The sequence below is a fragment of the Glycine max genome, chromosome 1 (assembly GCF_000004515.6).
Source record: "Glycine max cultivar Williams 82 chromosome 1, Glycine_max_v4.0, whole genome shotgun sequence".
Lineage (NCBI taxonomy): Eukaryota > Viridiplantae > Streptophyta > Magnoliopsida > Fabales > Fabaceae > Glycine > Glycine max.
This window is the reverse complement of record NC_016088.4, coordinates 7,754,209-7,826,297: the sequence shown is the minus strand read 5'-3', so window position 1 is coordinate 7,826,297 and position 72,089 is coordinate 7,754,209. Positions and strand designations below refer to the sequence as shown.

The following is a 72,089-nucleotide window of genomic DNA, read 5'->3' as shown; positions in this document are numbered from 1 at the left end:
GTTGCTTTAGTGAAGCGGAGTTCTAGTGTGGAACTCAACCTTCCAAGTATACCATTTTTCAACAACAACAAAATCTTCCCAAAGGATATAACTAACTCATTTTTACACATATGGATAGTCTCAAAACAAGATTATCATCCACAACACTACAATTCATCATTCACATCTTGTTCAATTCTTCATTAATTCATCATTCATATCATTTTCACCAATCATGAACTCTCACATAGTTCATCTAAACTTCATGATATTTTTCACACCACAAGTTCTCATAATCAAACACCAATCTCAACATATGAATGTGAATTGCTTGAGAATAACAATATATATATCAACTCCATTACACAATTAAGAGTATTTCATACTACAACAATAAAGACATATACATATATTATCATTCCAACAATGCAATCACCTCAAGAATAACATAATCATTATATAAATATGCATAATACATTAGCATATACTCTTTAAGGTCATTAAATCATAAAAGACGGAAGTGTTTCAACAGAATTTTCAAAATAACTAGATTCTAGCCCAACTAGCCAAAATCGTGGCCTAGCCAAAACGTTTAGCCTAGTGAGCCCGCAAATGCATGACCCAACCAAAGCACTCTAGAGACAACATTTTTCAGAAACTGAATTCTAGCCCAGCGAGCCAAAAGTAGCATCCAGCTAGAATTATGCATAACATATTTTGAATTGGTTCATCCTCTTCCCCCAAGCTTCCATTTTTTATGTTTTTCAAAAACCCATTCTGTTGGATCAAGTGGCCTCGGAATAATTAAGAAAAGGGGGTTGAATTAATTATTATTGTGTCTTAACTAATTAAAAAATTAATCCTTCTTAATGTTACTAGATTCAACTAGGTTTTTACTACTAAGTTAAGAAAGTGAAGAATAGAAACAATAACTTAACCAAAAGTAAAAGCGACAATTAAAAGTACATATCAGAAATTAAAGAGTGTAGGGAAGAAGAAGACAAACACAAGATTTATGCTGGTTCGGCAACAACCCGTGCCTACATCCAGTCCCCAAGCAACCACCAGTTCTTGAGATTTCCAATAACCTTGTAAAATCCTTTACAAGTAAAGATACACAAGGGATGTACCCTCCCTTGTTCTCTTTGAACAACCAAGTGGATGTACCCTCCACTTGAACTGATCCACAAGAGATGTACCCTTTCTTGTTCTCAATATTACAACCCAAATAAATGTACCTTTTACTTGTACCACAAAGGATGTACCCTCCAATGTGTTAAGACAAAGAATTCTTAGGCGGTTAGTCCCTTGAATCTTTGTAAGGGGAAACAAAAGATATCTCAGGCGGTTAGTCCTTTGAAATCTTTTGTTTTAAGGGAAATGGAAAAAGATATCTCAGGCGGTTAGTCCTTTGAAATCTTTTGTCAAGAGGGAGAAGGGAAAAAACAAAAGAATTCTCAAGCGGTTAGTCCTTTGAATCTTTTGGCAATAGAAAGAAGTGAATGAAGAAGAAGAGTAGCACAAGTTTTTGAACAATGAACTTTTCTTAAAAGAAAAAGTATTGAACAAAAACTCTATGAAAGAAATTTGTTAATCATGAAAGGAATCAGTCATTCTAAAATTCGTGTCATGGTCATATATTTATAGTCATTTGATGACTCAAGTTAAAAGTTTATGACTCTTGGAAATTTCTTCAAAACTAGTCACTTTAAGAGTTGACTCTTGTAAAAAAACTAGTCACTTAAAAGTTGTGACTCTTTTTGAAAACTAGTCACTTAAAAGTTGTGACTCTTAAAAAGATCTTCAGAAAACTAGTCACTTTAAGAATTGTGACTTTTGGTAATTTATTTTTCAAAGTAAGTCACTGGTAATCGATTACCATCAAGGTGTAATTGATTACACATCAACAGATGTGACTCTTCATGTTTAAATTTGAAAATCAAAACGTTTAGAGACTCTGGTAATCAATTACAAGTATTGTGTAATCGATTACACAAGTTTAAAATGATTTGAAAATGTTTTATCACTAGTTGTGACTCTTGAAATTTGAAATCTAACGTTTTAAAACATTGGTAATCGATTACATGATTATGGTAATTGATTACAGCTTTTTAAATCAGTTTTGAAAAGAATACTGGCTACTAGTAATCAATTACTGCCTTCTGGTAATCGATTACCAGAGAGTAAAACTCTTCGGTAAGAGATTTTTCTTTTTGAAAAATTCTTGTGTTATTCAATGTTTTGAAAAACTCTTTTAATACTTATCTTGATTGAGTCTTCTCTTGATTCTTGAATCTTGAGTCTTGATTATTCTTGAATCTTGACCTTGATTCTTGAAACTTGTTTGACTCTTGATTCTTTGGCATCATCAAAATAATCTTGGAAGGCATTGCTTCCACACATTCATCTCACATCAAACCCAAATAATTTTCTATCAAACATAACTATAACAACACCAAAACATCATCATTCCATGTATAAACCACACAATCAAAGCATTAATCAAACCAAATTAAAGTTTCCCTTACCTCTATAGATCCAAAAGGAGCATTTTGTGAAGAAGGAAGAGAAAGGAATGAGCTTTGGGTCCAAGGAAGGAGCTTTCCTCCACTCCAACTACAAGCCCTAAGCAACATCACCCAAAACCCAAAAATGACCACAAATAGAATCATAAACCAAAAAAAAAAAGTTTTTTTTCATGAGCTCCTATTGGTGCTTTATGAGAAAAACGAAAATGGGATTCAACAGAGGAAGAAAAGATGCTTACCACTCCATGACTCAGCCAAACAACATCATAGGGAGAGGAAAATGGTCCCCTTTGATCACCAACATCAAATCTTCAGCTTCTAGGATTTAAGTCTCTCTTGGAAAAGAAAAAGAAAAGAGAAAGAGAACTCATCCTCAATGAAATCTGAATTATGAAGGTTTAGGAAAGGGTTCATGACCCTTAGAATTCCCCATTCTACACTCATGCGTTCTTTAAGCACACTCACCTTTTAACATACATCAAGGCCCATCTACTCAAGCCCAAACTCACCAAAACTCACTAAACACACATAAACATAAGTAAACATTGTCACATAGATAATTATTTTATTTTAAGAACTTAAATTAAATTTAATTACTCTTATAATTTAATTAAAATCACTTAATCAGATATAATGAAAAACACACTATTATTTCTAATACATACATTTATTACTCTCTCCACACTTTAAATTTTATATTTTCTCTTTTCTTATTTTAAAATATACAATTTTCTCTTGAAATAGAAAAATACACTTCAATTTTCACCATTTTTTTAATTTTTACGAAAAAATTAATAATTTTTATTAATTTTTTCCCAAAAACATTTGCTAATATGTATGTTACTAAGTTAAATGATTTTTATAATATATTTTCTTAAATTATGCATTATTAGAAATTGCACTTTCAACATCGGTTATTTAGGGCATTCTACATTCGTTCTAAAACCGATGTTGAATGTATCATTGTTAACATCAGTTTTGAAAAATCGATGTTAACATAAATACGATAACATTGATTTTCTAAATACCCGATGTTAAAAACAATGAACTACAGTAAAAAAAGTGTATGCATGATGAACGTTGACATCGGTTTTACTACAAAACCGATGTTAATATTGTATATTGACATCGGTTTTCTAGAAAAACCAATGTTAATGTAATTTATTAACATCGGTTTCCTACAAAAATCGATGTTAATGTATTACATTAACATCGATTTCAGTTGAAAACCGATGTCAACGTTGATGATGCATACACTTATTTGGTGTAGTTCTTTGTATATAACATCGGTTATTTACAAATAACCGATGTTAATATACAAGCGTTAACATCGGTTTTCTATTATAACCGATGCTAAGGTGCATGTGGACATCGGTTTTCGTAAATAACCGATGTTGTTTACTATATTAACATCGGTTTTTGTTAATAACCGATGTTGTTTTCAAGTTTTTTTTTATATAAACTTTATGTTTTTACAATAAACCCAAATTTGTACCTGTAAAATGCAATTTCAGACCCAAATCACAGTAAATAAATATTGTATTCTGCTTTCAAGCAGTTTTAATCATAATAAACATCGAATAATTCATTTATCATAAAGAACAATCAACAATGAATTCAATGTTCAAATTACATAGGAAATGTCAAAAATGTTAAACCAAAGTAAACTAAGCTAAAATTAATGTCCGTAAATCCTAGGTCTGATCTCTAACTCGGAGATAATATTGTGCCCACTAGATCTGCAACGCCTTTAATCTCTCTAGCTCCAATGGTCTAGGATCATTAAAATACTGCATGATGAAATAAATCATAATAAGTTAATAATGTAATACAAATTATAAAAAAATTGAATTTGTTTGAAATAAACATACCGCTTCCCAGTTATTCCTAAAAGTTCCTAAAATGATGGTGGACATCCAGTGCATGACATAGTAGCCGCACTCAGTACTTCCTTTTTGTCTATTACACTAAATACATAATGAAATTTGGATATTAATTAAACAACTAGTGTACAGACACATAAGAAATATATATAAGTGGAAGTTTTATGTAAATGACGTACCTTGACGACAATCCACCTAGCAGGAGCCTTTGATTTAGGCTGTGGAGCATCATCAAGACCTTTTAAAGCATTGTTCCATGCGAGCAACAATTAAAAACTGGTGTTGTACGTTGAGGTATTTCAATGCAAATATATTGAAAAGAACACTAACCTGTTAATAATCCCCTGAAGGTAGTTGTCTAGCCTGTTATGCAATGAACAAAACCAGACAACTAGGTGTTCCTTGGGCAAGATGACCACCATTTGCTAGTGTCCGCTGCAGTGGAGACGAATATGGGTTAGTATATTGGTAAACATTAGTTAAATTCAGTTATTTTGTGAGACTTACCCATTTAGGTAGGCTCCAAGATAGACATCACGTTTTGAACTCTGCATCCAAGTTTTTATGTAACTTTCAGACTCAAACTGTGATTGTCCAAACCTCTGAATGGACTGTGGCTCGAGGAATCCATAGATATCATAATTCCCCGCTCGCATACTTGTATCAGTGAGATGCCTGTTTATGTTAAGTCAAAGTTAAATATTTATGAATTCAAAGCAATAACTTAGGTAATTAAAAGTAATATAAAATGACTTACATAATCCACAACTGTAACACTGAAATGCTGAGACATTGACCACCGTGTGCGATTTCGGAGAGGTCTTCGTGCTTTATGTAGAGCGGGAAATCTGGATTAAAGGCCCCGAACATGGTGGCATCCCATGTAACCTGATAAGGCCTCAAGAAAAGCTCTGGGATGGTCAATGTCATCAGATAAAGCGGATCATCAACCTCCGGATCGGGCTTTGGAGGTGGTTTTGCCGGAGACACAACTACCTGTTCATGAAACAAAGTTAAATGGCCTAATTTGAGGCACGCTGAATGAATTAATTTAAAAAGAAGAAACATATAGTAAGAGTAAAGTACCTGCTGTGATAAAGACTTGACCAGATGTGTCGGCCAAGCAAGGAAGGTGTGAAGTGCCTGCCCCACTAAGGAAACCTCATCAGTGGGTACAGGAACTGGAGCATCTGCATCTGTAACCTCCTCCACACCCACCTTTACTTGGCCAGGCAACAAATGAATGTTATGAACAACAGTGGATCCCTCATAAACTCTCCTCAGGGCAACCAGGCGGGTAGGATCTGCTTCGATGTACAAGCTGCACCTATCTGAGTCACCCGTCTCAGGATCGTTTCCTGAGGGATCAACACAACTCCCCTTTGTGCTTACTCGAGGACCGGAGGGACCAACCAGAGGCTCGGGAGGCAGTGTAAGTCCTTGAGATTGCATCTGGGACTACATATGGCTGAAGGATGCCATGAGCTGCCGCGTCACTTTTTATGTGATGGACTCCTCTAGCTGGTCCCTGATTTGCTGGGTCAGCTGCTGCAATTCTTCAGGAGGCAGGGAGGAAGAGCTGCGGGATGTCCGTGGAGCCGATCCAAAGTATTGCTTGATCATGACACCGGCTCCAGCAGCACGAACACGTCCAGGGTGCTCTGGACGTCCAATAGCAGCGGTGAGAACATCCTGACGTCCATGGGGGACGAAGGATCCCTGTGTCGCCTACTCCTCAAAGGAATCCTGCACAAAAAACACAGTTGTACATGGCATTCACAAAATATTGAAATATAATTCTAATGGTTAGTTGAAAATGACTTACGATCTTCTCAGCGATTTCCTTTGCGGCCTCAGTCATCATCTCCCCTATTTTCTTCGTGCAGGCCATCTTCCACTTGACGTGGCGTCTGACCGGGGATGGAGGGTCGATGATGCCATCAACGCTTCTTGACTATGCAGCTTCCTCCAGCTTCTTCTTGGTCTTCTCAGCCAGGAGCTTCTGCTCCAAATAGTCATAACCCCCACGAGACAGAACGTGGGGGGCAGTGTTCTGCTTCTGGATGGCCTATGCCTTTTTGCGCACATCCTGCAAAAATAAAACAATAATGTTTCAAATTGTTAGAATGAAGTATAACAAGTTAATGTTTTTTGGAAAACAACTTAAATGCCAAGGAACATACCTCCCAAGAAGGGTCTCTACGAGTCTGGCAAAACTGGGCCCATTTTTCCTTGCTAATGTCGTATTTCTCACAGACAGTGTCCTCCACACCGTCCTGATCGGCTGCAAGGGCCCATTTCCTCATAAGGTCTGATTTTAACTGCCTCCATCTCTCCCCCACGGTCTGAAGTAACTTCCTTTTTGTCCTATTGTCAGAAGCCTCTGGGATTTCAAATTTCGCCTAACAACATCAAACAAAGTTTATTTGTTACAATAATGTATATTTTGGCTTTTAATTAAACAAAATCAAATAAGAAAGGAAAATACCTGAATATCCTCCCAAATCAAGTCCTTCTGAGCAGTAGGGACCTCCTTCTAGTTCTCGTAGGTGACTTCCACCTTATCACGTGCCACAATCCCCAAATATGTTCTTAATTTCTTCCTGTGGGGACCGTCGGCCTTTGCTTTTGTAAACTACATTGTAATTTGCAAAACAAAAGTTGAAAGGAAATATATTGAGCTGGTAGATGAGGAAGAACCACGGATTGGTGCTGATTGTTCTAATGTAGTCTCTAATAAATATGAGATTTATAACGAGGAAGCAGGGAATGCAGCACAGAAGCATAAACCAAAGAGGGTGGAGAGTGTCAATGCTGATGCAGAAGCCTTTGGTGATCACTGGAAAGTTTAGATTGGTCTATGCATTCTGAAGCTGAAGCATTAGAACATATGAAGAAAAGAGATACAGGCCATCAAAGTGTGTCATTGGAGAATAAGACAGGAGATTCAACTGTGTTGAAGATAGGAGATTCGGCTAAAGTTGTGATAAAACAAGACATGAAGGGAGGAGAGCATAAATATGGGTATAACAACAATAAGCGTGAGAAGCCAGAGAAGGTAAGACTGGTGGATGATGAAATTGGCGACAAACATGAGCTGTTTGATTGTTCTTACATAGAATTGTACAAGTATTGGGTGTCGGGGTTTCTCTAATCTGATTAACGACTTAATTGTTAATCATAATGTGTCTGTTGTAAAGTCATGCAAATGTGAGTAAAGCGGAATTCATTATCAAAAGGATGTAGTTTAACACTACACACAACAGTCTATGGAAGTCATGTTCCTTCTATGAGATCTAATCTTAGGAATTAAAATGTATGAGAAGCATGAAAGGAGTACTGTGGGGCTTCTTGGTAAGGTTTTCTCCTTCAGAATAGTTTCCACTCCTCATAGAGAGCCTAATAACGTGGCCGAGACAGTGGTAAAGAAGGAGAACAAACACTCCTCTTGGCTGATAATTTGCAAACAAAAGTCCCACAGTTATGGAAACTTTCTCAACAACAAAAAATATATTGTTAGAAAAGCATCGATATTCCACATAAAACCTGCAGGGGCACGCACATATAAGAAAGGAGGAACTGAATTTATTTTAGAAAAAGAAATACATGAAAGAACATGGGATTCGATGTAAGGTTGTTGCTAGAAAAGCTCCACACAAGGTATAAAAAATCTACTCCATGGAGCTCCTTATTTTCATCTTTTAGTCTTAAAAATAAGCTACTTATAATTTTAAGGACTTTTATATAAAGTGTGTTTGGCCCAAGTTTTACTTTTAAGGACAAAAAAAGGGAAAAATAAGCTGGGGCAACATAATTTTTGGTGATTATTCATGTGTCTCTCACACTGTGGGTGCTTCAACTTGCTGGTAATAGACTGGAACATCAGAAAACCACGTTACTTTTATGAGAAATTTTGAGAAGTAAATTTTGCTAAGCTGGTGAAACTAATGTGCAGATTAGTGGGTGTTTAATTTTGACTTGCGGTTTCATTTTGTAAAATTTCGCTACCACCAGCAATGTATGGGCCAAATTCGTGCCACTTTGGTGTCAAAATATATATAAAGCACAAAGCCAATAAGGAAAACCATAAAGCCAACAAACAAGCCATATATTGAGTCCAAAAATCTGTATATATTGAACAATTTTCCTTGCTAGGTGGTCACTCAGAGGTAGCACACAAAATGAAGAGTTTTTTGTTGTGGCGTGTGGCCATTGTGGAAAAAAATAGACCCTATGTTGCAATGTTGTTCATTCAGTTTGTGTATGCTGGAATGGCCTTGCTTTCCAAGGCTGCAATTTCCAAGGAAATGAGCCCTTATGTGTTTGTTGTTTATAGACAAGCCTTTGCATCAGTTGCTCTATCTCCATTTGCTTTCTTTGACAGGTTCTAAAGAGTTTATATTTTACACTTTACACTCATCCCTTGTTAATCCTTTCCATAAGTATGCTTAAAAAATTAATTTGTTTGTTAATTTTTTGCAATTCATTGATTTTGCAGCAAGCAATCAGCTCCTTTGTCATGCAACTTGTTGTGCAAATTGTTGTGCAAATTGTTTCTAGTTTCCCTTGTTGGGTATGATATGTCCCTTTCCTGACCCCATTACTTGCTTAACATTGTCAATTCAAAGATTTAAGTTGAAATTTCTAAATGATATACTCCTTGATAGTGACGTGATATCCTAAGTGTTTGTTTTTTGTATGTGCTTTGATGGATAGGTTAACTGCAAGTTCAAACCTTTACTATGTTTCAATCAACTACACCACTGCAACATTTGCTGCAGCCGCCACAAATACTGTCCCTGCCATTACTTTCATCATGGCTGTTTTAATTAGGTAAAATTAAAAATAACCATCCATTTATTTTTCTGAAGCAGGGTCAAGACCTATAGAGAGAAATCAAAGTTTTGATATGGTGAAAACTGAAATTGGTTTTCGAAATTTCAGGATGGAAAGCATTTCCGTAAAACGTGTGCATGGATTGGCCAAGATTTTGGGGTCCGTTCTAAGCCTTGCTGGGGCAATAACATTTGCTTTAGTCAAAGGACCTCACCTGGGTTTCATGAAATGCTATCCAGAAAATTAGAACCATACTTCTCACCCTTTAACAATTGTGCACTCCAAAGGTGATACTATTAGAGGCTCTCTTTTGATGCTCGCAGCTAACACTGCATGGTCCTTGTGGCTTATTAGTATAGAGTAAATTACAGTAATTACTCTCGGGATTTTATGAAATTATACAAGCTTCTCCTATTTTTATCTAATCTTCCGTTGATTTTATGAAATTATACAGTAATATATTTTTCATATTGGTGTTTTCAGGATTCCTAGTGAGGATGCAGAGTCTCAACTCTTAAAAGGCAGAAAAAAATGCAGTGGAAGCTTTTGAGACAGCCCAGGCTATGGGTGTTATTATGTTTGACTTGCCAAATTGCCCTAAGAAACATTGTCAACTAGAGACATCCTCTGTCATTGAAAACCTTCAGTTTGGGAATACACTTGTTTTATTACCCTTTAATATAGAGCAACCTCTTAATGCAAGGTTTTTGGTGGAAAAGGGATTAGCCATTGAAGTGAAAAGAAATGAAGATGGATCATTCACTAGAAATGACATTGCCGCATCCCTTAGACAAGCCATGGTATTGGAGGAAGGAAAGAAGATCAGAAATAATACAAGAGAAGCTGCTGCAATTGTAGGAAACTTGAAGCTGCACCAGGATCACTACGTAGTTGCATTTGTACAGTTTCTTAAGAATGGAATGTGGAAACCAATATGAAGTTGAAGAGGATGATTACTGTTTCTTATTTTAGGTTTATCATCAGTTTGTTGAATAAAGTCCTACTCTTTAAGTCGTGGTTCAATAATTGCATCTGTTTTCTATCTTGTAAGGGTAATTAAGGCCAACTCCTGTTTTTGAATTCAATAAGACATTCCCTCTGAAAAATCCGTGAGGCACTGCTGTGTTTTTACATTTTATAGGATCTATCTAAATAAAATTTTCTAATGTTTTAATTCAGCCAAAAAGAAAAGTTGAATGTGAAAGGTGGGCTCGAAGAGGTAGGAAGGAGAGAAGAATCTTATCCACACACATCCACAACAAAGGAGAAGATCTTAGTCTCATCTTAGAGACACAACATAACACAAACACAACACAATACACAAAAGCAGTAACCAGAGAAAATGGCTAGTGTCTTTTCTGCATGTTCAAGTTCTGCTGTTCTTTTCTACAGGAGAAACTCCTTTCCCTCAAAAGGATCTTTCTTTCACCTCAAAAGGCCTCTCTCTGCCAACTGTGTAGCTTCTTTGGGGACTGAGGTATCAGTGTCTCCAGCAGTAGACACTTTCTGGCAGTGGCTTAAAGAAGAGGGTGTTGTCTCTGCCAAGACCCCAGTGAAGCCTAGTGTGGTGCCAGAAGGCCTAGGATTGGTTGCACTCAAAGACATTTCTAGGAATGAGGTTGTCTTGCAGGTTCCTAAGAGGCTGTGGATTAACCCTGATGCTGTGGATGCTTCAGAGATTGGGAAGGTGTGCATTGGATTGAAGCCTTGGCTGGCTGTTGCATTGTTTCTGATAAGAGAGAGGTCAAGGAGTAATTCTGTTTGGAAGCATTATTTCAGCATTCTGCCTAAGGAAACTGACTCTACTATATATTGGTGGGAAAACAACCACATAGGCACATAGCAAGCATCGTAAGGAGGGGTCTGCCAAATTAAGGCTGAAGACTACAAGCATGAATTGACATGTATTATATTTGTGTTGAGGTGTACACAATGTGAAATGAATAGCACAAACGCCATTTTTTTATGATTTTAAAACAATTGATAATATCATGAACACCAAATTCTGCATCATGGTCCAGCGGAATTTGGAATGAAGATTTTTTTATGATAGAAAAGTTGAATACACAGGACTTTAGAAATAAGAGAAATGAAACTGCTACCACAATTGACGTAATAGTCTCGAACCAGGATATAATTTCTCCTTTTATAATTTTTCTTGTTGGTGTCTTACCTTCATTTTGTGTTCACTTATCTTCCTTAATATTAAAAATTATTTTTCTATCCCCTAAAAAAGGCAGAAAAAAATAGGGTGTTCGAGAACCATTAATATTTTTTAGAAAATTAAATGAAAATAAAGGTTCAAGCCTTTTCTACGAAATAAGCTGATGAAATATGGGAATAAATTGTGCTCTAAAGCTGGTGAAAGCTTGATTCCCTCAGTTCTATTTTAAATGTCTTAAGTATAGAATTATAAACCATATCCAGATATATGTTTTCTCATCCAAAAAGCTTTCCACAAAACCAAAGTTCATGTTTCCATATTACAAAGGAGATTATGACAATATTAAATTGCGTCATGACTAGGAAACTGTCTATGGGTGGAGTGGAAAACAACAGTGTTAGTAAGAAGTCATTGCCAGATATCCACCAATAAAAGCAATTGACTTTTGGACTTTGGGGTGATCAGTCACATTGATTGACAAAAACCATGTAACTGAAAATTATTTTTTAAAAAATCACATCTTCCTCAAAGTTTTAGAGTACATATATTCATATTGATTATTAATTCATCTAGTTCTCCTTCCAAAAAACAAATTAATCTAGTTGAAATTTCTCTAAAAAAAATCATCTAGTTATACAAATTCAAAAGCCGAAAGCAAATGAAAGGCAATGTGTATGAATAATAGATGAAATGGAAAAGCCGAAAGCAATGTGTATGAACATGATTAGGAAGGCATGATTAATGATTGGAGTCAAATGAAAGGCAAGCAACCTACTACCATTTATTAACTTCAAAGGTCCCTCTTGATAAACACATGCCCACGTCTAAAACACAGAGTAATCACACAAACTACAAAATGAGAGAATAAAAAGAAAAAGTGAAGCCTTTGAATGAAACATCCTATGACAGGTGTGCACGCACAATAGGGTTTGGAGTCAAAGGGAAAATGATGGGGCCATCGAGAGGCACTGCCGTGGTCACTGGTCAGAGAAGGGAAAGGTAGACGCGTCCCGCAAATTACGACCCTTTTAGATTTTGTTAGCTATTCATGATTTCATGATGACTGAAATCATCATTTTTAGTAAAAAAGGAGAAATAAGGAAAAGAAAACAACTTCCTTATCAGAAAATAAGGAGAAATTTATTTCATAGATTTGATGTATCTTTTTTTTATAAGCACGTTGCATGGTCTATTAGTTAAGTACCGTGAAAATGGTGTTATTTAAGTACTTTCCTAGGTCTTAAACCAAGAGACTGTTGTCCGCTTCTACAATATCATAACCTATCTAATCTTTAAATGTAATGAAGAGCCTTATTAGTTCAAACTAAAACCAAATTAAAGTTTATATCAGGTGTTATTATATGGCAGTGGAGAGGAATGAGCCAATCAATCATTTCCAGTGGTACTGAAAGTAAAATTCTATGTGATATGATTGCTTTGTTGATTGTTAAACAAAGGCACTGCAATTTAGATGGTAACTAATAACACTACTCATTCCCCTAACCCCATTGTGTCCATCATTTGTATTCAATTGAACTTTACTTTTCTGTCATTAAAGAAGAATGGATAGAAAGGAATATAGAAGCAAAAGTACATCTGAGGGATGAAAAAGGAATGCTTCTGAGAAGTAAAGAAATTAAAAAGAACAGTGTGCCTAGGTGGCCCAAATAAACAAGGCTGCCCACAATCAGTGAGAAATTTTCTTGAAACAGCCATGAACAGATACAGAACAAGGAGAATTCAGAACACATAATCCTATTATAGAAATTATAAAACAATCTTCTTGGGTTGCAGTAAATTGACTAAGCTAACATAAACACAAGCAGTGACATTAGTTTGCATGCTCATTTTGTATTTGGTATAAAACCGGGGAACAAGTATTCCACACTCTCCAGTGGGCACATAAACATTAAAAGAGTATTAATTGAATATTCTGAACAATATGTTCAGGCCTACCAACCAAGTTCAATTCATTTATAAAGATTTGTGTTGACTAACCTGATTGCAAAAGCAGTCTGGACAGCAAGGTCAATGTGTCGAGCTAACAAGAAGATGATTGAGCCACTACCTGCTAGGAAGAAGGAAGAGTACCTGCAACAATTTAACATGAACTGCCATAAGTTCCATTATCAAAGCTTTCATTCAATACATGCATGTTTTGAATACAAATGTAGTATTGGTTTGTGAAAATGAATCTAGGAAAATGAAATATATAAATAGAAAATTACATTAGATAATGTTAATTAATTCTCCTTCATCATGATCATTACGATTAGCATGAACGTCGTCAACTTCTTCTTCTCCGACAACGTTAGGAATGATTTGTGCGGTCAAAGGACTAACATAGGTGTCCATGTATGAATCATCATCTTCTACATTAACACCAATTGTTTTGCCCTGGAGAACCACGCACCACCTTTCATCACAAGGGTCTTGCACGTAAAATATTTGTCTAGCTTGTTCTGCCATGATGAAAGGGTCATTGTGGTAACCAAGTTTCTTCAGGTCTACCAACGTAAATCCTATATCATCGGTGCGCACACCGGTGTTGCTGTCAACCCATTTACATTTGAAAACACATACAGTAAATTTCACATAGTTAAGTTCCCAAATTTCATCAATGAACCCAAAGTAAGGGATGGAAGCTACACAAGGATTGGCGTCATTCACACTTGCGAAGTGTTGAGATTCAGCCCTTAGGGTGATCCCGTTGTTCTGCATTGTACTTTTGTCATCTTGTGCTTTTGTGTAAAATGAATACTTGTTTATGTCGTATCCTTGCCAAGTTATAACATTTCTTTTAGGCCCATCTGCTAGCTTTCTTAATGTTTCTGAAGCATTGTCATTTGCAAAGATTGTATCTTTAAACCAATCACAGAAAGTCTTGTTATGCTTTTTCAACACCCAATTCTTTGACATTTTTGGATTATTCTGTTTGACTAAAGCTTCATGCTTAAGTATGTATGGCAAAACTTCATTACTGTTGTTCAACACATACAAGTGAGCTTGTAACAAATGTTCTAGACTTGGAGTTATCACATGCAGTCCTCTTGAACCCTTACCACCCACCCTGTCATCATGCCGAGACTCAGGAAGGCCAACAAGTTTAGCCTTCTCAATGTATTCTGAACAAAATTCAATGGCTTCTTCTGCAATGTACCTCTCAACAATAGATGCTTCTGGACGATATAGATTCTTTGTATACCCTTTTAAGATCTTCATGTAGATAAACAGGACCACAACATTTGATTTCTCTGAACAGATGCACAATCAAGTGAATCATGGTGTCAAAGAAAGTAGGGGAAAAATACATCTCCAACTGGCACAATATAATTGGGGCCTCATTTTCTAGCTCATCAAACTTCACAGGATCAATGACTTTGATACATATAGCATGGAAGAAAAAGCACAGACGAGTTATGGCTAACCTGACTTTGTTTGGCAAGATGTCTCGTATAGCCACGGCTAATAATTGTTGCATGAGCACGTGACAATCGTGAGACTTTAACCCTACAAGGTTAAGCTCCTTCAACTGCACAAGGCTCTTAATATTTGAAGAGTATCCTTGTGGAACCTTCACCCGACGAAGACACTGACAAAAACTTATCTTCTCCTTTTTGGACAAAGTATGGCAAGTTGGGGGCAAGTAAATTTTCTTCCCATCAGACCTTGGATGCAACTATGATCGTATCCCCATATCAGCTAGATCTTGACGAGTATTCAAGCCATCCTTCATCTTGCCTTGAATGTTAAGGAGCGTCCCAATCACACTGTCATATACATTTTTCTCGACATGCATAACATCAATACAATGTCTAACATCTAGATCAGACCAGTACGGAAGATCAAAGAAAATGGACCTCTTCTTCCATATGCAACTCTTACTTTTATCCTTCTTTTGGGTCTTTCCAAATACAGTATTCAGGTGTTGAACCCGCTGATATACCTGCTCACCAATCAACGGTATGGGCGCAATATCGTGCTCTGGACTTCCATTAAAAGCTTTTTTGAGTCGTCTGTAAGGATGATTGGGTGTTAGAATGCGGCGATGTCTACTGTAGACTATTTTTCTTCCATGTTTTAGTTGTATGTAGCTTGTGTTTTCTTCATAGATGGGGCATGCATGATGACCCTTAACACTGTAACCGCTGAGATTCCCATATGTTGGAAAGTCATTAATGGTACAAAAAAGCATTGCACGCATTTCGAATTACTCCTTGTGACATGCATCAAACACTACAACCCCCTCGTCCCACAACTTTCTCAGATCTTCAACCAACGAACTTAGATAAACATCAATGTCATTTCCTGGCTGTCTTGGGCCCGATATCATCATAGACAACATCATGTATTTTCGCTTCATGCACAACCAAGGAGGCAAATTGTAAATTACAAGCAGAACTGGCCATGAACTATGTTGAGTGCTTAAGGTCCCATATGGATTCATTCTATCACTGGCTAGTCCAAGTCTAAGATTTCTTGGGTCTTTCCTGAAATTCGGATACAAACCATCAATCTTCTTCCACTGCGAGCAATCAGTCGGATGATGGACCATTCCATCAGAAATCCTTCCATTTGCATTCCATGTCAGGTCTTTTGCGTCGTCCTCATTAGAAAAAATACGCTTAAACCTTGGAATGATTGGAAGATACCACAAAACCTTCGCTGGGGGGCCCTTGTTGGAGTTTTCATCAGAACTGCTTTCCTCTTCATCCTTCACTTTGTACCGTGAAGTCCCACAGATAAGGCATTTGGACATTTCTTAGAATTCATGCCTGTACAGTATGCAATCATTGGGGGAAGCATGAATCTTCTAATACTCCATACCCATCGGACACAATATCTTTTTTGCCTTATAGTAAGTTTTAGGCAATGTGTTGTCATCTGGAAGTAGATTGTGCACTACCTCAAGCAGTGAGGTGAAACTTTTGTCACTCCACCCATACATGGCCTTCACATTAACCAGACTTAACACCGCAGACAACAAGGTTAACGAATTATTGCACCCCGTATACAAAGGCTTCTTTGAATCACTCTACAATGCTTCATACACAGGGGCATGTGCTTGTTGGAAAGACTCTTGTCCAAGGTCACGAATCATGTCCTCCAAGCGATCTCCCATTTCTACATCAAACGGTTCAGATTGGGACCCACTCTGCATGTCTGTGACTTCACCATGCCATATCCACGTCATGTAATTCTTCTTAATCCCATCACATAATAGATGGTCCCGTATGTCGTCCAGTAGTTGTCGTCTTCCATTCAAACAGTTGATGCAAGGACAATAATATTTTCCTTCTTCATTCGGTCGACCTCTTTCTAAAGCAAATTGCAAGAACTGCTCGACGCCATCCTCATATTCTTGGCTCATGCGACTTTCATTCATCCAACTTCGATCCATCTAAGCAATTCCATGCATGAAAATCTCACTTTTTTATTTATAGGTGTGGCCCTATCCCATTTAGGAAGATTGTCTTTTATGTTAGCTTCAAACGTCAGGGTTACCATTATTTAGAAAAAATTGACTAAATTTCGGCAGCATTTCGCATTGGTCTCCAAGTACACGACATGACATTGGTGAAATGAATTTCCCGATAATCAAGTATGCACTCGGAGAACAACTTGAAATGCATTGAACCGAAATTTCATCAAATTAATCAAAATAATAATAACCTTGACAAATGAATCTAACATAAAAATATCAGTCTCCCCAAACTGTCCAAACGGACAATTCAAGACTAAATACAATGACTAATGCAAACTATCCGCAAGAATCATTGCATTCAATCTCAAACGGGAATCTAAGGTTCACTCAGCATGAATAACAATTGTTTATATAGAAAATTACATTCATGACATAAAAGAACATACAAAAGGTAAATTTCAATTACAAACAAATATCGAAATCAGCAATTGTTTATGCAACTAATTTGAATGGGGAAACTTTTAGGTGTTTTTGTTCTTATCATACTCATTTCAATTGTTGCAACGGAAAGAGCTGGTCTCAAGTTTGATTTCACTCATTTCAATACTAAAAACGATGATGGAATCAAGAGCAAACCCTACATATTTCTCCTGGGACTACTAATGAGTCAATATACCCTAATTGGGTATGATGCATCAGCTCCATATGGTACATCTTTTCTACTTTTTTTCTTCCTTAAATTCCACATAATTTATATGGCTTGGAAAGCTTTTAGAAATTTTCCTTGCTCATGCTTTCCACTTTGTTAATTGACGGAGAATTCATTAAATGATTTACTACAAATTTGCATTAATTTTCAGATAGAGGAAACAAAGGGTGCTGATAGAAATGGACCAACACGAATAATCAGCGTTGTTGGGATATCTATTACAATTGGATGGGGTTACATAATATATATTATCTTTGCAGTTACTAGCATCCCTTACATTTTGAGTGAAAGTAATGATGTTGGTGGCTATGCCATTGCTGAAATGTTTTATCAGGCTTGGTACTGATCTCTGATTCTCTGATTCTCTTATCTCTCTTCATATATCCTCTATGTTCTGTAATTCTTCTCTCTATTTCTCTATCCTCTATCCTTGCCACCTGAATTCTATATTAGAGACTATGGGAGCAGTGCCCATTGATCATTAAAAACCAGTTCAAAAAAACATGGTGGGATAACAGAATCATGTCAAAGCTCCAAGGTTCTATGTTGTTTTACGTTGCTTTTAAGGAATCTGGCAATTCTAAAGAGCAACAGCAAGAGTTATCTAATGCACTGTAGGTGTAGTCAAGGAAAAGGTTGTGTAAAAAGAAAGAAGCCCAATAGGATGGCAAGACAGATGCAGTTAAAGTCATTTCAGAAAGGGAGAAGGAGGCCATTACCGAGAAGCAATGTGAGCTAATAAATCAAATGGGCTTGACCCACGGGGGTGACATCCAGCAGATCATGGGAATGATGGTAGACATGGAGAAGAGAGATAATAAGTTGGCAGCTGGGAAGGGAGAAAATACTCTTAATCATGATAATACTTTCCTATAATTGCAGAGGACTGGGCATGGGGATTAAATGGGATGCTATTAGAAAGCTCAACCTAAAGCATAAGTAAGGTGGATCTTGTGTGCGTACAGGAAACAAAGAAGGAGACCTTTACCAAGATTAAAAATCAGCAGCACGCAGCAGTAATTAAAAATCAGATAGAGTGGAGGGTGGGGAGCGGAGATAAATTCAGATTCTGGGAAGATTCTTGGGTAGGTGCTGGAGTTTCATTAATGGCAAAGTATCCTAAACTATACAACATCTCCAATCAACAATATCAACTTATTAGCAGTGTGGGGAGTCAAAAAGATGCAGGGTGGGAATGGAGCTTTAGTTGGAGGAGATCTCTATTTGAAAATGAAATTGGGATGGCAGCTGAATTTCTAGAGGAGTTAGCTCAAGTAAAAATCCAACAAAACCAACCAGATTTATGGGTTTGGAAGGCTGACCCGAGCGGGAATTACTCTACAAAATCAGCATATCGATTATTGATGGAAGCGACAACCGGGGCTGTTGAAGATAGGACTTTCGTGGAACTATGGAATCTTAAAATTCCACTCAAGGCAATAGTGTTCACATGGAGGCTCATTAAGGATCGCTTGCCAACTAGGACAAACCTAAGGACCAGACAAGTGGAGCTAAATGACTCTCGGTGCCCACTGTGCAACAGTCCGGATGAAGATGCAACACACCTATTTTTCTACTGCACTAAGACCCTACCCCTATGGTGGGAATCTCAGTCATGGATAAATTCATCGGGTGTATTTCCCCATAATCCCAAAGATCATTTTCTGCAACACGATAACCGGTCTGCTGTTGGAGCTAGAGCTAGAAGATGGAAGTGCTGGTGGGTAGCACTAACATGGACAATTTGGAAGCATCGAAACAGGGTAGTCTTTGATAATCAATCTTTTGATGGAAGTAAAGTCATGGATGACGCACCATTTCTACTATGGTCTTGGCTCAAGGTTATGGAGAAGGGTTTCACTATGCACTTCAGCTATTGGTCTTCCCATCTCAAAGCAGCCTTCTAAAAGTAGGGAGTGGTCATGACTGTAACAATTTAAACTAGATTTGCTGGGCATGTATATTTCCTCTATGGGTTCAGCCAGATCCCTAGTGTTTTGAATCTCCTGTATACCCATCCTTTATTGTACTTTAGTACCTCTGGTACTCATCTATAATATATTATTACTTTTGCTGAGCAAAAAAAATGCAATTATAAAATAAGAAGGCTAACAACATACTCTCACATTTTTTTCAACACATTCTCCAAATTTAAGCGAGTCTCACAAAGCGATGTAGACCTCACCCCCTATTTTTTCATTTTCTAAAAATCCTTTTTAAGGATTACTTCATCATACATTAAGCATGTTGTCCCATAACAAGTTTTTCTTTTTGTTTGTGTTTTTCTTCTTTCTTCCATTTTTTTCTTTTTGTCTGCTTATTCTTCATCATTTCTTCAAACGTTCCTCATCTCCTTTTCTCTCTTCTTATTCTCATTGCAGCTGTTCTTGTTCTTCATGCGTTCGATGTGTCTTGTGCTCTGATTATTCAAAATTTTAGAATTTGGCTCTCTATTTTTTTAGAATTTCAGAATTTAGTTCTCTGGTCTTTTAGAATTTCGGAATCATGTTGTTCATGCTTTATTGCTTTTTTTTAGTAAACCTATAATGTTGTTCCCAATTCTTTTTCTCTGGTGCTGCTGTGTTTCTGATTAATAATATATATATTCTGCCTTCCAAAAAAAAAATTGAGTTACACAATATTTTTATCTTTGACTTGAACAACAGTATTCTCAAAGAAAGAAAGGTGAATAAAGATACAAGGCCAAGCTAAAGTTTTGTCTAATCAGGTAAAGGAAGGAAAATATTTCATCAGGTAAAGGAATTGGAATGAATTCTGCAGCTCCTGTAGTTACATGGTGGGTGGCTTGACAATCTGAAAACCATTCTTGAATAGAAAACCCTTCAAGGCTGTGAAAAAGGGTTGAGGTGTGTGCTTTTGTTGGGATATGCTTGGAAATAGGTTTTTAAGTTTTTACTACTTGACTGTCAATTGAATCTGTTAAATGGTGTGAAAGACAAACTTATGTTGGTTAGTTACAGTGTCAGAAGCCTGGGAGTGGTTTCTGGTTGTAGCTTTGGCTTTACATGTTGTTCAGGGAATTACTTACTAATCACTCTGATAAAAAAAAAAGGTGTAAATTAGAAATACATCAACTGAAGGGAGTCTACAGTAGATTTTACTATTATGAGGTATGTTGAACTGAGTTTCTAACTAGGGTTTTGATCAAACTATTGAGATTGGACATGTTTTGCAACAATCTCTTCTATGGTTATCACTATAACATTTTAATTACATTCTTGTCTTTCTGAAATTTTAATCTTAAAAGTCTTAGTGATGCAGGTTGGGCCTTGAGCCCTTGTTTATTGCTGTTAGTCTTCAGGGTTGATGGCTTTGATTTTTGACTGATGTAGCAAGAATAGAAAACAAAGTATGAGGGTGTTGAATGTGTTCAGTGAAAGTGACGTTTACTGCAGTTATAGGTTGTAGTTGTGGTGGTGGAAAGACATATTTTTGTGGTCCTATGCACTTAAAACTGTTCTTATCAGTAGAGCTATGGATAATTTGGATTTTTTTAAAGTATGGAATATAGCAATTTGAATGCTCTTGTTATGCATTATAGTCTTCTCATTTTTTCTACTTTGTTTGTTTATGACTATGGATGAAGTTGGTAGTAGCTCTGAGTGGAGCAAAGAACAGGATAAAGCATTTGAAAATGCCTTGGCAATTCATCTTGAGGATGCTTCAGACCGATGGGAGAAGATTATGGCTGATGTACCGAGGAAAACCTTGGAAGAGATTAAACACCACTATGAGCTCTTGGTTGAAGATGTTAACCAGATTGAATCTGGTTGTGTGCCTTTAGCATCTTATAATTCTTCTCCAGAGGGATCAATAAGCCATGCTAGTGATGAAGGAGCTGGCAAGAAGGGAGGCCACTCTTGGAATAGTAACAATGAATCTAATCATGGAACTAAGGCTTCAAGATCAGATCAGGAACGGCGAAAGGGTATTGCATGGACAGAGGATGAACACAGGTTAGTTTATCTTTGCTTCAATATTTAGAAAACATATATATTCTAGTATATGTCATTGTGAACAGCACAAGGCAGGTTCGATTGTACTGTGGAAGAGGCAATTCTGACAGGAAGCTTACTTGTTACCTCTTTTGTTCATGCTTCATGATTTCCAAAAGTTAAATTGTAAAAAATGCTAAGTTTTATTTGAGCTGAGGGACTTAAAATGAACATTTTTTGAATTTGAGGGACTAAAAACATAATTAAGCCTATAGTTAAAATATCATAGCATCACTTTTCTATTGTTTAAAACAGTCCTATTTAGCAAGATAATATATAATTTTCTTTTCCTTTTACTAGGTTTGATCATCATCCCTATTATACACAAATATCTGCAGGAGCCTGTGTACTTATTTATTTTTTTATCAGCAAAGATAATATTTTATAAATATGGAAAGGAGTACCAGAGGTACTATAATACAGCAGTATGAGTACCATAGGAATGGTTCTAGAATCAGACAGAACTAGTCTGAGAGGGAACCATTATATGGGTACTAGTAAATATACATGTATTAGTCAAAAAGTTCTATCCTCTATTGATGCAAAAGTCCAGTCTAATGCTACTTGACCATTGATTAAAAGGGAAGCACTATAATGGGCATTAATGCTTACCTCGAGCAAATGGCTGAGGCTTCTGATCTGATTTCTTAGGAGACGACTGTTCACTTCGCCATATCAACTTAGAAAAAGAACTTATTGTGGAAAACGTTGCAGGCACAACTTTAGACAAGATTGCTCCCAATCCTGAAATATGAAGTATAAACCCTTCAAAATTCTAATTCCAACCGAGCAAGTGAAACTCAAAGGTGGAAACATATCTTGGCCCCTTTATATAGAGATTCATCAAAGATCATATAAAGTATAAACACACTCATAAAAATTGTGTTTCGCTACGACTTACAATATTAGTGTCTTTTATTTCCTTTATTTCATCCTAACTCCATTGACATTTAGATAACATCCATTGAGTACAACCCCAAGTGCGTGCTTGACTGCGTGGTTCATGTTTCATACTCTTGCCATTTTAACAAGATCTTACAATGTAATGCTCTGTTTGGACAAAATGTAATGAAAAAAAATATTTGTTTTATGAAAAATAATTAATCTAACTACAAATAGTTCAAGAGGCAGAAAATGTTTGATTAAGCTTTCTCCTTTTGACTGTAAATTAAAATTTTAGGGGGGTGGAGTGTGTTTGTATTTTTGGCAGAAAATGTTTGATTAAGCTTTCTCCGTTAGTTACTTACACCATTGACCGTAATCATGCCATAGTCAAATAACATGAAGGTTCAATCCAGAAATCAAGTGGATAGGGAAAGAGGCACTCACAAGTCTATAGGCCTTAGACAAAGGTTCTCCTAATCCAACAATGTTTACGAACCCAAAGACTTCCTACCAAGGTAACAAAATGACAATTGGTTAGCCATGTATGCAACCTTTCACAGTAATGTAAAATACACAATATCAAAAATCATACTAATTATACCTCAAGTTTTTCTCTTTTGGAAAAGATACGGCTAATGAGACGACCGTCTGGCAAGATAACAGTAATACAAATTACTCGTTCAACATTCCTATAATCCTGCAATCATGAGGCAGTGAGGCACGCACAATTCAGTAGTGCTTTTAGAAACAAAGTACAAGAAATCCTCCTACCAAATCAATAAAAAATTATAAGGGTAATGTACCCACACACAGGACAAAAAGGGCACAGCAAACAAAGGTTATGGTAACAGTATATATAAATAAGAGAAAGAAGGGATCAACAACCAGTCAGATTAACTTGAGCTATAGTTTCTATTGGAAGAAAAAGTGGTTGGTTTGCAGTGAGAGAAGCCCTTTTTAGACGAAAAAATATTTGTACTCTCAAATTGATATAGTATTAGATTATTAGAGAGGTATCAGAGAGACATGATTAGACACAAGAGAATTGCGCATGCAAACTAGATTGTTTTCTTTATATGTTTTTATTTTCTGAATTAAACCTGAAAAAAAGGTTTAATCGTATCATTGTAAGTACCACACCAGCTTGTGCTTCTATTTTGTGGTTAATTACTGTATATATAAGCTGGGAGATAACAAATGAAGCATTACAAGCAGGATTTTGTCTATCCTGCCGAGCAACCACTATAGAGATAACTCACCTAGTAGAAATTATTGAAATGCTATTTGAGCCCCTGCATTGAAAAATAATATAATGCGTCACCATGATTCGAGGAACCCTTGACTAAGTTTCAAAACTTAAAAATCTTTTGCACTGTTCCCTCATGAATGTGAAAATCGTGGAAATTCCTAAAAATATCATAGCTAAAAGAACTTTTTTGTTTATTCATTATGTTTATTCTTTTAATTAGAAGCGTACAGTCTAATTTGCACCATATTTAAATAGGCTAGTTAGATAAAAAGAGACCCAAAAGGATAATTTGGATTGGAGGAGGGAGAACTTGAAGGGGGATATGTTACATATGTACATGACTGGTGTATGTAGGTGGCAGGGAATGCAGTAAATCACCTTTATTAGTTACAAAATACTATAATCTTTGCAGTCATTGATCCCCCGGGCGTTATTATAATGCTATGTTCTATTTAATGTATCCACATCAGTAATTAGTATTAGTATCTATCATTCATATTTATCTTTACCAACCACCTTAACAGATTATAAAAGAAAACACGTTTGATTGTATGTGTTACTTGTTAGTATTCATGCTTAGGAGGATTACCAGTGTTAGTAACACCCCCTCTAATAATCTCCACTATTTGTCGAGATTTATTAAGCATTTAGAAACTACCTAGTAAGAATTAAACAGGACAGCAAGGCAGTTTAGTTGCCCCTTTACACAAACAAAATCTACAATAATTCAATGCCTAATAAGAATTCATAGTTCACAGTGATTTAGGTCCAGAATGAAGTCACAACCACTTCCTCTCTATCTCTCTCTCCCGTATTCAAAACCTCTTCTAATCATTAGACAACCATAGCATTGTTAACTTTCTCTCAAATTAAACAACACCTACTCTACAAATGACACATGGTGGTCCAATAAACCTCAAATACAGAGTGAAATTCTCAGCCCTGATTTTTCAGTTTTTCAACATACTTATAACCATCATTCGAGTTTATCATAAGCTAAACTAAAGTACAGAGCATGAACATAGCTTCTTTATATTCATAATCACTTTTCTTTGTGTATAAAGAACAAGCTCAAGAGGTTGCTCTTGTGTGAACACATATAGCATCAAGTGGAGGGATCATTGTGTATACTGTGTAGTTAAATTAAAAGCATCATAGTTTTTATAGAAGAGAAAAGGAGGGCAACATATTCATTGGTTATAGACTTATTTTCATGGTTTCATCCTAGTGCTCTTCAAATGGCTGCCTTCGGCTTTTTCCTTGTTAGACAAACACAGGAGTGGGAAAGCACTTTTGTATTAAGAATGCTAACAACATATTTGTTGACACACTACAAGAGTAAAATACTATAAGTTCTTAAATTATAGTTGGCATTAACAGATCCACTTAAACTGTTACAAGAACACAGTAAGGGTAAGGGAAACTTCACAAAGGAGAAGAAGCACAGAGTTGTCATGATGCTCGAGTTAAATATGAGATACCCTAGCCATGTTTAGTTCACTAAGTGTGCGATACATGAATGCAATCAAATATTTATACAGGATTAGACGAAACATACCTAGGTCAGGTGGCGAAGGAGAAGAAGCACAGAGTTGTCACGATGCTCGAGTGCGATGAACACGATGCTCAAGCTTAGACAAAACGATGGTCAGATGGAGAACAGACAGCTTCAAGGTAGATGGAGAACAAAGAGAGCAAGAAAGCTTAGATGGAGAAGAAGACAGCGAGAAGGAGAAGATAGCGCAAAGGAGATGAAACATACCTAGGTATGGTGGCGAAGGAGAAGAAGCAGAGACTTGAGACGATGCTCGAGTGCGACGAACACGATGCTCAGATGCAGATAGAGACCTTCAAGGTAGACGGAGATTAGAAGAAGAAGAGAGCGCGAAGCTTAGATGGAGAAGAAGACAGCGGGAGCTTCATAGGGCTCACCATATTTTTTAAAATATAAGTTCAACATCGGTTTTTTAAAAAAAATCGATGTTAACAACATGATGTTAAGGTTAACATCGGTTTACTGGAAAAAACTGATGTTAACATATCAAACGTTATCATCGGTTTTCTCAAAACCCGATGTTGATAAACTTATGTTAACATCGGTTATTTGGAAACCGATGTTAACTAATCAATGTTAACATCGGTTTTTCCAATAACCGATGTTAATGCACTTCGTTAACATCGGTTTTTCACAAAATCGATGTTAACGTATACACGGTATTTACAATTATGCCACCGCGCATACGTTAACATCAATTTTTTTAACAACCGATGTTAAGCCACCGATGTTAAATCCGCTTTTTGTAGTAGTGTTGTCTTCATTTAACATCATTTGTAACCTTTTTTATATTAATAACAACAAATTTTACTAAATGTTTTGTGACATATATATAACTATAGTGATTACTAGAAAGGAAGCCCTTTTAGGACACACAGTACGTGAAGGATAAATTGCTTAACTTAATATTTTAGTATATATTTAAATTAAAATTATGTTAATTTTTTAAAAGATTTTTTTTAATTTTTTGGTGTATAACGATTGCCCTAAAGTTTTAACTCGTGACATTATACATATGAAAAATACTATTTCATAGGAGAAATCATATTCTCACGTTTTTAATTTTCTTTTAATTATTAGCGAAGAGTCTCCGGACAATGGGGTACGAAGTTTTTTATTGTTTATTTAAAAAACACATTGGTCCAAGTAAGCGTTCGTGCGTTTTGTGCAGTAATTTATTCGTAAGGTATAACATTGATCCTAAATTAAATTGTATAGGTGAATACAAGAGGAGAATATAGTGTAATAATCATATCTTACATAAACAACAAGTTCTTTAATGATATTAAATTAAATATACTAATATATTTTAACATAAGAAACAGAAAATAGACTATTTACATCTCTCGAAAGAGGAGGTTTTTTTAATTCACTCTTCTTTTTAGTATTTTATAGTAGTAAAGAAGACATATTGATCATGACCTTATTGTAAAAAAAAAATATTGAGCTTCTTGGTATTTATTTTCTTTTTAATAAAGATTGACTTGGATACTCAGCCAAGAGAAGTAATCCCAACTAGGTTGATATTACTATCCGGGGGCCGAGAGGAAACGCAAGCCAAAGAAATATCATTAATAAAAAAAAAAAGGATGAGATGTACAAAAAGTCATTGGGAGAAAGCAATCAAAACCCATAAAAGCTTAACCTATCTATCAAGATAATCTATAGTTACAGAGACTTGTCCTATTTCTGTTGTATTCTGCTGCTATAAAAGCGGAAGTGTAATCCCATCAACAGAAATAATTAACTAGAGTTGAATGAGAGGCAAGAGAATCTGCATGAGTATTGCCTTCTCTAAAAATGTGACCTACTTAAAAATGCATATTCTTTGTAATATGAATGTAGTTAGCCCAATAGTTTCTTAGCTTCGAAGGACCAAATAGAAGTTTCCTAAAGACTTTGACCACTAACTCAAAATTACACTCCAACCGAAGCTTGCTCAAATTCTTCTTAGCAGCCAACTCAATAGCTAATATGATTCTCATAAGCTCTACACACAGAGTTTTGAGTTCCCAAATTCAAAGGAAAGCTACCCAGAGCATAGACTCTCTCATTTCTGAAAATCCCAAAGATCATGATAAATACCTTGGTAATTATCATGATCTTTGGAAAGCTTGCAAAGATGACTTAAGAATTTGTTATATGTGAATATGATTCTGTAGATAATAACTATCAAGTCATCAAAAAGAAGGTTTGCAATTTGATTTTTTATGATTTTGTATAAATAATTAAAAATAAATATATCATAATATAAATTATTTATCATAAATTTAAAATATAATTAAAAAGATAGGCCTCTCTAACGAATGAGTCAGTGATTTCAGGGTCAATGGTGCCATTTCTAATGTCATGGCACAAAGGGTTCCAATACTTTTCCAAGAACTTAAGGGCACGGATGAAACCTGAGGCGAAAATAGCACCAACGCCGAGAACATGCTCGTTTTTGGAAAAGCCCATAAAGCATTTGAGAATACATGCTCTGGTAAGAGTCTTGCCAGAGAATGGTCTCAATGGGGCTGGTGTAGTTTGTGTAAGGGTCAAAACCGTGTGTCTGATTTAAGATGATAATTCAATCCTATATATGTAAATAATAAGTACAAATAAATATTCAGTTTGATTTTTTTTTTTTTTTCATTTGAATTAGTGTAGTTTGTGTAAGGGTCAAAACCGTGTGTCTGATTTAAGATTATAATTCAATCCTATATATGAAAATAATAAGTACAAATAAATATTCACAGTTTGATTTTTTTTTTCATTTGAATTAGTGTAATTTGGAAAAAAATTAAGTAATTTGACACAAATGATTAATATATTAAAATTAAGGTTAAATTATTATGGTAGTATCTGAATTCGATCCTTGATCAAAATAATTTTTAATTAGACTTTACTTATTTTTCAATCAAACTCCAAATGAATTAGGATTCCTTTTCCTAAATGAATTAGAGGGTTAAAAAAAAGTATAAAAAAATATAGTTTGAAAAAACTTGGAAAAATAAATTAAGATTTGTTGTATATGAATTTATGTAGATAATAAATATGAAACCATCAAAGAGGAGGTTTGCAATTTGATATTTTTTTTAAATTATAAATAATTAAAAATAATATATCATAACATAAATTATTTATTTATTGTAAATTTAAAATATAATTTATATGTCTAAAGATATTTTATTTATTGTAATTTTTAATTATAATATAAATTATTTATTTAAAAATATTTATTTATTATAAATTATATTTTTTTATTGATAGATTATAAATTTTAATTGTATAAAACAAATTTTATTTTGTACAAGCTGCAGTCCTAGTATCCTACTATAAATCTATAATTATTAATAATGAGAATTATTTCATTACATATTTTATTGGATAATTTTACCTTTAAATTACTTCTTAAATTTCAAATTTTTTAACTTATATTAACTTCCCACAAATTTTATATTATTAATTTTTTTATTCTGTCATCTTTTTTTATTAATTATATTTAACTTACAATTTTTTTATTATTTAAAAAATTTAGAGTGACCTCTCTTCTCCTAGTATATAAATAAAGAACATTTATCTTTTATCATGCCAATTAAAGGTGTAATCTGGTACGTGGTCAAAGTCCCTTGGTGAGTTTAGTTCTGAGATTCCACAAAAAACAACCTGCGAACTGCGAAGTCATCAAGGTTTTGGTGGCACTTCAGCTCCTTTATCTGGGCATGGAAACATCTTCATCTGTGTCCAATAAGACCATAACATTGGAAGAATGGAACGGTTCTTCCCCCACAAAACTCTCCAAGACTTTCACCATCAAGGCTTCCTCTTCCTCTGTCCTCATCACAAGGTACTTTCCTTTTCCCATCATCATCATCATCATCCACCTCTTTCTTTCACACTTATTATTCTTTCTCCTTATTCCCAGATCTGGTGCCCGCTTTACCCATGTTTGGAGAAGGTTACTTCAGGCATTTGTCCCTGAGGCAAGCTTCTATTTTTACTCAGCATCTTCTCTATAAAATAAAAAAAAATTAAAAAAAAATTTGAAATTTTGTATGCTGACTAATTTCATCATGTAGGTTTTCTCTAAGTTCATCATTGTTGAAAAGGGTTTCCTTTTTTTTTTTTGTTGATTAACATACAGGGTTTTCCAAGCAGTGTGACTGCAGATTATGTTCCTTTTCAAATATGGGACTTATTGCAGGTAATAAACAATGGAGAAACAGTGTAATTGAGTTATTATTATGAGTAAATAGTGTATGCACCAACAATGTAAAGGATTTTTACATTGTCATCAAATCACAAATTGTCAGTTAACTTTAACAACAACTACATCAAAAGTCAAAATTACCATGACTTTTAATTGGTTGACCGTGACATTATAGAAATTAAACTCCATTGATATATCAAAACCATGTTTTCGAGTTAATTATGCATTGATTATGGCAGGGCCTGTCGACGTATATAAGGACTATGCTTTCTACCCAGGTAAGGCACTGGTTAACTGTTTTTGGATGTTGTTCTTGTTTTCATAAGAAGTCTTGAATAGTACATGAGTGGTCAACGAAATGCCTTTCAGGCTCTCCTGAGTGCTATTGGGGTTGGGGAGAAATCAGCTACAGTTATTGGTGCCACTTTTCAGGTATCGTCAACTAGTTATAATTTATATACTTGAGTAATGATTGAACCCCAATTTGTTAGATGGGGCTTGGGAGAAGAAGACTCAAGCCTTTATGTTTTTTTTTGGTAAATTTAGTCTTTTGTGTTTCTTAGGCTGGAATGTGTTATGTGTCGACAGTAGGATATTGAACTTTGAAACTGTTTCCAGTGGTTTTTGAGAGATCTAACTGGTATGCTTGGAGGAATCTTATTCACATTTTACCAGGTCTGCTTCTCTCATACAAACATGTTCCTTTATCTTATTAATTTTGAACTGAAATGTGCAATACTAGCTCTATGCAGACTGTCATATACTTGGATTGGCATATGCTGTTTCTCTCTTATCTAATGATTTTGAAATAATTTTTGAATTATATTTCTCTTTGTCTTGTCCCATATGTTGCAGGGATCAAATCTTGATAGCAATGCAAAAATGTGGCGATTGGTTGCAGATCTTATGAATGACCTAGGTAGATTCTTTCACATTCATCTTTTTCAAAAAATAAAATAAAATTATACTGCCATTTTCTACCTTCAGTCCCAATAGTGTATCAAATTTGAAATGCTTTTTACATGGCTATTAATGTCCAAGTCTCTCTATTTTTGCTTCATTAAAGTAAAAATTAATAGCAGGTCAATAGTGCATCTTTCCATAATGCTGGTTTGTGTTAAATTTGATCTTTCATATTGTATTCTTCATATCTCACATTGATTTGCTAAAGTTTTTGCTTTGTTTGCAGGAATGCTAATGGACCTCATTTCTCCATTGTTTCCATCAGCTTTTGTATTTGTTGTTTGCTTAGGAAGCATATCAAGATCTTTCAGTAAGTTCCAATATTGCTGGAAGTTTAAATTAAATGACTGATGTGATTCAAAGCTAATTGCTAGCTGTAGGTTATTTCCTCTTCTTTTTCCATGTAAGAAATATAAGATAATGGGACATTACATGATCTTCCAGTTCCTTATCAATTGTTAGATTTTAGCTTAAAACCAATTGGCATTAAGTGAAGTTGTCCAATAGATATATAAGCTGCACCTTGAGAATTGAGGCAAGCAATGTGGGACTTTCTAACCCCCCCCCCCCCCCCCCCCCCCCCTCCACTGATACCTGCTAGAACAAGCGAGCATACTAGAATAGGCAAGAACCAAGATGGGTTATATAGGCTTTGATACCATGTAACAATGTTTTATTGTGTAATGTTGTGTGCCAAGGATGATCACACTAAGCCTTTATTAAATAAGATCAGTATTGATTACATAGGATCAATCTAATAATGAGTAATAAGGACTAAATCACTAATTACTATCTAATCACAAATAACAGAATAATGTGTAATATTAACATCAATAAAGCTATTCGGCAGAAATATATGTTGAGTTATCCAAGATTAAGACTTTTTTTTTTCTTTTATTTCCTGATTGATATTTTATTTGTGTACTGATTTTTTTTCCTTTTTTCTCTCTATCAAAATATGATTATGAACTAGCTGGTGTTGCAAGTGGTGCCACTAGAGCAGCTTTGACTCAGCATTTTGCTCTTCAGGATAATGCTGCAGATATATCTGCAAAGGTTCTAGTTACAGTTATTCCAACTGTTAGATCATTATTTGAGAGTTAATGTCTATATTCAGTTGGGCATATATATTTGACTTATTAATGTATATCTATAGGAAGGAAGTCAAGAAACTGTGGCCACAATGATTGGCATGGCACTGGGAATGCTTGTTGCTCGCCTTACCATTGGGCACCCACTAGCCATTTGGTTTTCTTTTTTATCTTTGACCGTGTTTCATATGTATGGTACGTCTTTAAATTGTAATTTGTTTTATGCATATCCTTTGCATTGTAGAGTTGTGAAGAAAAGCCTGATATTAGGTATAAACCTGTCTCTGCAATACTGCTTTTGTTGTACAAACTACAAGAGAAAGAAAGAGGGAATCCGTGGTATATTTACCTTACCAAGTAGTAAAAGGAGGTTGTAGATTGATGATAGTAGCTTGCAAACAGCGATGTAGTTAATCTATTTCCTTACCAGTGTGTTTGGGACAATTAGGTAATCCATTTTTTACCAGGATAGACTATAGATAATGGGTGCTATTTTATTGCAACTAATGTTTAAATCTTGTGGAATATTTGTTGGTGGTTTGTGATAGAATGAAGATTGAATTTCTATTGTTACAAAGTTTGAGCTTATTAATGAGATTGTAATATATTACTTTCTCAGTAATTGAAAACATTATCTTCTCTCAAAATTAATCCCATATTATTTGAGAAGTTAGAGAGCTCATAATTTTAATCTGAAGGCATATGCCTGCCTTTTTCTATGCATAGTTCCCTTCTCCCCAAAATACACCGGCTAAATAGCACCAGCATTATATATGAAAACCTGATAATACAAATGATGTCCCTTGTCCATGCAGCAAACTACCGAGCTGTTCGGTGCCTTGCATTGAACTCATTAAACCCTGAAAGGAGCTCTATTCTTTTGCAGCATTTCATGGAGACTGGCCAAGGTATTGTCTGTTTCCATTCTTCATTCCTTATATCCACAATATACCTTTGAGTTTGATAATCTAATCTGTTTTTTTAATCTTACCATAAACAGGCCACATATTAGAGCACATTTTTGTCATCATTATAGTCTAGTTTTCAATTGTTTTGAGGTCTCTGTATCTTTAACCTCTTTTCCCAACCACCTCCCAAAAACAAGATTAATTTGGTAGATTCAACATCTTGTAAAAGGGCAATGTAATTTCCAAAATTTTACAATCTATCTGATTTTATTTTATTTTTTTATAATTATTGCTATGTATATTAATGCTTGTTTCTAAACTTTTTGCCAGTTCTCTCCCCTAAACAGGTCTCTTCTCAGGAGCATGTTTTACCCATACAGTTCATTTCATGGAGCTCAAAGAAAGCTAATTGTCTGCATAAGAAAGTATGTTTAGGCATGAGGATTTCTTCATTCGATAACATGGAAATGTAAGTGTTATAGTTTCCACTTTCCAGCTATGTGCAGATTTGCCTGAACTTATTCATTGCATTATTAGTGTTTTGCATTACCCAAATCCAAATGGAAGTCAAGGTAAATGGTACGCTATGTTGTGTTCTAACTTCAAATAGCTCAAATCATAATATTTTACTATTGTCATCGTTAGCTAACTGAGCTCCAGAGAGTAACCTATTCAAGATTGAAAGCATTATTTAGCTCTTGCCCTGCCTATATCACCGGTATTGGCTCAAAATATGAGCTGTCCATGATTGAGAATACCTTTGAAATGTCATTAACAAAGCTTAATTAGCAAATTCTTTTTTTTCTGTGACACTGACAGCAAGGAGCATTTGCTTTGTGCAGCACCTTACTACACAAAAGGTGGAGTTTGCCTCATTATTTTTACTTCTGTTTGTTTCCTCTTTCCATCTGTAGCCTTGAAACCTCATATCATTCTTTATTGTTTCTGTATACAGCCAAGTATTTACTTGTGGAAAGGAAGGGAATCATTGATGTTATTGTGCATAAAGATTCGAATGCTGCAGATGTCCTAAAGTCATTCTTTCATGCTCTTGTCTTGGCAAAGAATGTTCATAAAAGCAAATCTTTGCATTCAGAGGGTCAAAAATGGATAGATTATCAATATGAAGTATTTATTCAGAAGGTAATTCTTTAATCTTTTAGTTAAATTTGATTTAGCTTCTATATTTTCAGTAATATTTTAACAGTACGATATGGAAATATTTTCACTTTCTTGATATGATATGGGAATCAAACTAAATTGATAGCATGCCACCTGCTCTTGCCTGAATTTTATATCCACCAAGTGGGATATTAAGTACTCTCTTTGTGTTTTGTGCAGCTCAAGTCATTAGGCTGGAAAACAGAACGGCTTCTATCACCTATAATATGGAGGGCATACTGGAGCTATGAACCATTGGAAGAAAAAAATGATTAGGGTCATGTCATGAACATTGTTCTAGAGAAGGTAATTAGTGGCATCTATGGATGGATTGAGATTATTTGATAGGAGATTGAATATTGGGGCATTTGTTCCAAAGTGGAATGATTATATGTTAGACAGTTGGTGTATGAACCTTTTTCTAATTTATGATTTCACCAAACTTGTATGGCATTTGGTAGGATCATTCCATGGTAATTCAATCTAGAAGGATACTGCCATTCAAATCATGGTTGGTTATGTCGAAGTTGTTAGGATTTTTTTTTCTTTTCAAAATTTAAAAATAAATTCTTTGAGAAACTTGAGATAGAAGATTAGATTCATCTGATCTTAGACTTTATCTTTTTTGTTTTCTCTTGTAAACAAGCATCCATTTTCATCTATGACTGTTTATTGTTGAATACAGCCTAGTTATATTCATAAAAAATCCACCGTTACCACTTGTGAACTTTAGGAGTTCGAGTTTTCATTAACTTAAATTACTTTATGCAATGATTTAATAGTTTGCCTGGGATATTATCTAAATTGGAAACAGTGACAACTGAGACCAAGTAACTGAGGTATCCAATTTCAACGTTCATTTTTCAAGTTGACCATATAATAATACCCGTTTACAAAACACTGACGAAGAAATGAGTGGCGAAAGATCCTTATAAAAACATTCAAAATGACCACACTCATCTTCGTAAAAAAACTAAACAAATTTTATTTCGAAAGAACAATGCGAGAGCAATTCCGACTTTTTCCATAACTAAATCTTATCTAAAATACAAATCACATCTATGACTACATTGATTTGTTCCATTGATCATTGTTCACAGGGTGAACACTCAATGTCAACGTACAAATATTTTGAATTTTAAACTAGCCACATCTAACTGAAAATGTGTGACGTACATGGTACTGAAGGGGCAATGTGCAAGGTAAGGGCATATATTCTTTATAGTTAACAACAACAATCTCCTTATGTTATTAGAGAAAACAAAAGTGGGTCAAAATTGAACTTTCAATTCTTACAGGGCATTGTATCATTAACTTACTATACACTAACATCAGAACTATTTTTTCTTACTTGTCTTTTCTTGAACTTCCAAAACTCATCTTTCTGCCTCCTCACTTTCACACTCATTTTACTTTTAATCATACCAAGCAAGGAACTCCAAACCTTGTTTTTCCGTGCAGGTCTGGTCTCCAGAAGGGCCTGATGCGTCTGGTATGAACTGCCATCCATCATCTGCCCACTCTTAATCATCTGCTTGTGATAAAGAAATGCCCGCCTAAAATCTCGAACTCGGACAAAGGCAAATATCATAGTTGAATAAGTTATAGAATCTGGTTTTAATTTAAGAACTGCCATCTCTTTCATTAGTTGTGGCAGCTTCGAGGGTTGCCCTCCTCGTGCATATGCATTGATCGGCATATTGTAAGTCACCACTGTTGGTTGCAATCCAACTTTTCCAAATTCAGATATTACTTCTCTTGCTTCCATGTAGAGACCTTGTTTAGCAAAACCATCAACAAGAATGTTGAATGTAACCCCTGTTCCTTCAACTTTCTCACTCATCATCAACTTCCATATTTTCATTAATGTTTGGGCATCACCTGCACGCCTAAACACATCTAGTAAAGTAGTGTAGGTTTCTATGGAAGGTTTAATACCTTCGCTTTGCATGTTTTCAAATGCTGTATAAGCTTTCTCGTGCAAGCCACTAACCGAATATGCATGGATCAGTGCTGTATAAGAATGTAATGTGGGTTTTATACCAACTTTCTTCATCTTCAAGAATGCATCTGCTGCAGCCATGTCAGTCATATTCTTTTGCTTACCATATGCACTGATTAGACAAGTATATGATGTGGCATTTGGCTTCAAGCCAACATCCTGCATTTCTTCCAGTAACTTTTCTACAATCTTAGGTTGCATTCTTCTACTGTATGCATGCATTAGGATGTTGTAGGTAGCTGCAGTAGGTTTAATACATTTAGCTTTCATCTCAACAAAAAGGCCTTCGGCTGCTTCTATGTGGTTGGATTTACAAAATGCATCCATCAGAGTGTTGAACACAATTGCATTTGAAGAAACCCCTGTTTTCTCCATCTTGGATTGGATGATGAGAGCTTGCCTCCTCAGACCCTCAACACAAAATGACTTTATTAATGCAACTAGGACTTCTTCACTCCATCTGACCCCTTTTCTGTTCATTTTCTCAAAAAATTGCCATGCATCTTTTGCACTATGGCCAAGTTCTCTCATAATGGTAACCATAATAGAACATGTCATATGATCAGGATGAATATTCTCTGTTTCCATTGACTCATACACCTTCCAAGCATCTTCATACCTAAAACAGCAACAATAAACTCTTACAGTATGGCATATTTCACCAAAAAAAAATGCTTCCTTGAACAATGTAAGAACATTTGTCAGAGGAAGAGAAAGGAATTAAATATTTAAATATCTAAATTATAGTTAGTATTTTCCCAACTTAGAACAGTTTTAAGTTTGGAAGCAGTACAGGGAACCTAAACAGGTGAGTTAGAAGAGCTCTTCTAAATTGTATTGAAACAGGATCTTAATGAGAAATATCAGAATTCTTGGACATGCAGCTACTTAAGTTTCATAAACTTAATAGTTGTTCATAGGCTTCTTAATAACAAACTAACCGACAAACATAAGACCAAGCAAGCCCAACAGGTATTTTCCATCTGCCATAAAGGAAAAACTAAATTAGTAGAAGAGACTTGGATATGATTTGCTTCAAAACCAAGAACTAGCCAAGTCACCAACATGGTCACTAATTAATGATTAACCTCCAATTAAAGGGTTTAAATTATATTCTATCAAAAATCAAATTATATATTCCCACAAATTCACAACTATAACAATAAAAATACAGAAACATTAAAAAAAAGGCATTTTAGATTTTACAAACAATGTACTTTGAGTTCCACCTTTAAATAATAATATACAGCAACAACTGTTTTCCAACACAATTAATAAAGCTGTGAATTGAAAGTAAAGTCCATTGAGAGAACTTGAAAAGAATATGAACAACCACCTAACACAACATGGCAAAACTGATGTGAATATTCATATCATAAGTCACGGAATTATCTTGGTTGGTCTTTGTTCAATTTTCCAGAATCCAAATATCACCATTAATCAGAATTACAAGTAAGCTAAAATGAGAAAGGGCATCATTCCTTTACACTACTGCTTAGATAACAAACTTGTAGCACTAGCACATAGTTCATTTCTTAATTTCCTTGGAGAGATGAGAACAACGATTAAAAGTATTATAATAGTGAAACAACTCAAAAAGAATTTAAGTTAAATGTGTAACATCCTATCTAACAGAAAAAGAGGTTTTATAATATGCTCAGCAGTTTGTGGCTGCAACACCAGGGTTTTTGGGGTCTCTACAACTGCAATTACGGTTGCATCAGCCTCATTGGTATGCAATTTACTGAAATATCAGGGATTGCAAACAAACCGCAATCACAATTTAAAACCTTGGCAAAAGGTACAAGCAATTTTGATTTTGACTACTATCCTTTATTACATAAGTTAATCTTCCCATTCCTAGGACCCACAAAAGCAGCGAGAAAGAAACATAGCAAGCCATATAATTGTGTAAGAATTGTGTACCTGCCACAAGACAGAAGACCTGAAATTGTGGCATTATAAACATGAACATCTCTGAACTCCTTGGTAGATGGCAAGTTTCTGAACAACTCCATCACCTCATCACCCATCCCTCCTTTTCCCAACAATGGAAACAACACAGTACAAGTCCCAGGTGTAACAAGTGATGGTTCCTGCAGCCTCATCCACTGAAAGAAGCACACACAACACAGCAGAAGGTGCTCCTCCCCAAGAATTTCCAGAACCTCGCAGCACTCTTTCTCACTGACCCTTCCTTCATATTCAACCAAAGCCTCCTCAAGAGTCAAATTTTTCACAAGTTCCTTGCAAGCTGAACAATTTCCCCCACAATGCCCTCAGCCCCAGGCAATTCCCTCTTTTGAAAACACCCCATCTCTTCATTCTCCAAATTCATTTCAGATTCTTCATCCAGGTCCGTGGCAAGATGCCACGAAATGTGAGGGTCCTCCTCAAGGTACAATTTTTCTTCGTTTTGAGGGTCTTGGGAGGAAACCCATTTGCTACTTTCGAAGAAATTGTAGTTTGGTACATTTGGTTCATCTGGGTCATGGCGTTCTTCTTCTTCTTCTTCTTCTTGGAGATATGGGAGGGGAATGGGGGTTGTTGAAGAGTGAGGGACATTAGATGGTGATGCACCGAGAGAGACTGATGATGTTGGGGTTTTGGCGTGTAAGAGGAAGAAGGGTTTCGAAAGAGTGTGAAGTGGAAGAGTGAAGGTAGAAGATGCAAGAAGAAGAAGAAAGTGGTCTATGGTGGATGAGGCTCAGAGACATGCTTCGTCTCTATACAAATGCAGACGTTATCTTGTTAGTTCTACACGGTACCATCACTACCATCGGATATGTCTGTGTTTCTTTTTCTTTTCTTTTCTTTTCTTTTTTTACTAAAGCGGGTATTGTCGTAAAATAATTTATCAAAATAGGTGTTTTTTAAAATTATTTATTTATTAGGGGTAATTTTTTGACAAAATTGTATTTTTGGTCCCCTAATTTATTTCCAATTTCGGATTTGGTCCCCAGTAATTTAATTCACGAATTAGGTCCTCTTATTTTGTAAAATCGTGCAATGTTGGTCCTCTAGGCCACGATTAGACGTTGACCGTTAGCAAGTGATGTTGATCGTCACGTGTCACGTTCTTATTGGATGATGATCGTCACGTGTCATGTTCTGATTGGATGTCAATTCCATGAAAGATGAGATGCATTATTGTTTTCATTGATCAATCAAAACATGACACGTGGCAGTCATCATCCAATAAGAACATGGCACGTGGCAGTCAACATCACTTGCTAACAGTCAACGTCCAATTGTGACCTGGGGGACCAACATTGCACGATTTTACAAAATAGGAGGACCCAATTCGTGATTTAAATTACTGGATGACCAAATCCGAGACTGGATATAAACTGGAGAACTAAAAATACAATTTTGCCTAATTTTTTCCCTAAAATTAAGGAGTGGCGCTTTGCTTTCATTCTTTATCTTTTTGTAGGAGACGTTAGACTTAGGCTTGACACCTCTTTAGGTGTTTGATCACTAAAAAAGGCGCCTGGTAGAGGCTTGCTTTCTGACGTCACCCTGGCTTTCTCACCTTGCTTTCTTATTTACAAGGGAGGCACCACCCTGTCAGTCTCCGCTGAAGCCGTTACACTACCTGCATTCACTCATGCATCTTCGTTTTCATATATTTTCTTCAAAGTAGAAAATTGGAAATATATTTTTTTCCAGAAAACCACACTCAAACAATCATCAATGCATTCATCATAAAAATTGTTTCCATTTTTTACTTTGTATAAAAAAATATACTTGTAGGAAAAAATATAGTAGAAAATATTTATTGTCATTTTTTTAATTTGTGAAAAAAAAATAGTATGATGCATTTTTAAAAATACCTGGAAATGAGGGCGCATGGGTAAAGGCAAATAGTGTGGTGCCTTCAAGTGGAGACAATCAGGTAGCGCTATGAAAATCGACCCAATTGAGGCATTGGGTTAGTAGATAACTGGTTGAACTAGGGATTCACTTATTGATCCGGTTGACTTGGTATGTATTAAAAAATTAAATATATATATATATATATATATATATATATATATATATATATATATATATATATATATATATATATAATACAGCTAACAAAATATTTTCAATCCATAGTCTATATTCTAATATTACATAATTATTTATGGCTACAAATTATTTTGTTGGGTGTTATCATTAAATTACTAAGAAAGCCTTGTTATATTTTCCATGGTTAAGTACAAAACTTGTCAAAATTGTCATGAGCAAGTCTAGTAAAAATGTATAAAACACATAAATATTAAATCATATCAACATCAAAATAATAATTATTAGTTATTATATATTGTTATCAAGATCAAAATAATATTATAAGGGCATATTATATGATAGTATTCAATAATTAGCTACTAATAGTTTCACATATTTTACAAATTGTAAAAAAATCTGTAAAAAAAAAAGGAATTGTAAAAAGAATTTAAAATTGATTGACTGAGTCAAATCAGGCCAATCTGATCTGGGTCACGGATTTTAACTAAACCTGGCCAAGTCAAACCTGGTTGATCTAGGTCGATTGCATTTTCAGTCCAATAGCTTAACTAGACTAAACAGGCCATCGATTTAATTGGTTTGACTGGTCGGACCAACTTGATTTTCACAACTATACAGCTAGGGAGGCACCTCCTTTGTAAACAAGAAGCAAGGGTGGAGACCATCAGAGTGACACCTCTTTTGCTAACAAGAAACCAAGCCTTTACCTGACACCTTCTTCACTAATAGGACACCTAAAGCGGTGTCAAAACTCAGCTTAATGCCTCCTCCAAAAGGACAAAGCTTGAATGTGAGGCTCCTTCATCTTACATGATAAAAATACCCCTTACAAGTAAATATTTTTTAAAAACACCTATTTTGGTAAATTGTTTTACAAAAATACCCTGTTTGGTTTTAGAGATAGTTGGGATCAATACTTGTCTTTGACAGAGTTTGCTTATAATATTAGTTATTAGTCTAGTATTCAGATGGCACCTTTTGAGACCTTTTATAGGAGGCATTGTAGATCACTAAAGCCTAGATTGGTAAGTCTAGATCTAATTCAAGAAGTTATTGAGAAGGTCAAGGTAATTTGAGATTACTTGTGATTGCTTAGAATAGACAAAAGTCTTATTCAGATTTGAGGCATTGACCTTTAGAGTTCTGTGTGGGAGAGTATGTGTTTTTGTGTGTGTCTCCAATGAAGGGTATCTTACATTTTGACTGAAAAGGTAAGCCTAGTCCCATGTTTATTGGTCATTTTAAGATTCTAGAGAGGGTGGGGCAAGTGGCTTATCGCTTAGCCCTCCTACTTGATCTATCAGGGGTTCATCCAGATTTCCATGTGTCGATGCTTCAAAAGTATGTTCATGATCCATTTCATATTATTCAGTACCACTCGATGCAACTTGATGAGAATGTAAGCTATATAGAACAACCAGTGCCTATAGTGGACAAACGCGTGAAGCGTTTATGTTCTAAGGATGTTGTGTAAGTGAAAGTGGCTTGGAGAGGACCAAATGGTGAGGAGATTACTTATGAGCCATAAATTGTTATGTGTGAGAAGTACCTTCACTTGTTTGAGACTTAAGGTTAGTCATAGATCAAATTCGAGGATGAATTTTCCTTAAGAGGGGAAGAATAAAACGCACCATTTCACTTTTAGGAGGAAAAAATAATATAATAATAAAACACAACAAAGTCTTTTCCATTTTTAAAGTAGAGCCCCTACCATATCAACGTGAACATTGCTTTTTCCAGCCGTATAATCACCATTTTCTTCCTCCTACTCTTCTACCCCTTTTACTTTATTGTTCCAAAACCCACCAAGTTAATTACACCCTTGTGACGCTAAAGCATGGGAAATTGATTGGAGTTAAAGAGGAATAATATTCATCTCTTTAAAATTCTCTATTTGAGCTCTTTGAGGTAAATCTATAACCCATCAAGGTAAATGAGTATTTTTATGACGTAGATTAGTTATGGGTTGTGTGTGAGGGGTTGGAAAATTAAATAGTAGGATTGTTGTGGGTTCCTCAAAATCCTAGGCATGTTAAATTTGAGGATTTTGTTTAATCTCTTGTTCTTTTTTATTTTAATGCCTAAATTTCATGGAAAATAAGCTGGATGCTCCTCCCAATGACATTGAAAGACATTAATTGTGTTCTCTTAGGTTGTGAGTTGCTAATCTACTTAGTGACACTTTTAAATGTTTTAGGAGAAGAAAGTAAATTTCAAAATATATGCTTTTTGTGATTTTGATTTCTACGAGTATTTGAGAATGAATTAAATTTTTTATTTTACTTTATTGGAATTCATTCTTTGAGTTCTTAACAGTTTTGATAATTATTGAAAATGTGGAAATTGGTTTTCTCATTATGAGTTTGTGATTGATTTTCGTTTCCTACAACGAAGAGATAATTTAAACTATGTGTCGAATACTCATAGTGTGTGTGTTTCGATTGCTATAACGAAGATATAATATAGCTTATGGGTCGTGTTAGACAAGTGGCCTCAGATATCTTAAGAAGGGGGGTTGAATTAAGATATTCCAAACTACTTCCCCAATTAAAAATCTATTTCACTTTTTATTCAAGTTATGAATTCCCTTAATGACAATCTTCTTAAATATTGATTCAAATAAAACAATTTGAATATGAATATAAAGCAATAATAAATAAAGGAGATTAAGGGAAGAGAAAGTGCAAACTCAGATTTATACTGGTTCGGTCACACCATTGTGCCTACGTCCAGTCCCCAAACAACCCGCTTGAGAGTTCCACTATCTTGTAAATTCCTTTTACAAGTTCTAAACACACAAGGACAATCCTTCCTTTGTGTTTAGAATTCCTTTACGACAAGAGACTCACAGTCTCTTAATCCCTTAGAGAATGAGAAGAAGAAGAAGAATGAATCTCTCTAGAAAGAGATGGATTTTACAGACTAAGCACTCAAATAATTCCTTAATGAATTGCAATTGAATTGGCCAAGGAATTCTTAAGAGGATAAAATGATTTTGCTCTTTGAGAGGATAAACACTTGTTGTTCTGAAAAACTCTGAGCAAATTCGTGTTTAAGTCACATATATATAGACCATCGGTGGTCATGAATAAAGCCTTTGAAAAGTTGTGACTCTTAGAATTATTTTTCTGAAAATCTTGTCTGGTAATCGATTACAGTAATTGTGTAATCGATTACAGCTTTTAAAATTTGAATTAAAACGTTTACTAACTGCTGGTAATCGATTACCAAAATTGTGTAATCGATTACACAGTCTAAAATTTCAAATTCAAATTTTAGTAGCTGTTATAAAATATATTTGGCCACTGGTAATCGATTACATCCTCTGGTAATCGATTACCAGAGAGTAAAACCTTTGTAAAACACTTTTTAATTTAAATTACTTGGCCAAACCTTTTGCTAATTCAATTAGGAATTCCCTTCCTAATATACTAGTGATCATCTTGATGTTGTGACTTGTAATCTTGAAGTATTGTCTTGAATTTAATCTTGAAAAGCCCATTTACATCAATTGCATCATATCATCATGATCATCATCAAAACATCAAAAGCAATTGCATCTACAGGTCGAATACTGATAGTATATATATTTCACATTTGTTGAAATAAAGAGATAACGTAGCCTACAAGATAAGTGTTGTAGTTTAATAATTATTGTTAAAAAAATTTATACAGTTTGTTATTCTTGATTATGGTCTTAAATATATGGGTAAATAGTCATTTTCGTCCTTGAATGTGTAAATCACTAACAAATTCATCCCTGAAAGATGAAAATTCAATTTTAGTCCCCGGAAGTGTAAAAGTGAGACCAATACATCCATCTATTAACTTTCGTTTATTACTGCTAATTGTGGAAGCAATGCTTTCCAAGTTTATTTTGATGATGCCAAAGACTCAAGTCAAGAATCAAGAGTCAAGCAAGTTTCAAGAATCAAAGAGTCATTCAATCAAGAATCAAGATTAAAGAGAAGATTCAAGAGAAGACTCAAGATGTACAAGAACTTCAAGAAAAGCATGAAGATAAGTATAAAAAAGATTTTTTCAAAAGAAAAGATTGAATAGCACAATTTTGTTCAAGAGAATTTTTCAAAGAAAAATCTTTTACCAAGAGTTTTACTCTCTGGTAATCGATTACCAGAAGGCAATAATCGATTACCAGTAGCCAACATTCTTTTCAAACTGATTTACAGAGCAGTAATCGATTACCAATGTTTTAAAACATTAGATTTCAAATTTCAAGAGTCACAACTTGTGATAAAACATTTTCAAATCATTTCAAACTTGTGTAATCGATTACACAATACTTGTAATCGATTACCAGTGTTTCTAAACGTTTTGATTTTTAAATTTAAACATGAAGAGTCACATTTGTTAATGTGTAATCGATTACACTATAATGATAATCGATTACCAGTGACTTATTTTAAAAATTAAATTACCAAAAGTCACAATTCTTAAAGTGACAAGTTTCTGAAGATTTTTCAAAAGTCATAACCTTTAAAGTGACTAGTTTTCAAAAGAGTCACAACTTTTAAAGTGACTAGTTTTCAAAAGAGTCACAACTTTTAAAAAGTGACTAGTTTTGAAGAAATTGCCAAGAGTCATAAACTTTTAACTTGAGTCATCAAATGACTATAAATATGTGATCATGGCACGAATTTTAAGGAGACTGATTCCTTTCATTCAAACTCAAATTTTCTGATTCATTTCTCATAATCTTTCTAAGAGTTTTTGTTCAATACTTTCTTTATTCAAGAAAAGTTCATTGACCAAAAACTTGTGTTATTCTTCTTCATTTCTTCTTCCTCTTGCCAAAAGATTTCAAAGGACTAACCGTCTGAGATATCTTTTGTTTCCCCTTACAAAGATTCAAGGGACTAACCGCCTAAGAATTCTTTGTCTTAACACGTTGGAGCGTACATCCTTCGTGGTACAAGTAGAGCGTACATCTACTTGGGTTGTAATACTGAGAACAAGAGAGGGTACATCTCTTGTGGATCAGTTCAAGTGGAGCGTACATCCACTTGGTTGTCCAAAGAGAACAAGGGAGGGTACATACCTTGTGGATCTTTGCCTGTAAAGGATTTTACAAGGTTATTGGAAATCTCAAGAACCGTGGGTTGCTTGGGGACTGGACGTAGGCACGGGTTGTGGCCGAACCAGTATAAATCTTGTGTTTATTTCCTTCTTCCCTACACTCTTTAATTTCCGTTGTGCACTTTTTATTTTCTCTTTACTTTTGTATAAGTTATTTGTTTCGATTCTTTACTTTCTCATAACTTAGTAATAAAGCCTAATTGAATCTATTAATATTAAGAATGATAAACTTTAATTAGTCAAGACACATTAATAATTAATTCAACCCCCCTTCTTAATTATTTTGTGGCCACTTGATCCAACACTAATGAGAGAGCCTACGTGACACAAATGGATGAAAATGTCACAAAATTGATTGCTAACATGGCTACAGAATAGATTGGATGAAAATGTCAGTCAATTATCATTGGACGAAAATGTCAGTAAGTTACCATTATCTGACCTAAATGTCAGTAATTTTTTGTTGGACGAAAATGTTAATGAAATGCAAATCTAAGGAAGAGAGCGCGTTACTTGGATGAAAATGTCAATGAAATGTCAATCCTTTCTATGATGAACAAAAAATAACCTAAACACTAAACAACATTCACCAATCCATGGCTCGTGCCTTAATATTCAGAGAAACACAATCTCAACTAACAATTAATCTTCCAAAAAAATGAGAAAGATAATTTTAGTTTTACAATTCTGAACAACATCAATCAACTCGACTCAATGAGCAATGCTTCACCATGAAATTTCCGCTTTATGTTTGTTTCTATGTGCCCAAGTGTCATTATTCCTTATCCAATGTTGAACTTCCAACTTCTCATCCCATCACATGCACTGCACGAAGAACTTAACCCTTGCTGCCGCAACCGCGAACTACGGAATTCCGAGCGAAGAAACTGATTCCAATTTTGATTTCGATTTTAGTCCTTGTCCCTTTGCCTTGGATGCCAACACAGACAGAAAAACCTTTTTGGAGGATGTTCCAGCGGGCGACAACATCGAATTGTGTGCAAACACACCACATATGTTGTTGTCATTGGTAACGGTGGGATTGAGATGGAGGAGCATGGGCGAAGTAGCATTGGTGGCACAACAACGATGGTGATGGACGCCTTCGTTCTAGAGAAGAGGGCAATGTTTGAGGAGCGGTTAGGTTTGTACTCAATTCTTTCAACGTCGCCGAGAGAAGAAGCGGTCTTCTGTTTGTGATTAACGGTTCATTGTAAGCGCTTGGCTCCACCACTGTAGTGGAATGAAATGTCAATCCTTTTGATGACACAGTGGAATAAAGTAATGCAAAATTATTGTATAAAATAAAGAGAGCACGTTCTGCGGGAAGCAGAAAAGGCGCCAAATTCCGAGAACTCGAGAAGAAGAGTTAAGGAAGAGAGAGCGATTCCCAAAGTGTGGAAGAAGAAAAGGCAAGAAAAATAAAAGAATTCAACAATTAAAAAATCAAGATTTTATTTGACAAATCCATCCCTATGTTGGCAATTAAAAGATGGTCATGTTGGCAATCAATTTTGTAACAATTTTATCTCTTTGTGTCATGTGGGCTTTTTTATTAATGGTAACAGACGGAAGTGAATGAATGAATGAATTTGTCCTACTTTTTACACTTTTGAAGACTAAAATTTGAATTTTAATCTTTTAGAGACGAATTTGTCAATGATGAATACATTTCAGGATAAAATTGGTTATTTACCGTAAATATATTTCTAAAAGTTCCCAAGGGAGTACACATTACTTTTTAAAAAGTGAGTTGTATTTAGTTCTTTTTGTAAAATTTCATTTAAAATCTTTTTGGATGTAAAAACTTCTACCAAGTTTTCTTTCCCCTTCCTTTTGGCTTTGCATTTTATGCTCTCATTAAGTCTTCGTGACTTACTCATTTCTTTCTCTCTTAGATTCACAGGTGACTGAGTAACTGATTTCCTGAGATTCGCTAACTTACCCAAAAATTTGTTCGTAATTTTGTAGTTTTTAATAAATTTCAACAAATAGTAGAGAGTGTGTTAATATATTACTATATGTATCACTTAGTGTCATAAAACTTGGCCTTTTGATTGACTTAGGGAAGGGCATTAAACTATAATAACATAGGGAGTCTAAGATATAATATAGGGGGATTATGGATTGATTTTGAGAATAAAAGTTATTCCATATGAAGATTAAAGTAACATGTGATTATATTTAATTTGGATTTTTTTCCTTAAAAGAATATATGTTCATTCAATGTGATAAAATGTGATAATGATGATAATGGTTATAATAATATGATAAAAAAGTTTTTTTTTAAAATATTTTTAAGAAGCAAATTTTATTTTCTTTTTTACCGCACATGGATAAAGTAGTGTGGATTGTTTCAGTTTAACTAAAAGTTTCAAGTTCAAATCTTGTTACGTTAACTTTAAAATATACTATACTTGAGGGGAGAATTTTGTCTTATCATAATGATCATATCGACTTGAACAAGTGGAGAATACATGGAGTCTATAAAAAAAAAAGATTTTCTTCTTTCAAAGAATTAGTTTTTTTTATAGAAAAACAATTTAGGAAAATACTGTTTATTTTATTATAAAAAAACTTATTCTAAAAAGTAATATGCTCTTCCCCTTTTCTAGGATTTGTTGTTCAAACTTCCCTTTCACTTTTTTTTTCCTAGACATTGATTTTTTTGCCAATTTGTGTATTTTTCTTATTTTTTTTCCTTTAATCCAAATCTCTTGGTTCTTTTTTCATAATTTTGTTCCAGATGTCTAGAAAATTCAGTAAAACTTTCAGCTCAAAAACCGTAGTGACCAATTCCCAGTAATTTATACAAGTTCATATATTCAAGCTGCCAACACTAGCGATTTCAACCTAGAAATCAAGAGTAGTGTTTATGTTGCTTAAGGCTTGGATAGTTACAATTTGTGTTTGCTTATGCTCAATTATCTTGAATAATACAGTTCAAGAGAGCTTAAGACTTATTTTGATTCACAAATCCAGCCACAACTCAGCACCACAACTCAACTTCATCATAGACATCATGTAGGAAACTTAGAAAACAAAAAAAGAGAGTTCAACAACAAGACTACTTCTAGGAATTGATTTAGAACATGTTATGAACTAAATAACATGCATGAATTAGACTCAAAAATCAAAAGATAGGCTAAGAATGACAAGAATACATGAACAAATGTATCTAGAATTCAATCAACAAAATAAAAAAATTCAACACAAACTTAGAACATAATGTGACAATTACTATGACTAAACATGACTCTAAGACAACACGGATTAAGTGATTTACACTTAGATTTTTGTGTTTTTTTTTTCTAATCAATATTTTGGAAGAAAATTTAGATCTAAGGTTCAGCACAAGAATATTATGAATGAAAAATGATAGAACCTAAAATCAACACAAAACATGATTCAAGAGTAGATCTACAAAATTTGAACCATAGAAATGCAAGAACAAGTGTAGATCTAAGATTTAATCGGTTTATTTTTTTTTAATCTACTCTAAACAACACCAAACCATAAGACAATGGAGGATATACATGGAGAATAAGATGAAGAACAAGGAATTAAAGAGAATTCACCGAACAAAAAGATAGAGGAAGCAAAAGAACATCACCTAGATGAAGATGCTCTTGATACCACATGATGTAAGCTCCATTGGAGCTTGTAGGCCTAGGATCTTCTTCATCAATGGATTCCTTTGCTTCTTGGATGATGAATGACAGCGGAATGGAGAAGGAAGAGAGAGAGGAGACGCCATTTCAAGGAAAAGATGAGTCTAGAAGAAACTCACCACCATAGGAGGTCATGGATAAGAGCTTAGAGGAAGAAGGAGATGAATGAAAGAAGAGAGAGAGAAGAGCACGAAATTTTGTGCTCTAAGAGAGCTCTTAATCTGAAGTTTAATTTTCAAATGATCAAAGTTAAAAAAAATGCACACACATGACCTCTATTTATAGCCTAAGTGTCACACAAAATTAGAGGGAAATTTGAATTTCTATTCAAATTTCACTTGGATTTGAAATTGAATTTGTGGAGCCAAAATTTGGCTAATTATGATTAGTGAATTTTAGTTATGGTTCAACCCACTAATCCAAGATCAAGTCCAAGATTCTCCACTAAGTGTGCTTAGGTGTCATAAGGCATGTAAAACATGAAGGACATGCACAAAGTGTGACTATATGATGTGGCAATGGGGTGTAGCAAGCAAATGCTCACCCCCCCTCTAAAATTTAATTGGATTGGGCTTCTCCCAATTCAATTAAATTTATTTTCCAACACACACATCAAATATTCACTTAATGCATGTGAAATTACAAAACTACCCCTAATACCAAAACTAGTCTAGGCGCCTTAAAATACAAGGGCTGAAAAATCCTACATTTCTAGGGTACCCTACCTACATTATGGAGCCCTAAATACAAGGCCCAAAAATAATAAAACCTTAATCTGATATGTACAAAGATAAGTAGACTCATACTTAGCCCATGGGCTCGAAATCTGTCCTAAGGCTCATGAGAACCCTAGGGCCTTCTCTTGCATCTCTGGCCCAATCTACGTTGAGTCTTCTATCCAATGCCCTTTCGGGATAGGATTGCATCAAATGTTAACTGTTGGTCTAGGCTGATCCAATGTTCTTAAAGTCAATCTTTTTAGTCGTGTGGATTGTCTAGTCTTCCTAGACGTAGCCTTTGAGTGACCATCTAACTGCAGAGGGGACCTTGGTGGTGTTCCCATGCCCTGTCAAAATAAAAAAAAATAATCATTAATGATAAGGACTTACAAATACCATATATGTAACATACTGCAAATGTAATCATTATAAAATTACAAAACAAATAACACAATATGGTTAACATTACTTTGATACAATGCAGTTACGTTAGAATGTTCTCCCATAATCCTCCATCATAATCATTACGATTTGCATGTATATCATCAACGTCGTGTGACTCATTTATAGGAGGCATTCTATTGGAAAAAGCTAATGTCTCACATGGATACCATTGGGTCTTCCTTGTAGAACCATTGAAAATCTTGAATCACATGGATCTTGGACGTAAAACACCTATCAGACTTGTTCTGCCATAATGAAAGATTTGTCTGTGTAACCCACCTTATTTAGGTTTACTAAAGTAAATCCCAAATGATCTTGATAGATATCGGTATTTCCATTCACCCATTTACACTTAAAAATAGGCACTCTAAATTCAATGTAATCAACCTCCCAGATTTGTTCAATGACTCCAAAGTACGACATGGACGCTCGAATCTGGTTGTTGTCTATTGCACTACAAAAGTGATAGAAATCAGCATCAACACTCACCCCATTATTTTGCATGGTACTTTTATCATCTTGTGACTTGGTGTAGAAGGAATAATTGTTGATATCATATCCTTTTCAAGTAGGTACACTAAAATTTGGCCCAACAGCTAACAATTTCAATGTTTTGCAAGCACAGTCATCATCTAATATTGTTTCACTAAACCATTTAATGAAAGTTTTATTGTGCTCTTGCAATACCCTCATCATGTTCATTTTTGGATTGTTCATAACAGGCGGAAGTTAGATGGATGAATTTGTCCCACTTTTTACACTTTTGAGGACTAAAATTTGAATTTTAATCTTTCAGAGAATAATTTGTCAATAATTAACACATTTAAGGATAAAAATGGTTATTTACCATAAATATATTTCTAAAAGTTCCCAATGTAGTACACATTAGTTTTTAAAAAGTGAGTTGTATTTAGTTCGTTTTTGTAAAATGTCATTTAAAATCTTTTTGGATGTAAAAACTTCTACCAAATTTGCTTTCTCCTTCCTTTTCGCTTTATATTTTATGCTCTCATTAAGTCTCTGTGACTTACTCATTTCTTTCTCTTTTAGATTCAAGGTGATTGAGTAACTGATTTTCTAAGATCCATTGACTTACCCAAAAATTTGTTCATAATTTTGTAGTTTTTAATAAATTTCAACAAATAGTAGAGAATGTATTAATATATTACTATATGTATCATTTAGTGTTATAAAACTTGGCCTTTTGATTGACTTAGGGAAGGGCATTAAACTATAATAACATAGGGAGTCTAAGATATAATATAGGGGGATTATGGATTGATTTAAATTGATTTTGAGAATAAAAGTTATTTGATCTGAAGATTAAAGTAACATGTGATTATATTTAATTTGAATTTTTTTTCTTAAAAGAATCTAACTCAATTCAATGTGATAAGATGTGATAACAGTGATAATGATAATAATGATTATAAAAATATGATAAAAAAATTTTTTTTTAAAAAAAATATTTTTAAGAAGCAAATTTTATTTGCTTTTTTATCACACATGGATAAAGTAGTGTGAATTGTTTCAGTTTAACTAAAAATCTCATATTCATGTCTTGTGAATGTAACTATAAAATATACTTTGGGGAAGAATTTTATCTTATCATAATGATCATATCCGACTTGAACAAGTGGAGAATACATGGAGTCTATAAAAAAAGATTTTCTTCTTTCAAATAATTAGTCTTTTTTATTATTATAGAAAAACAATTTAAGAAAATACTGTTTATTTTATTATAAAAATACTTATTCCAAAAAATAATATGCTCTTCCCCTTTTCTAGGGTTTGTTGTTCACAGTTAGTAGTTACAACCTGGGCACACTCTTTATTCGATTGTCTGACTCACATCTAGGATATTTTATTTCCATTGTATTTGGCGATGATGATGCGAAGAAGCTCTTCTATTCATGGATTCCCTCTTCTTCGATACTTTGCTTTGTCTTCTAATCCCACGCACTTTCTTCTTCACCCATCACATTCTTCTTCAACTTTCTCCACCTACGTCAGAGATAGTGACAATCATAATCATAATAACGCCTCTATAAATACAAGAAGAGCTCAATTCCTTGATTCCATGAGAAATGTGAAATCTGTAGACGTTGCTTTGGATTTCTACCACAAAATGGTCACAATGAAGCCTTTCCCATGTGTCAAGGACTTCAACTTGTTGTTTGGCATCGTTGCGAAGATGAAACACTACACAACTGCAATTTCGCTAATCAAACACATGTCTTATATTGGTGTCAAACCGAATGTCTCCACTCACAATATCGTCATTAATTGTCTCTGCCGTTTGAACCACACCGTGTTTGGCTTCTCTGTTTTGGGGCTTATGTTCAAAATTGGTGTGGAACCTAGCATCGTGACTTTTACCACCATTGTTAATGGGCTTTGCGTAGAAGGAAATGTTGCTCAAGCAATTAGGTTTGTTGACCATTTGAAAGATATGGGCTATGAATCTGACAGATATACCCGTGGAGCAATAATTAATGGATTGTGTAAAGTTGGTCATTCATCCGCTGCACTCTCGTATCTCAAGAAGATGGAAGAACAAAATTGCAATTTGGATGTTACAGCTTACAGTGCAGTTGTGGATGGTCTTTGCAAGGATGGGATGGTATTTGAGGCCTTGGATTTATTCTCACAAATGACAGGCAAAGGTATTCAACCGAATCTTTTCACCTATAATTGCTTAATTCATGGCCTTTGTAACTTTGATAGATGGAAAGAGGCTGCACCTCTATTGGCTAACATGATGAGAAAGGGAATCATGCCAGATGTGCAAACTTTTAATGTTATAGCTGGCAGATTTTTGAAAACAGGGATGATTTCTAGGGCTAAAAGCATATTCAGTTTCATGGGGCATATGGGGATTGAACATAATGTTGTCACCTATAATTCAATAATTGGTGCTCATTGTATGTTAAATCAAATGAAGGATGCCATGGAAGTATTTGATTTGATGATTCGCAAGGGCTGCTTACCAAACATTGTAACTTATAATTCATTAATCCATGGATGGTGTGAAACTAAAAACATGAATAAGGCCATGTATTTCTTGGGTGAAATGGTAAATAATGGACTAGATCCAGATGTTGTCACATGGAGCACTCTTATTGGGGGGTTTTGCAAAGCAGGGAAACCAGTAGCCGCAAAAGAATTGTTTTTCGTAATGCACAAGCACGGGCAACTTCCCGATCTCCAAACTTGTGCTATTATATTGGATGGCCTATTTAAGTGTCATTTTCATTCTGAGGCAATGTCATTGTTTAGGGAGTTGGAGAAGATGAATTCAGATCTTGATATTATAATTTACAGTATTATTTTGAATGGAATGTGTAGTTCTGGAAAACTGAATGATGCACTGGAACTCTTTTCTTATCTGTCAAGTAAAGGCGTCAAAATTGATGTTGTTACTTATAACATAATGATTAATGGTCTATGTAAAGAAGGACTGTTGGATGATGCCGAAGACTTATTGATGAAAATGGAAGAGAATGGTTGTCCCCCAGATGAGTGCACTTATAATGTCTTTGTCCAAGGATTGCTGCGAAGATATGAAATTTCAAAGTCAACAAAATACCTTATGTTTATGAAAGGTAAAGGTTTTCGGGCAAATGCTACCACCACCAAATTGCTTATCAACTACTTCTCTGCTAACAAAGAAAACAGGGCATTCCAAGTGTTTTTGCAGAAATTTGTTTGAGTATTTAATATTGGTATATTAAAATACCAACATTTTCTTGAGGGCCAACTTATTAGCAGAGTCAGGCTCTGTACTTCAGGTTTGGATGAATTTTTTCTGCTATTTCTCTTTTTAATATTCCCATAATTTGTCTGCTGTGGGTATATTTTTAGTAAAATTTATACGTTACCAAAAAAAATTTCTTGCACATTTAAAAAATCTTTTCTAAAAACTGATGAAGTTAATTTAACCATGCTATGTATAATTTTATTTTATTTTTAGTGTGAGTGCATGTGCATCAATATTACTTGGATTAAACCGTGACATCAATATTATCAAATTGAGATTCAATCGGCAATTGGCAAGTTTAGAAGTGCTCCTTCAATTTCCTTTCATTTTTCAATTTCTGTCACAGGAGTTGGTTAAAGAAATGTAAAAGAAAATAAAAAGAAAAGATATTGTGTGACTTGTATCGAAGATACAACATTGCATCTATTCATTTATATATTGTTACATTCAAAGTCATTTTAGATTCTTCTCATCATCTTATGATAATTGTTAGCTAGTCGATTTGCATTTTTGTGTGATTTGAATAGTGAAATGTAAGATTCTTCTAATTACTAGTTTTTCAGGAAGCACTAAGGGCAAGATGGTTGAAGGATGATACAACTTGCATTGCAGTTGATACAATTCCACCTGATTCATCACCACTCCCCTAAAAGCAAAACAATTTGTGTGCTCTTTTGTTCGGGAAGATGTCTCATGACTCTGCTGCTAAGTTGTCAAAAAAGCTTTCAGCTATAAATATAGTTGAGGAACTATTTGAAGAAGGATCAACAATGCTTTCTAAATTCTATTCTTATAATCTTTTATTGAAAAATCTTTTTTCTTTTCTTTTTACAAATTATAAAATTCTCATGACAGTGTCCTGCATATTGTTTTCCTTATCTGAACCTCCTTTTCTGTCCCCACAGGGTTCCTGTAATTAAATGTTGTCGTGTAGTTAATATACAATTTTTTTTTGGTTCTGGGGGCAGTGTGTGTGAGGATGGTCATTCAATTATTTATTCTGTGATCATAGGAACTAATTCATTTGTAATTTATACTTCAAGAGTAGTTTAGTTTAGGGTTTATTTAACTGGTGAAATAATTTAATTTGAAGATTAAACCTAGGATTTGTGTGGACTGTGGAGGCTTATTTCAGAATAATGGTGGAGTAGGAGAGACTTATTCGTAATTTCTCATAATCAAATTCTTCTATCTAAATGGTATCAAACTAACAATCTTTGGATAAAGCATTTTATGCGATAACCTTTTCATTTTAGAAGTTTTTCATATAATGAGCATTTATAGCTTTTGTTTATGTCAAACTTTGATTCTCATTTTATTGACTGTGTAATTTGTCCGTATGATTTTCATTTATTATCAGCCACTGACATTAGTGAAACTCAGTGCCTCCCCTAGTGATTTTTTAATTCCCAGGATGTCCAGGATAATGTGATATATCTTCCTTACGAACAATACTAGTTATTTTCATTGAAGTATTAAAAAAGCTAGTTGAGTTATTGATGCTATATGCATATGTATAGAAGTGTTTCGTTTTTAAGTATGTTGAACACACGAACACTATACCAAAGTATAAGACCAATGTGCATTATGGATCTGATGTTCTGTATAAAAGCATAAGTTTTATTTTGATACCATCAATTAAATTCTTTTTACACGGTAAATCGATCAAAATTGAGTTTAATATGCATGTACATTGTCAGCGTAAAATTTTCCATTGCCGATCAATTAGAACTAATTTTTTATATTATGAAACCAAAAAGATTTTTTGACACCAAAAAATAAGGATGTTTGTGACTTCATTTAGTTTGGTTATTCATCAAGAAGTCACTTGAATTAAATTAAACTTATACAATTTATGTAATTTGGTTTGGTTTGATTTTTATTTAAAATAAAATCTGAACCAAACCAAATGAATATTTTATCGTTTGATTTGGTTTGATTTTTACGTTTTTTACTAAAATATTATTCCATTAAAATTTATATATATATATATATATTTTCATTTTTTAAATTAAATTACATCAAATAATTGTTAATAACAATCTATGAAATTTATTAATATGTTTTATCTTTTACAATAAAAATCTGTCAAATTTTTATTCATTTTAAACCAAATATATCTTAAAAAAGTATTCAAAAAAATTATATACATGGTATAAGTTTCTTATACATAACACTACAAAACATTATGAAACTCAAGTGATATATACATAAAATGCATAACACTAAAACAATATATGTGCTCCAGTTTTGTTCGGTTTTAAAAACAAAAACCGCAATTTGAGCCAAACTGATCGTTTCGAGAAAAAATATCATCCAAAAAAAATTCAAAAATAATTGGTTTGGTTTGATTTTTGAATTTTTTTTATGGATCAATTTTGAGTTGAATACCCCTACATGAAAGCTATTTGACACCTAGAGATGGAAAAAAGAGAAAAAGGAAATATAGATATGATGAATAATATGATGTGACCGGAAGACAGATAAAGAGAAATAAGAATTGTTGATGAGATATTTAAAATAAATGAGTGTTAAAAGATTTTCACTCTTATTGAACTCAATAAAGTTACCATATATAACACTTTATAATTGACCAATAATATAAAAGTTGATTTTACAATGTCAATCAATAAAAAAATCATGATATATATAATTTCTAAGATAATTACCATAAAGCATGATAATTTATATTTAAATGGATAGACCAATTTGTTTAAACTTAAAATAAATAATTTTAAGAAATGTAATTATTCAAAAAGATATGTTTTGCTTATTTTGAAAAAGATTTTTTTCAAGATAAAATTGTTTAAACAAATACATAAAACTACTTATTTTATTAGAAAAAAACAATTTTTTTTATTAAGTTTAAGCAAATGAGTCCATAATTTATTCTTACAAATTCTAGTATTTAGATATAACTTTTAAGTAATTATTATAAAAATTAATAATATTTTCATAATCGACCATCATGTTAGCTAATAATATGAAATACATTTATATAGTTAGTGAATATGAATTAAACTTTAAAAGCAAATACAAAATTGAAACCTTAGGAGTGTCACCTTCCCACATGCCTTGGTAAAACAACTTAACATATAAGATCTCTCTACCCTGAGAAAGAAGATAGAAGAGAGGACACAAGTTTACACCCACCTGAGAATGCTGAGACAAGAAGTTGGGTTCACCGTTGCCAATCTCACCAAAGTTGGGTTCATGACATAAGAGTTCATAAGTCTACACGTTAGAGTCCATAAGTCTACACGTTAGAGTTTTTTTCTTTGTTTCTTGAAATATATAGCAACTAAAAAAACGTATGACCAACAATTTTGTTCTTAATTTGTCTATTCAGTTTAGGTTTAATTAAAAAAAATACTATCTTATTGTATTGGAATCCCTGATAAAAAAACGTGTTTACCAACAATTTTGTTCTTAATTTGTCTATTCAGTTTAGGTTTAATTAAAAAAAAAATACTATCTTATTGCATTGGAATCCCTGATAAAAAACGTGTTTACATGTAATATACTAATATTGGATCATACCTCAAACAATTAAGATTAGTTATATATATAGACACGCACATGCACATGCACATGCCAGAGAAAAAACGCAAATACGTACATTAATTAATATTCCAGCTCTATTGTAGTATTGTTTAACCTGAACTTAGATTCCTTAATACCACTTGCTTATTACGCCTAATTTATTGATGCTGCCCGAGTTTAAACTTGCAATGTTTTTCAATTGATGATGCTCACTTGTCCATCATGCTTGAAATATTAGACTTTTAATTACTGGGACCATTTACATAAGAAACAGGCAATCTGACCGGTGTCAAGGAATCTAATTTCAGCCAGAAGTATGAGCTATTATATATCTCATTTAATATATTTGATTTTTATGGATTAAAAAAAAATAATGTGACCAGTGATGGAAATTATTTGTTGATGTGGGGCCTTTTACTCCCCTAACTTTTTTAATTATAAAAAGGATTAGAACAGAAATAAAATTCGGTGCATATTTTATAGTGTTTTTTTTAGGAGAAATAAAAGATATACATTAGGAAAGAAATGAGAAAGAAAATTGTGTCGTGACAATAATCATTGTTCTAAATGCATGACTCTTAAGTTAACTAGTTAAATTGAAAGCCCCAGCACGAAAGAGAATAGGATGTTGATCTTTGATCTAGAGAGTATGAGAGGGAAAGTAGAAAGAGAGAGGGCACTCATCAAGGTAGTTAGAGACATGGACACGGGAAGAGAAATAATGGCATTTCAATGTTTTTCTTCTCCAAATTCTCCAAAATGTTCACTAAGGAGGATTTGTGGAAGGTTTTTCACCGATGGTATAGAAAACAAAAAAGATAACATTACGAAGTGGAAAGAAAAAGAGGAGAAACAAACACCACTGCCAAAATAACACTTTATGATTGTCAAATTGAACGTTCTACGACAATTATCAACCATCTTTGTAAGCCGCATCGTGGAAAGTGTTAGACTTTCCATGATGCTATGATAATAGTTGTCTTAGAAACAATGTGATTTCAAATATGATTTTTATTTAAAGACGTCGTAGAAACGTAGCATTCTAAGACATAAAAACCGTTGTAGAACGCTTGCATTCTAAAACGGGTTTCACCATAAAAATTGTCTGTGAATTGTAGCATTCTATCATGGGTCTTACATGAAAACCCATTAGAATGTTTGCATTCTAAGACGATTTTCATGTAAGACGTATCATAAAATGCTATGTTTCTAAGATGGGTTTTATCCTAAAAATCGTCTTAGATGTTGCATTCCTAAGCCTGAAGCTCAATTAATTATATAACATCCAATTTATAATGATTGAATAATAAAATTGGAATAAATAATTAGTCTAAAACAACAAACCATTAATGAAAAACAATTAAAGCAATTTTCTATCGAAACACACGCATACGTGTGAATACAATGACTAATGCAACATAGAGTAAAAGTAACATATATATAATAATTGCATCCATTCGATTGACAATTTTTAACATAATCAAGCATTCAACTAATGAACCAGGTCCACATGAATCATATCTTTGACAGATATGCAATTTTTTCTTTTTTTTTATTGGAAAAGTTCAAGGGAATGCTACCTTAAGCTTCCCCTGTTTGGACTTGAATCATATTCGTTAAGTTTTTATGGAGATGTGGCCAGTTACTTCTATAGATAGAAATGGGCACAGAAAGAGATCCTTGATTTAAAAAAATGTGCAAGCAAACAACATATATTTTTCCTTGAAAATAATCCAAAATATGGTTATAATTTTGACTTCTAATGACAATTCTATGTTCAAAATTTGCATTGCTTTTCTGCTAAATCACTAAACTCTTCCAACTGTGTCCGTACTAACTAATAGTTGATATATGTTACATTTTTTCTGTTAAACCTATATTCAAATATATTTGAAATATCAATTATATTTTTTGGTTTCAAAACATAAATACTAATTGCCAGACAAAGTGTTTAACATTTAGAGAAAGTTAACAAGTCTGGTAGGAGCAATATTGTAAACATCGATATATAAATTAACAAGGTTGTGGGCTACTCAAATGTGCTAGTTTCGTAGTTTAATTATTAATATCAACAAGTGAATGTAAACAAGGATTTTAAATGGAATTGATGCAGGCAAGGAGATAACTCTGATTTCATACACAACTAGCCCAGCTGAGAAAAATGTGTGGTTTAAACATGAAAAGTTAGTCCCTTCAAGCAAGTTTAAAGTACAACATCTCAAGCATATGTAAGTGGTTGAGAATGAAATCTATATATAAGTATGACCCACTACATGGCACCTGAAAAAAATAAAACAAAGTATAGCTTCAACTTATATCTGATCTTGCTATAATCACTACATATGTGTGAGGATTAATTGAACATCAAATTGTCCTCCAAGTTCAAGGCACTAAGTTAAGATTCATATGATGGACCTAAAAGGTCCCACTCATGTGACATACACAAACAGAACATAAGCAGCAACCAATGAGTAAGAAACACACCATAATATATAGAATTTACTTGAAGACATTTTAGGAGTCAAATTAACCCATATATATCACGAATCTGCAAAGTCAACAGATATGAGAAATGAAATGAAGATGTACGAATTAACCTCAAATGTTCCATGTAATTTTGAAGATGATAGGCCCGGTCTGTGAGTCACCAAGCTCGTGTGTCTTCTTCGTGAGACTGGCCACTAATTCTTTAGGAGAAGGTGACTTGCCTTGTGATGTTGTTCCGAGTCAACCCAAAAACAAGCAGAATAATTTAAAATTAAAATGGTAACTTTTACTTACTAATAATTACAAGTATCAATTAAACTGCAGACAATGGATTGAGGAGAAACTATATAAAATTTGTGGCTAGAAAAGAAAAATATATATTCAACTATATGCAACAATTGGTAGCAATCCAATCTGTATTACCAAAAAATAACAGTATTTGAGTTTATATTAGCACAACAAATATATATAGCATGTCCAATGTTGTTGAAAATAACAGTATTTGACTTCAACTTATATTCGCTTCTGCTGGTATGGGATCCTCACGTCTTGGACTGGACCATATATGCTTCAACAATAGAAATAAAAACTATAAGTTAATATTTTGTGTGATTGACCAACTATGCACAACAACGACCCCAGTTAACAAAGTTAATCCTAAACAACAATGACCTGAAGTAATTTGAAACATCTTCCTCCCTGAAAGTGCTATCTGTTGGGAAAGTCAAGTAGATCTGCCTGGAAGCTGGGTTTACCATGCCAGAACTGTTCAAAGAAAAATCACTTCTTTCAACCCTGGACTGGATCGTCCAAATTTATGCAAATCGTCACTCATCATCAAAGCTGCTGCTGCCGCTCTGCAATTATAATCAACCATGATTTAAATTCTGCACCCCAACTATTATAAAGACAATAGTAACCAAAACACTTGATTGCAAAGGGGTACCTTTGGGTACCTTAGTTAAGGGTACTCACTGAAGACATGATAATCACAGTTTTCTGCTCATGAATCAGTACATGACAACATGTTTAAAACTGATATTGATCGTCTAACTTGAATTATAATATATAGGACAAAAGAATTGGGGGAAAAAAAGAAAAGTTACCTAGGCCTTTACCTTGTCTCTCCCCAAGGCAGCATAATGTTGTACGGTATGACCAGAACCCATCCTAACAGAGAAAATTATGGTATTACAAATTCAGTCATTAGTTAATGGTTATTAATAGTTAGTAGTAAAGAACATAACTGAAGAACCTTGCTGCCATAGATAATATTTTAGAACCAAATGAGACCTTGTCATACTTGTTCATGATTTTTGAGAATGCCATCAACAGTAAAGAAGCTGCAAATCAATTGACACCATGTTCGTTAGTTTTGTAAAGATAATCATGCTTTGTTAAATTTTAAGTTAAAAAGTGATCAACAAGAACACAACTTCCCTATGGCGTTTCACCAGTTGAAGCTTGTCATACAATTCGTCCAAGTATTTGATCATTTGTTCCTCTACCTTCCACCGCTATTTGTTGCTCAAAGACAAGTAGTCGTGATTTGAAGCCAACAACAAACTGTTAATGTTGTTACTAGAGTCTCAGGTGTGACCACATGGATCTTTACCTTGGCTCCTCGTTCTTCATTGAGATTTCTATTTTGAAAAAAACAAGGACATGTTTTGTTAATAATTTATAGTATTAATAACTTCAACATTGATGACAAACACAATTTCAAAGGTAAAAAGCTTGAACTAAAAAAAGATGAGTGCAGTTGTACTACCTAATATTTGTAGATGTAAATTGGACTATCATCAGCAGTATCGAAATCCTCATCTTCACAATCACTTGAAACAATTCCTAACGGGCTCGCACAAAAAACAAATATCCTTTCGATGCAAATACCCATTGCGAATAGAGTGCATTGTCCAAATATTTTGAAGCAGACCAAAATCAAATAAACAAATATGTATTTTATTCTCAATTTTGGGTCAATACAACTACAAACTTGTTTATAATACATGTTTAAAGAAAGACATGAAATATAAAAATATAAAAATTAGTCATCTTCATTTGACAAAGGAATAAAAATTGTTTGTCAAGTAAATTTTTTTTTGCGGGTTAGTATATATACCATGCTCCATCATTCTTCAATTCCCCGCTTACTATGTTCCACATCCAATGCATGACATAATAGCTACACTCAAATCCTCCTTTTTAAATGTGACTCTACATTGAATATGAAAAATAATTCAATCTTATAATTAAAATGTTACACAACATCAGCAGTCACAAATAACCATTAATTATATGACTAACCTTCACTTCAATCCACTAAGGTGTAGCTTGATCAATTTTACTATCAGAAGTAGTCTTTAATGTCTTGAGTCCACTGCATAGAAAGATATGGACGTATAAACGAGGACAAAATTATTTATCTATCCAACTCAAAAATGCATTAAATGACTTATAATATAAAGATTAACTTATTTATTGTAGCTTTGATATGAACATCAGACTTCTTACACAACGAACAAAACCAGACGGCAACATTGTTTGTAGGAAGCAAAACAACCAGTTGCCAATGGGCCCTGAATTAGACAATAATTAGGTATGAATTACAGAAACATTCTTTTTTGGGATATCATAAATTTTACTTACTGATTCAAATAAGCTCCTAGGTAGACCTCTCTTTGGGATTCCTTAACCCAATTTTCAATGTAATGTTGACATTCAACACATCTATCATTTGCATTGTGTATCAACTGAGGCTCGAGGAATCCATACACCGATCCATGACCCAAGCTACAACTCCAGTCATCCATAAACCTATTTTCAACATTTCAAATGAAAAGTTAAGTTGATGTATATCATAATGAATATTATTAATTATTCAATGATGTGGAATTTACTTACATGATCCATAGTTGTAGTATAGCTATGTTCAAACATTTGTCACATGATATCATTTCATTGGCATCAGAATATGTTAAGAAGAATGATGCATCTACATTTGGAATCTCAAATTTAGTCCCATTCCACAACAACTCAACATGCTTCTCGTAAATATCGTACAAGCACTTAATCAAGTCACACAAGGGATCATCTAGAATCATTCGACCTTTGGACAACTTCAGTTGCTTTCTTTGGAGTAATAAGAGAATCCTACAAGGTTAACGAAAACAAAAATTAACTCAATTTGAGTCTCTTTTTATATATATGAACAAATATGTTAATATATGTTAAACAAAGTTAAACTTACCTTATTTGATACAAGTTTTACAAGATGTGTTGGCCATGCAATGAATGTGTCGAGGGTTTGCCTGACATACTGAATTTCTGATGTCATGAACGAGACTTGAGCATCACCGTCAATAACTTTGTCAACGTTAACCCTTACGATATCATCTGCATAGCCACACTATGTATGGCAGACCCTCCCTCATATATTTTTCTCAAGGCCACCAGGTGTGTAGAATGCTCACGTTGCACAAACAACCCCATAGTTTGTATGACATGAGCTACATGTTCTTCCCTTGATGGGTTGACGGAAATTTCATCATTGCTCCCCTTTGTGCTCGCGCGTGCACCTAATACATGTAAATCTGCTTCAATCGGGGGTGAGTACTATGATCCCCTTAGAAAAACTCAATTTTTATGGCCTCCTTCAACTCTTGTTTCAATTTCTCTAGATTCTGTTTGTTTTCTTCTCCAATCTCATTCTTGACCTCTTCCTTGTGGCTTCTAATTATCTCAATCAACTGTTGTTGGGTGATAGATGTGGATGAGCTGCCGGAGCCACGTGATGCCCTCCTATAGTATTGACTTATTGTGACACCAAACCCCACTGCATGAACACGACCTCCATGATTCGATCAATCAATGGTAGTGATAAAAATGTCATCACGATCATGGGAAACAAACGTACCCTGTGTAGACTGTTCTTCTAACGAGTCCTTTATGAAACACCACATGGACATTCATGAAATGAGGTAACGACTATTAATAAAAAAACAATTAATTGAAATTATATGTAAAACACAAACTCATAATTTTATCTAATATTTCTTTTGCCGCTTGAGATGTCATTTGCCCATATCGTTTTGTACGTGCCAACTTCCACTTAACATGTCTTTCGATGGGAAATGGGGGGGGGGGGGTCATGAATCTTTGGTGTATTCTCAGTCATCATTGCCTCGTGTTGTATTTTCTTGATTTTCTCATCTAACAGCTTCTTTTCAAGCAAATCATATTCCCCATGAGACAGTAAATTGGGGCGGTCATTGTGTTTTTGAATTTTCATGTGCCTTTTTCCTGATTCCATGTCATGTAGCATATATTATTCTAATCAAAACAATCCAAATGAAATGATAATGACAAATAGTCAGTACTTAAGTGACAAACATTCATATGTAACCTGCTAGTTAGGGGTTTTGCGGGTTGCAGCAAATTTCTCCCAAGTTTGTGGATCTAGACCATATTTTATGGAAGGATCACGACTATGTTGTCCCTCATAGTTAGCATACACAAATTTCATGGTGAAGGAAGATTTAAATTGCCTCCATCTAGTGGCCACCGTTGACATGACCATTTTCTTGGCATTTTGTACTTCTGGGATATCAAACTTTGTCTGCATAACATATTGTTGTGTAACAGTTACATAATGTGAACATTTTGAAGTTGTGTTACTAGAAAAATTAATACAACACCATGTTAAGTTGAATTACCAAAATGTCATCCCATACTAGGTCCTTTAGAGATTCTGGTACATCTTTCCAATTGCTATGTACAATTGGAATCTTTTCTCTAGTTATGACCCCCAGATAGTTGTGGAACTTCTCTTTGTGGGGGCCCGATCCTCGCCCAGTTCCAGCATCAATGTTAATTGTTGGTCTAGGCTGATCCAATGTTCTTAAAGTCAATCTTCTTAGCCGTGTGGATTGTCTAGTCTTCCTAGACATAGCCTTTGAGTGACCATCTAACTGCAGAGGGGACCTTGGAGGTGTTCCCATGAACCTGTCAAAATAAATAAATAAACATTAATGATAAGGACTTACAAATACCATATACATAACATACTGCAAATGTAAACATTATAAAATTACAAAACAAATAACACAATATGGTTAACATTACTTTGATACAATGCAGTTACGTCATAATGTTCTCCCATAATCCTCCATCATAATCATTACAATTTGCATGTATATCATCAACGTCGTGTGACTCATTTATAGGAGGCATTCTATTGGAAAAAGCTGATGTCTCACATGGATACCGCTGGGTCTTCCTTGTAGAACCATTGAAAATCTTGAATGATCTTGGACGTAAAACACCTGTCAGGCTTGTTCTGCCATAATGAAAGGTTTGTCTGTGTAGCCCACCTTATTTAGGTCTACTAAAGTAAATCCCAAATGATCTTGATAGATATTGGTATTTCCATTCACCCATTTACACTTAAAAATAGGCACTCTAAATTCAATGTAATCAACCTCCCAGATTTGTTCAATGACTCCAAAGTATGACATGGACGCTCAAATCTAGTTGTTGTCTATTGCACTGCAAAAGTGATCAGAATCAACATCAACACTCACCCCATTATTTTGCATGGTACTTTTATCATCTTGTGACTTGGTGTAGAAGGAATAATTGTTGATATCATATCCTTTCCAAGTAGGTACACTGAGATTTGGCCCAACAGCTAACAATTTCAATGTTTTTGCAAGAATAGTCATCATCTAAAATTGTTTCTCTAAACCATTTAATGAAAGTTTTATTGTGCTCTTGCAATACCCTCATCATGTTCATTTTTGGGTTTGTCATAACAGGCGGAAGTCAGATGGATGAATTTGTTTCACTTTTTACACTTTTGAGGACTAAAATTTGAATTTTAATCTTTCAGAGACGAATTTTATGTTCTTCCTTTTCAAGGTGATTGAGTAACTGATTTCCAGGTTACCAAGTTTGCCAAGTTTGCTTTGTCCTTCCTTTTCGCTTTATATTTTATGTTCTCATTAAGTCTTCGTGACTTACTCATTTCTTTCTCTCTTAGATTCAAGGTGATTGAGTAACTGATTTCCTAAGATCCATTGACTTACCCAAAAATTTATTCATAATTTTGTAGCTTTTAATAAATTTCAACAAATAGTAGAGAATGTATTAATATATTACTATATGTATCACTTAGTGTTATAAAACTTGGCCTTTTGATTGACTGAGGGAAGGGCATTAAACTATAATAACATAGGGAGTCTAAGATATAATATAGGGGGATTATGGATTTATTTAAATTGATTTTGAGGATAAAACTTATTTGATCTGAAGATTAAAGTAACATGTGATTATATTTAATTTGGATTTTTTTTAAAAGAATCTAAGTCAATTCCATGTGATAAGATGTGATAATGGTGATCATGACAATAATGATTATAAAAATATGACAAAAAAGTTTTTTTTAAAATATTTTAAGAAGCGAATTTTATTTGTTTTTTTTACCACACATGGATAAAGTAGTGTGAATTGTTTCAGTTTAACTAAAAATCTCAAGTTCAAATCTTGTGAACGTAACTATAAAATATAGTTGGGGGGAGAGAATTTTGTCTTATCATAATGATCATATTCGACTTGAACAAGTGGAGAATACATGGAGTCTATAAAAAAAAGATTTTCTTCTTCCAAAGAATTAGTTTTTTTTTTTATAGAAAAACAATTTAGGAAAATACTGTTTATTTTATTATAAAAAAACTTATTCCAAAAAATTATATGCTCTTCCTCTTTTCTAGGATTTGTTGTTCAGAGTTAGTTGTTACAATTAGGGTGGAAATGAGCCGAATCAAGCCAAGATTTACTAGACTTGAGCTCGGTTTGAGTTGAATACACAAGGCTTAAGCTAAGTTCATTACGTGTCATAGGCTTTTTTTAAAGTCTTGGCTGGGCTTACATAAAAGCCTGGCTTGGCCTAGGAGCCTATCTAAAGAGTTTGCCTAAATACGTCTTTAACCAATCAATTGTTTTAAAATCTAGTGAAATACTAACTAAAAAAAGAAACTTATAAAATTTTGTATAAGTAACCTACAAATCCAAAAATAATTAATAAACAAAATTATATTGAATTCAAGTTATTAAAACACAAAGTATATCAAAAGAAAATAAAAAAAGAGAGCATAATATTAAAAAATATATGAATTAGAGATGATTTATACTAATATAGTCAAATAAAAATATTTAAATGGTATAAAAATGCCTTTACAAAACATTTTCAAAGAAAATATTAAGCTGGTTGTATTTTTTAACTTAGTCTTTTTCTTCTTGAAAATTTTTCATATACAAATGAACTCTCTAAGCATTCTACCTCACCATAAAAATGATATAAATGATAATTATTATTATTATTATTTAAGTAAGTCGAATAGAGCCGAACTTTAAATAGACCGAGCCATAGGCTCTTCACAAGAACCTCAGCCCATTTCCCTCCCTAGTTACAACATGGGCACACTCTTTACTCCATTGTCGGACGCACATCTAGGGTATTTTATTTCCTTTGTATTTGGGGATGATAATGCGAAGAAGCTCTTCTATTCATGGATTCCCTCTTCTTCGATACTTTGCTTTGTCTTCTAATCCCACGCACTTTCTTCTTCACCCATCACATTCTTCTTCAACTTTCTCCACCTACGCCTCTATAAATACAAGCAGAGCTCAATTCCTTGATTCCTTGAGAAATGTGAAATCTGTAGACGTTGCTTTGGATTTCTACCACAAAATGGTCACAATGAAGCCTTTCCCATGTGTCAAGGACTTCAACTTGTTGTTTGGCATCGTTGCGAAGATGAAACACTACACAACTGCAATTTCGCTAATCAAACACATGTCTTATATTGGTGTCAAACCGAATGTCCCCACTCACAATATCGTCATTAATTGTCTCTGCCGTTTGAACCACACCGTGTTTGGCTTCTCTGTTTTGGGGCTTATGTTCAAAATTGGTGTGGAACCTAGCATCGTGACTTTTACCACCATTGTTAATGGGCTTTGCGTAGAAGGAAATGTTGCTCAAGCAATTAGGTTTGTTGACCATTTGAAAGATATGGGCTATGAATCTGACAGATATACCCGTGGAGCAATAATTAATGGATTGTGTAAAGTTGGTCATTCATCCGCTGCACTCTCGTATCTCAAGAAGATGGAAGAACAAAATTGCAATTTGGATGTTACAGCTTACAACGCAGTTGTGGATGGTCTTTGCAAGGATGGGATGGTATTTGAGGCCTGGGATTTGTTCTCACAAATGACAGGCAAAGGTATTCAACCTGATCTTTTCACCTATAATTGCTTAATTCATGGCCTTTGTAACTTTGATAGATGGAAAGAGGCTGCACCTCTATTGGCTAACATGATGAGAAAGGGAATCATGCCAGATGTGCAAACTTTCAATGTTATAGGTGGCAGATTTTTGAAAACAGGGATGATTTCTAGGGCTAAAAGCATATTCAGTTTCATGGGGCATATGGGGATTGAACATGATGTTGTCACCTATAGTTCAATAATTGGTGTTCATTGTATGCTAAATCAAATGAAGGATGCCATGGAAGTATTTGATTTGATGATTCGCAAGGGCTGCTTACCAAACATTGTAACTTATACTTCATTAATCCATGGATGGTGTGAAATTAAAAACATGAATAAGGCCATGTATTTCTTGGGTGAAATGGTAAATAATGGACTAGATCCAAACATTGTCACATGGAACACACTTATTGGGGGGTTTTGCAAAGCAGGAAAACCAGTAGCCGCAAAAGAATTGTTTTTCGTAATGCACAAGCACGGGCAACTTCCCGATCTCCAAACTTGTGCTATTATATTGGATGGCCTATTTAAGTGTCATTTTCATTCTGAGGCAATGTCATTGTTTAGGGAGTTGGAGAAGATGAATTCAGATCTTGATATTATAATTTACAGTATTATTTTGAATGGAATGTGTAGTTCTGGAAAACTGAATGATGCACTGGAACTCTTTTCTTATCTGTCAAGTAAAGGCGTCAAAATTGATGTTGTTACTTATAACATAATGATTAATGGTCTATGTAAAGAAGGACTGTTGGATGATGCCGAAGACTTATTGATGAAAATGGAAGAGAATGGTTGTCCCCCAGATGAGTGCACTTATAATGTCTTTGTCCAAGGATTGCTGCGAAGATATGAAATTTCAAAGTCAACAAAATACCTTATGTTTATGAAAGGTAAAGGTTTTCGGGCAAATGCTACCACCACCAAATTGCTTATCAACTACTTCTCTGCTAACAAAGAAAACAGGGCATTCCAAGTGTTTTTGCAGAAATTTGTTTGAGTATTTAATATTGGTATATTAAAATACCAACATTTTCTTGAGGGCCAACTTATTAGCAGAGTCAGGCTCTGTACTTCAGGTTTGGATGAATTTTTTCTGCTATTTCTCTTTTTAATATTCCCATAATTTGTCTGCTGTGGGTATATTTTTAGTAAAATTTATACGTTACCAAAAAATATTTCTTGCACATTTAAAAAATCTTTTCTAAAAACTGATGAAGTTAATTTAACCATGCTATGTATAATTTTATTTTATTTTTAGTGAGTGCATGTGCATCAATATTACTTGGATTAAACCGTGACATCAAGATTATCAAATTGAGATTCAATCGACAATTGGCAAGTTTAGAAGTCCTCCTTCAATTTCCTTTCATTTTTCAATTTCTGTCACAGGAGTTGGTTAAAGAAATGTAAAAGAAAATAAAAAGAAAAGATATTGTGTGACTTGTATCTAAGATACAACATTGCATCTATTCATCATCTTATGTTAATTGTTAGCTAGTCGATTTGCATTTTTGTGTGATTTGAATAGTGAAATGTAAGATTCTAATTACTATTTTTTCTGGAAGCACTAAGGGCAAGATGGTTGCAGGATGATACAACTTGCATTGCAGTTGATACAATTCCACCTGATTCATCACCAATCCCCTAAAAGCAAAACAATTTGTGTGCTCTTTTGTTCGGGAAGATGTCTCATGACTCTGCTGCTAAGTTGTCAAAAAAGCTTTCAGCTATAAATATAGTTGAGGAACTATTTGAAGAAGGATCAACAATACTTTCTAAATTCTATTCTTATAATCTTTTATTGAAAAAACTTTTTTCTTTTCTTTTTACAAATTATAAAATTCTCATGACAGTGTCCTGCATATTGTTTTCCTTATCTGAACCTCCTTTTCTGTCCCCACAGGGTTCCTGTAATTAAATGTTGTCGTGAAGTTAATATACATTTTTTTTTTGTTCTGGGGGTGTGTGTGAGGATGGTCATTCAATTATTTATTCTGTGATCATAGGAACTAATTCATTTGTAATTTATACTTCAAGAGTAGTTTAGTTTAGGCTTTATTTAACTGGTGAAATAATTTAATTTGAAGATTAAACCTAGGATTTGTGTGGACTGTGGAGGCTTATTTCAGAATAATGGTGGAGTAGGAGAGACTTATTCGTAATTTCTCATAATCAAATTCTTCTATCTAAATGGTATCAAACTAACAATATTTGGATAAAGCATTTTAACGATAACCTTTTCATTTTAGAAGTTTTTCATATAATGAGCTTTTATAGCTTTTGGTTATGTCTGACTTTGATTCTCATTTTATTGACTGTGTAATTTGTCCGTATGATTTTCATTTATAATCAGCCACTGACATTAGTGAAACTCAGTGCCTCCCCTAGTGATTTTTTAATTCCCAGGATGTCCAGGATAATGTGATATATCTTCCTTACGAACAATAATAGTTATTTTCATTAAAGTATTAAAAAAACTAGTTGAGTTATTGATGCTATATGCATATGTATAGAAGTGTTTCGTTTTTAAGTATGTTGAACACACGAACACTATACCAAAGTATAAGACCAATGTGCATTATGGATCTGATGTTCTGTATAAAAGCATAAGTTTTATTTTGATACCATCAATGAAATTCTTTTTACACGGAAAATCGATCAAAATTGAGTTTAATATGCATGTACATTGTCAGCGTAAAATTTTCCATTGCCGATCAATTAGAATTATTTTTTTATATTACTTTAAAAGTAGTTATTATGAAACGAAAAAGATTTTTTGACAAAAAAAAATAAGGGTGTTTGTGGCTCATTTAGTTTGGTTATTCATAAAAAAGTCACTTGAATGAAACATAAATGTGATTTGGTTTGATTGGATTTTCATTTAAAATAAAGTTTGAATTATATCAAATCAACATTTTACTGTTTGGTTCAGTTTGATTTTTACAGTTTTTCTTAAAATATTATTCTATTATAATTTATATACATTTTTTTCATCTTTTAAATTAAATTACATTAAATAATTGTTAATAATAATCTATGAAACTTATTACTATGTTAAATCTTCTATAATAAAAATCTATCAAATTTTTATTTATTTTAAACCAAATATATCTTAAAAAACCGACTAAAAAATTACATACATTGTATAATTATATAAGTTTCCTATATATAACATTACAAAACTTTATGAAACTCAAGTGATATACATATAGAACGCATACCACTAAAACAATATATATGCTATGATTTGGTTCGGTTTCAAAAACAAAAACCGCAGTTTAAGAGAAAATCATCCAAAAAAATTCAAAAATAATTGGTTTGGTTTAATTTTCAATTTTTTTATGGATCAGTTTTGAGTTGAATACCCCTACACGAAAGCTATTTGACACCTAGAGACGAAAAAAAGAGAAAAAATGAAATATAGATATAATAGGTAATATGATGTGATAGAAAGAGAGATAAAGAGAAATAAGAATTGTTGATGAAATATTTAAAATAAATGGATACTAAAAGATTTTTCCTCTTATTGAACTCAATAAAGTCACCATATATAACACTTTATAATTGACCAATAATATAAAAGTTCATTTTACAATGTCAATCAATAAAAAAATTATGATATATATAATTTTTAAGATAATTACCGTAAAGCATGATAATTTATATTTAAAGTGTAAAAAGTCTTTACAATTTAAATGCATAGACCAATTTGTTTGAACTAAAAATAAATAATTTTAAGAAATGTAATTTTTGAAGAACATATGTTTTTCTTATTTTGAAAAAGAATTTTTTAAGATAAAATAGTTTAAACAAATACATAAAACTACTTATTTAATTTTATTAGAAAAAACAATTTTTTATTAAGTTTAAGTAAATGAGTCCATAATTTATTCTTACAAATTTCATGTGAATTTTAAGTAATTATTATAAAAATTAATAATATTTTCATAATCCACCATCATGATTAGCTAATAATATAAAATAAATTTATATAGTTAGTGAATATGAATTAAACTCTAAAAGCAAATACAAAATTGAAACCTTGGGAGTGTCACCTTCCCACATGCCTTGGTAAAACAACTTAACATATAAAATCTCTCTACCCTGAGAAAGAAGATAGAAGAGAGGACACAAGTTTACACCCACCTGAGAATGCTGAGACAAGAAGTTGGGTTTGTTAAGGATAAACACATATTATTCACATTAAAGAAGGTCAAAGCAAATATCAAGACATTCAAGAAGGTCAAACCCAAGCAAATATGCGCGGGCAATATAACTACTATAAGCTTGTAAACATGATGGCAATGCATATCCATATAGCTGTCAAAGTATATCAGGAAATTGTATCATAATTATATTTAAATAGGATTTCTATTATAGGCAATTATATCATAATTGTATAGGATTTCTATTATAGGCAATTATAGACTAGACAATTATAGGCAATTAGTATACAGATTCTTGTACT

At 33.9% G+C, this 72,089-nt stretch overlaps 5 protein-coding genes and 3 pseudogenes across 8 annotated transcripts; 6 read left to right on the top strand and 2 right to left on the bottom strand.

Annotated features, from left to right (window-relative positions):
* Positions 1–8,571: 8,571 nt before the first annotated feature.
* Positions 8,572–9,776, top strand: LOC100816195 (WAT1-related protein At1g43650-like; annotated as a pseudogene).
* Positions 9,777–18,630: 8,854 nt separating this feature from the next.
* LOC102660005 (uncharacterized) lies at positions 18,631–19,431 on the top strand. The gene has a single exon (XM_006573918.1). The coding sequence runs from the start codon at positions 18,631–18,633 to the stop codon at positions 19,429–19,431; it is 801 nt and encodes a 266-aa protein (XP_006573981.1).
* A 1,690-nt stretch (positions 19,432–21,121) lies between these two features.
* Positions 21,122–21,649, top strand: LOC100815658 (transcription factor SRM1). The gene is made up of 2 exons (XM_006573917.1): positions 21,122–21,501; positions 21,577–21,649. The coding sequence occupies exons 1-2, from the start codon at positions 21,122–21,124 to the stop codon at positions 21,647–21,649; spliced, it is 453 nt and encodes a 150-aa protein (XP_006573980.1).
* Positions 21,650–28,799: 7,150 nt separating this feature from the next.
* On the top strand, positions 28,800–34,209 carry LOC100815127 (protein root UVB sensitive 3). Of its 2 annotated transcripts, XM_006573090.3 has the most exons (15): positions 28,800–29,058; positions 29,137–29,194; positions 29,356–29,415; positions 29,661–29,699; positions 29,791–29,853; positions 30,040–30,096; positions 30,277–30,340; positions 30,611–30,694; positions 31,358–31,440; positions 31,541–31,670; positions 32,291–32,383; positions 32,714–32,852; positions 33,203–33,243; positions 33,339–33,526; positions 33,725–34,209. In XM_006573090.3, the coding sequence occupies exons 1-15, from the start codon at positions 28,934–28,936 to the stop codon at positions 33,818–33,820; spliced, it is 1,320 nt and encodes a 439-aa protein (XP_006573153.1). In that variant the 5' UTR covers positions 28,800–28,933; the 3' UTR covers positions 33,821–34,209. The 2 variants fall into 2 exon arrangements, 1 of the variants encoding a protein (XP_006573153.1); XR_003266513.2 differs by lacking the exon at positions 33,725–34,209 and having other exon boundaries at positions 28,815–29,058; positions 32,731–32,852; positions 33,339–33,440.
* A 531-nt stretch (positions 34,210–34,740) lies between these two features.
* On the bottom strand, positions 34,741–38,380 carry LOC100814076 (pentatricopeptide repeat-containing protein At5g50280, chloroplastic-like; annotated as a pseudogene).
* A 6,991-nt stretch (positions 38,381–45,371) lies between these two features.
* LOC100813534 (60S ribosomal protein L2, mitochondrial-like) lies at positions 45,372–49,627 on the bottom strand (annotated as a pseudogene).
* A 1,662-nt stretch (positions 49,628–51,289) lies between these two features.
* On the top strand, positions 51,290–54,273 carry LOC100812993 (putative pentatricopeptide repeat-containing protein At1g12700, mitochondrial). 2 transcript variants are annotated; one of them, XR_001387452.3, is made up of 2 exons: positions 51,290–53,285; positions 53,810–54,273. XR_001387452.3 is itself a non-coding variant. In XM_014773648.3 (2 exons), exons 1-2 carry the CDS (start codon positions 51,380–51,382, stop codon positions 53,847–53,849), a joined length of 1,752 nt encoding a protein of 583 aa, XP_014629134.1. In that variant the 5' UTR covers positions 51,290–51,379; the 3' UTR covers positions 53,850–54,273. The 2 variants fall into 2 exon arrangements, 1 of the variants encoding a protein (XP_014629134.1); XM_014773648.3 differs by having other exon boundaries at positions 51,290–53,099; positions 53,818–54,273.
* A 12,468-nt stretch (positions 54,274–66,741) lies between these two features.
* Positions 66,742–69,764, top strand: LOC100812458 (putative pentatricopeptide repeat-containing protein At1g12700, mitochondrial). Of its 2 annotated transcripts, none has more exons than XM_014773650.3 (2): positions 66,742–68,697; positions 69,210–69,764. In XM_014773650.3, the coding sequence occupies exon 1, from the start codon at positions 66,825–66,827 to the stop codon at positions 68,616–68,618; it is 1,794 nt and encodes a 597-aa protein (XP_014629136.1). In that variant the 5' UTR covers positions 66,742–66,824; the 3' UTR covers positions 68,619–68,697; positions 69,210–69,764. The 2 variants fall into 2 exon arrangements, with proteins under 2 accessions (XP_014629136.1, XP_014629135.1); XM_014773649.3 differs by having other exon boundaries at positions 69,187–69,764.
* The last annotated feature ends 2,325 nt before the right edge of the window (positions 69,765–72,089 follow it).

Bases quoted from the DNA above. Each gene is read 5' to 3' on its own strand.
- LOC100815658 (XM_006573917.1), top strand. From the start codon at position 21,122: ATGGATGAAGTTGGTAGTAGCTCTGAGTGGAGCAAAGAACAGGATAAA. The intron at 21,502-21,576 runs GTTAGTTTATCT...AGCACAAGGCAG, and splicing joins TGGACAGAGGATGAACACAG to GTTCGATTGTACTGTGGAAG.
- LOC100815127 (XM_006573090.3), top strand. From the start codon at position 28,934: ATGGAAACATCTTCATCTGTGTCCAATAAGACCATAACATTGGAAGAA. The intron at 29,059-29,136 runs GTACTTTCCTTT...CCTTATTCCCAG, and splicing joins TCCTCTGTCCTCATCACAAG to ATCTGGTGCCCGCTTTACCC. The intron at 33,244-33,338 runs GTGGAGTTTGCC...TTCTGTATACAG, and splicing joins AGCACCTTACTACACAAAAG to CCAAGTATTTACTTGTGGAA.
- LOC102660005 (XM_006573918.1), top strand. From the start codon at position 18,631: ATGGCAAAGTATCCTAAACTATACAACATCTCCAATCAACAATATCAA.
- LOC100812993 (XM_014773648.3), top strand. From the start codon at position 51,380: ATGATGATGCGAAGAAGCTCTTCTATTCATGGATTCCCTCTTCTTCGA. The intron at 53,100-53,817 runs GTAAAGGTTTTC...CTAGTTTTTCAG, and splicing joins ATACCTTATGTTTATGAAAG to GAAGCACTAAGGGCAAGATG.
- LOC100812458 (XM_014773650.3), top strand. From the start codon at position 66,825: ATGATAATGCGAAGAAGCTCTTCTATTCATGGATTCCCTCTTCTTCGA.